Source organism: Lissotriton vulgaris, chromosome 3_1, assembly GCF_964263255.1.
Source record: "Lissotriton vulgaris chromosome 3_1, aLisVul1.2, whole genome shotgun sequence".
Taxonomy (NCBI): domain Eukaryota; kingdom Metazoa; phylum Chordata; class Amphibia; order Caudata; family Salamandridae; genus Lissotriton; species Lissotriton vulgaris.
This window is the reverse complement of record NC_141689.1, coordinates 981,298,184-981,370,272: the sequence shown is the minus strand read 5'-3', so window position 1 is coordinate 981,370,272 and position 72,089 is coordinate 981,298,184.

Here is a 72,089-nt window from a genome sequence, read left to right as displayed (position 1 = left end):
TGGGGTTAGGGTGGGAAAGGGGGACTGGGGTGGGAGGCTCCGGGGTGTTCGTTCCAGAGAGGCGGGACAAGCGGGGACACGAGAGGGTTCTATACAAAGGTTAGTGGAGATGGTCACAGGGGCTCGAGGGCACATCTGGTGCAGGCGATGTGGTAGCGGGGCAGGGCCTACTTCCCCGAATGGCGTCTGACACTTTGCAGGTCCTAACTCTCAACGTTAAGGGCCTCAATAACCCCATTAAGAGGCGGGCGATGCTCTCGTACTTAGAGAACTCAGGCGCGGCAATTTGCCTCCTACAGGAGACAAATTTGTTAGCAAAGGACTGGCATCGTATGCGGTCCAGGGCCTTCCCGACACAACATTACTCCTCCACTATGGAGAAAAAGGCGGGGTCGCCATTTTGTTTGCTAAGCACTTCAAGGGCCAAGTACGGGACAAGGTGGCAGAAATAAAGGGCAAACTGCTAGCGCACACTGTTAGCATTGGTAATGTGGAATTCACAGTGGGAACCATATACGCACCCAACACTAAACAGGAACCATTCCTCACGGGGGCATTGTCGGAGGTTCTGGGGGCTGCATCCAAGTATACAATGGACGGAGGGGACCTGAATCTGGTGATGGATAATGCGTTAGACAGGTCGGGACACAGGTTTGGTGACTACGGCGCCCTATCTACGGAAGGGAAGCACTGGCTCGCCAGCAGGGGCTTCAAGGATGTCTGGAGGGAGATACACCACACAGCACCGGGTACACCTTTTACTCACACGTTCATAGGACATATGCCAGGATAGATCACTTCCTTGAATCGGCGGATATAGCTCCTATGGTAAAGGACGGGGAGGTCGCCCCAGCGGCCCTGTCCGACCACGACGCAATCCTTCTACACTTGCGAGTCCCCCGCATTCACTCTGGTAAGGGTAGGTGGCGGCTCCGGGAGTCCCTGCTCACGCGCAAAGAGGTCAAGCAGCAATTAACCCAGACTTTATTTGACTACCTTGGCAGGAATGACACCGGTGAGGTAGCCATGCCCGCGGTATGGGAGGCGCTAAAGGCGGTGGTCAGGGGGGAGCTGATGGCGATTTCGGCCGCTGATAACAGGATAAGGAAAGAACGGCACCAGGAATTGACTGCACAGGTACTGGAACTCGAGCGGGTGCAATGTCGGACTGGGGCCCCCAGAATTTGGCGCCAACTGAAGGCTGCCAGAGCGCAACTTGCAAGCCTTGACTTGGACAGGGTAGAATATGCGGCACAACGCCTCAAGCATACTTATTATGTGGGGGGGAACAGGACTGGTTGTCTGCTGGCCAGCAAACTTAAAGCGCAAACGGTCAAGGCCAAGGTGCAAGTCATACGCGGGGACGACGGACAAGAGCACTACGATGACGAGCACATAGCCAAGGCTTTCAGGGCATTTTATGCCAAGCTGTACGAGGCCGAGCCGGCAGCGGAGGAAGGGGTCGGGTCGGAGTACTTGCATGAGGCCAACGTGACCGCACTGAATGGCGCGAACTCCGAGGCGCTGGACGCTCCCATTCGCCTGGAGGAGGTGGTGTCTGCCATCGCGCGCCTGAAACCACTCAAAGCGCCGGGCCCAGATGGTTTCTCCGCGGGCTTTTACAAAACCTTTTGCCACTTTCTGGCCCCAGTGTTGACGAAACTATTTAACTCGTTCCAAGGCTCGGGCTCGATCCCGCAAGAGATGCTCGAGGCAGACATAATCGTCCTACCAAAACCTGGAAAGGACGCTTCTAAATGCGTGGCCTATCGGCCAATATCGCTTCTGAATGTTGATCTGAAGCTCTTCACCGGAATCTTAGCCGCAAGACTAGGGCCTTGTATCCCAGGCATAATTGAACCAGACCAGGCGGGCTTCATACCTTCCCGTCAATGCGCGGACAACACCAAACGCCTGTTGCACGTCATTGATAAAGCCCACTATAATGAATCGGAGGCTGCCCTGCTGTCGGTGGACGCTGAAAAAGCGTTTGACAGAGTGGACTGGACCCACCTCGAAAGGACCCTGTCGAGATTCGGGCTTGGGGAGAGGTTCAGAGCCTGGGTGGCAAGCTGTTACGTGGCCCCTCGCGCAACTATTAGGGTAAATGGGACGGGCTCCAAGCCACTGGACATCCGGCGAGGCACGAGGCACGAGGCAAGGATGCCCTCTCTCGCCGATGTTGTTCGCCTTGTATATGGAGCTGTTTGCCCAACGAGTGCGAGATAACCGGAACATAAAGGGCATCACCTTCGGAGGCGAGGAGCAGACCATCAGCTTGTACGCAGATGACATTCTGGTCGCGGTTGAGAACCCGGGGGTATCGATCCCTGCATTTCTGCTGGAAATGGAGCGGTTTGGGAAGGTCTCAGGCTTTAAGATGAACATCCAGAAGTCTGTTATCCTACCACTGGGGTCCAATACGCGTCAGCCTAATAGAGGGTCGCTCAGGATCGGGGGGCTACAAGAACAGCTGGAATTACCATATTTAGGAATAGACCTGTCCCCCTCGACGGCCCAAATGGTGGAAAATAACTATACTAAACTCTTTCACCGTGTCCACGGAGATTTCTTCCGATGGCGACATCATCCACTGTCATGGTTAGGCCGGGTGGCAGCCGTCAAGATGTCTGTGCTGCCGAGGGTGCTATACCTGTTCCAGACCATCCCGGTTACTCCTCCACTGGGCATGCTTAAAAAGCTGCAAGACGCCATACAGCAGTACATCTGGGCCGGGAAGTGCCCTATAATGCGGCGCGACCTCATCTCACGGTCACAAGCCGAGGGGGGGCTGGGGGTCCCTGACCTGCATCGTTACTTCCAAGCTACCCAGCTGCGCTACCTCCTGGAGTGGTCCAGACCGACCTCAGAGAAAAGGTGGCTCTTTCAAGATAGGGCAATGGCGGGCATGCCGCTTTGGCAAGACGCGACAGGCCGGCGTATATCAAGAAATCTCCCATTACCAGGACTCTCTTACAGGTGTGGGACGTGGTAGCAACAACTAAAGACCTCACCTCCTTCCCGTCGCCGATGACACCCCTTTTTGACAACCCGGCGTTCACCCCCGGGACGGCCCCTGGCGCCTTTTCTCAGTGGCGATCCACAGAATGTAATTCGGCAGGACATCTGTTTGACAGGCAGGGCTTTATGACACTGGAGGCTCTCAAGGAGAGCTACGGGATAGACCAGCCGCATAACTTCCAATACTTTCAATTAAGGCACTGGCTCACTCACAAGGACATCGCCCCGCAGGTGGGTCGCTTCCTCACACCCTTTGAGAAGTGGCTTTTGGCCAAGTCGGACAATAAGAGGGCGATCACGGAACTCTACAAATGTCTGGCCCCGCCAGCGCAGGCAACTAAGTCTGCGGGGCAGAAAAGGTGGGAGAAAGAGATCGGGCGGGAGCTCTTGGACAGGGAATGGCATAATATATTTTTCAGGGCCCATCACACGGCTAGGAATATGGCGAGTAGGGAGGCCGCGGTCAAAGTGGCCTGTTACTGGCACCTGACTCCGGAACGCCTCCACCAGAGCAACCCCAGGCGCGATCCAAAGTGCTGGCGGGGCTGCGGTCAGACTGGGACCATGCTTCATTTGCTGTGGGAATGCCCGGAGGTGCAAGACTACTGGGAGGAGGTACTGAGGGATATAGATTTACACTTCGACACGGAGATCCCACGTTTCCCAGCATACACGATCTTAGGCCTACCTAACAAATTGACTTTCCCACTCAAATCAATCCGGGGGAAGCAAATGGGGCTAGCAATGGGAGCAGCGACACACCACATCCTCTCACTGTGGGGCAGCTCACGCAAACCCTCTCACACGGGATGGCTCCACAAAATCTGGTTCATAATGGGTATGGAGCGCATACAGGCCTCTCTCACGCAAACCACGGACTCGTTCCGAGAGATATGGGTGCCCCTGATTGCACTACTCACCACTGAATTTCACGAACTGACTTGCCCCAAATACCTTCGAGTTCTCAGACTAGTTGATGAATTTCACAAACCTACCACTGTTCCAGGGCGGACGAAGAAAAAGCGGAAAGCCCAGGTGATTCCCTAATTAGGCCTTGGCAGAACACACCCGGGGGGGGGCGGGATGGGCACCACGGTTGTTGAGCTGGGAGGGGATACGGGTGGGGGGGTGGGGAGTGGGGTCAGTTGGGGTATCCTGTTACTTGAAAATGGCTTTCACTGCACACATGGACACACGGCCCGAGGCCGGCCGATCTTGGGGCTCTTTCCCGGGAGCCCTGAGTGGAGCTCGCAAGAGATGGTGAATTGCTTATGTCCTATCACTGTAATGTACTATGCTGTTGCCAATAAAAACAAATTTGATCCAAAAAAAAAATGTTGGCTGGTCTATAGATAGGTTCCAAATTGTTGTCTTGGTGATGGTGTAACTGCAAATGCATGGATGTGTGGTCCCCTCGCTCTTGATATACAAGCAAGGGCTGTTACGTCAGGTGCAGTGTGTGGTCTAATTTTTTTCCTTTCTAAATATTTTATTTATTTTGAGGGAGAAAATAGGCATACGGTCAGATATTGTTGCGATACAAACAAAGGGTGATCAACTGTCTCAGTAAAACCAAGCATATGAAATACAGATGACACATGAAGTACTATTGGAATGCATGCACTAGTTGCTATAATATGAATAGCAATTAGATATACGAGAACTTTGAGTTGATGAAATGAGACACAACAGATAAGAGAAAAAACGCTGCGTGTCTAGAAGGCCCACGTTACAAAAATACCTTTCAAGAAGTTTTTTGTGAGCATATGGTAACAGAGATCTTTTAACTTGTTTGTCTGGTCTCTAACAAGTGCATCTTGTCCCTAGGTGTATATCATATTGATGTATCACCTTCATAGTCAAGATAAGCCAAACGTGAAAAAGAACTTGGGGGAGAAAGGAGGGGAAGAGGAGGGAGGGGGGGTGGGAGGATATCTGCTAACTAGATGTTTGTTTGTTTTTTAATTTAAAGTTTGTATTTTTCAAAAAAAATCCAATGAGTGTTACAGCACACTTAATCAATTATACCAATATTATGCCATGTCACAGTCATTACATAATAAACAGAAGACATAAACAGAAAGCAATTTCACGCACATAGTCATGTGTGTTTTTCAGATGGTTATCAGAGATACCTCCCCGTGCCCCTCACCCAAGCTGGCATTTTTCCAGTTAGTTATAGGTAGCCAGATCTTCCCCCCTAATGATCTAGCTGTTCGGCCCTTCCTATCATAGATTGCTTTCTCCAGATTATAAATAGAGAGTAGACTTGCAATCCAGGTTTCAAACGATGGCAGGGCCCTGTCCAGCCATGCCCTTGCTATGCAGATACGATAAACTGCAGCAGACATAAATACAAACTCCATCGGTAGGCCCTCTACGCCTTCCGCCACCCTCAAGATTATTACTTCTTCTGTGAGTTTGACCTTGATCTTTAAAGAGTCCTCCATAAACCTCTCAATAGCAACCTTTAAAGAGTACAATTGTGGACACTGTGCAAACATGTGGACAATATCTGCGTCGTTAGAGTCGCAGCGTGGACATGTTATTCCTGAGGTTCCGCCCCATTGAGCGATTCTAGCCGGAGTGTAATACAATGAGTAAATCGTCTTGTAGTGCTGCGATTGTAGTGTGGCTGAACACAGAACAGTACGTCCCAGATCCAGAGATGCCTGGAGGCCCTCTAATTGTGTGCCCACTTTCTCTATCCACTTAGCAGCATATTTTCCCCTATTGTCACTTTTAATTGCAGTAAATTCTGCATATAGCTGCCTGATTGTGCAGTGTGTAGATCGTTCTATATACTCCATTACTTGACTCTGACCAAATCCTAGTGGGCCACCCTGCTTATGTGCGAAAAAGCTTCTGAGCTGCAGGTACTTAAAGAAACTATTGCCTTCTAGTTTAAACTTTGTTTGCAGTTCACGAAACTGTAATATGCCCCCCTGGTTGTCCATAAGGTTCCCAATCTTCCTAACCCCCTTATTATCCCAGTCCCACATGATCGTGTCCCTAAAGATGTCTCCCGGTAGTGAGTGATTCGTGTACAGCCGTGTATAGTTATTGTACCTACCTAACACAAGTTTTTTTTAAATCGCCGCTGTTAATGTCTTGAACCGTGTGTGTTTAAAGTAGCTGAAATCAATTGTGTTTAAAAAGCCATCCTCAGCCTCCTCACCCAGGAGTGCAGTATATACATTAGTGAAGCCAAGTCTGCCGTCTATTTGCACCGCTCCTCCACCCCCTATCAGTCCCTGAAAGTACTGCAAGGCTGCTGCCCAGTAATAGAGCCTAAAGTCTGGGGCCACCCATCCCCCCTTCTCCCTGGGTAGCGTGAGATAACGGTAAGCTCTCCTCGTCTTCCCCTGTGCCCAAATGAACCTATTAAGTGTTGCTTCCAGTTTGTTAAACCATGAATGTTCAAAAAACAACGGGATAGCTCTGAAAAGGTAAAGGAATTTCGGGAATGTTACCATCTTAATCACATTTATGCGGCCCATCAGAGTCAGGTGTAGGTTATGAATCCTTTCCGTATTTTCTTTTACTTTCAGAAGCAAGGGCCCCGTATTTAACTCTACCAGTCTGTCTAAATCAGCTGTAACCTTTACCCCTAGATATACTGTTTCAGTCACCATTCTGGCATCCTGGTGTATTACAAAATAGTTTTGCACTATCTGTGTCTTCCCCTTGTTTATCAGATATCCTGACACTACACCAAAGTTTGTCACTTCCTGCTCAATTTCTATAGTTGCTATCCCTGGGTTTGGTGTAATGATAGCTACATCATCCGCGAATATTTTATGCTCCTTTCCATGCAGCTAAACCGGAAGGATGTTGGTGCTTTCCTCCAGCCTTCGTAGGATAGGGTCCAGATACAGCGCAAACAAAAGGGGCGAGGCCGGGCAGCCCTGCCTTGTTCCGCGCCTTATCCGTACTTCAGATGTGTAGCCTCTATTGATCCTTACTCTTGCATTCGAGTCTACATACAAGGCCAGGATAGCTTTAATATACCCCGAGCCAATGCCAAACCATTCCAGCACCTTCCATAGATAGCCCCAGGAGACCCTGTCGAAGGCCTTCTCCGCATTCAGGAATACGGCCGCGACAGGGTCTCCTGCAGCCCCGCAGCATCTAAGATAGTAATCATTTGTCTTGTGTGCTGCGTAGTCCCTTTCCCTGGAATAAATCCGTGCTGTGAAGTGCTAACTAAACTCTTGATAACCTTGCTTAGCCTCTGTGCCAGTGTTTTTGAGAAAATGTTAGCATCCGCATTCATGAGCGTGATTGGTCTGTAGGACCCAGGCTCCAGCTGTGGTTTATTCTTTTTAAGAATTACTTTGATGTCTGCCCCCTCCCAGGAGTGCAGAACGGAGTTCCTTATCTGTGCTTGTCTCAGAGTCTCAAGCATATCCCTTCCCAATATGCCCCAGAAGGTTTTGTAGAATTCAGCCGGGATTTGGTCGGGCCCTGTGGCTTTCCCTGAGGGGAGATTAAGTACTGCATCTTGTGTTTCCTGCAGAGTCAGCGGAAGCTCTAGTAACTCTTTCCCCTCTCCGTTTAGCTCTCCATGTGATATGCCTGCCAGATATTCCGCAATTTCAGGGTCTTTGTTAATAGGGTCGTGATCGTATAGGGCTGAGTAAAATTTCCTAAAAACTTCCTGCACCTCCTCTACCTTATTACAACCCCTCCCGTAGCATCATTATTTCCTTTATTTCCCCCGCTGCAAAATCTTGTCTAGTCCGGACTGCTAAAAGGTGACCTACTCTCTCATTATATTCATAACATTTTTCTTTTTTAGCCAAATAGTTGCCTGCCACTTTTCTTGCCATGCTTTCGCTAGCCTCTGCTTTGTTTAGTTCTATTTTTACTAGTATCTCCTCTATTGGGTCTTGGTTGGTGATGGCGAGGATTAAGTGATCTTCTAGATCTGCCAAGTCCCTAAATCTTTTATTCATAGCAGATTTCTCCTTTTTGGCCCTCTGAAGCGTGTTCTCCCCGAATTCCGGTCTTGAACGCGTCCCAGACCATCCCCGCAGAAGTCGTTCCCCTATTAATCTTCCAAAACTGCCCAATCCAGACCTGCATTTTGTTGGCATAGTCTTCTTCCCTTAATAACCCTACTCTCAAAAGTCCAAGTATAAACCTTTCCTTCCCCCTTGTAAGCCTGAGGGATAGTTAACACAAGCGGATTATGGTCCGATAGTATCCGTGGAAGCCTTTCAATCTTACTACCACCTACCAAGGAGCTTGAGATCAGGAAATAGTCTAGTCTGGCCACTATCATATGCGGCGCCGAGTAGAAGGTGCTGCCCGTTCCCAGCGGATTGTTATGTGTCCGCACATCAACTAACGCATTGTGTTGTGCTAAGTTACAGATGGCCTTACACGTTCTCCTCTTTCGGCCCCCATAGACCCCCCTCCCGTCATACCCAAACCTGCCAGTCCATTTATGTTGAAATCTCCACAGCAGATTACAGGCTCTGGCCACAAAGGTAATTCCATATCTAAAAAATCAAACACATCAGGTTCATCATCAGTTGAGCCATATAAGGAGGCAATTGTGCAACAGCCGGCCACTGTTTCTCCTTCGATCATTACCCATCTCCCCCACTGATCTTCTTTCCTCCTCTTACCCTTCATCACGCCCTTCTTGGCTATTATGGCGACCCCTCCTATCTTGGAACTTTGCTGTGTGTGTGCAAGGACCTCGAACCCCAATTGTTCCAGCAGGAATTTACTTTTTTCCCTCAATGTGTGTCTCCTGTATGCAAATCACGTCTAATTTCAATAGCCTTAACACAGCCGCTACATTCTGTCTTTTCCCTCCATCCTTTAGGCCGCAAATGTTAATAGAGGCGATCCTTAATGCCATCTATGCTTGCTAAAAATTCCCTTGCCATATGTCCAATTAGTCCTCCCCACTCCTGATGTGACTATTGCCAAAATGTGTCTATATGTCCTCCCCTTTTGTGCTGTAATTACCAACCATCCGTCACCAACCCCTCGTGCCACCCTCCCTCCCCCCCTCCCCTCTGCTAACTAGATGTTGGTGAGTAGTTTTAGTTTCAAGAACCTGGTATAGGTTATACTACGAGACCTTACAAACTTAGTACAATTTTTTTGTCTAGGGATTGCCATACTGCACTGGAGATTGGTGGGCAGACCAATGCCTGGGGTGGAGCAACAGGGAGACAATAAACTCATGCATTGGGATCACCGAACGAAAAGTGAAGTGAAGGTATAAAACTAGCTTGGTGGTGTCTCTGTGTAACAATTTATTCCTGGACCCACCGTCTAGGTCTAAAAACAGATGGTGGTGATAGGAGAAATTTAAGAGTCCCTTCTCTCCCCCTTACTGCCTTTGCTTTAAGAGCCCTATGCCCATCCGTGAACAGCATGAAAATCTTTGGCAGTAAAAATACATGCTGCAGACATCATTTTTATATATTATAAAAGCTCTTCAAAATTAAAAAAAATAAGAACTTGCGAAAGCGTTAATGAGATTAGAAACATTACTGCCCCCTACACCCCCCCATTCTGACAACATTGCCGTTAGTTAGTGAAGAGGCAAGTCAGTTATCATGTCCCTGTCTGTGACGTACGATTACTATTATACACAAAGCAATAGAATATTCTATTAAATCAAACACAGGAAGTCTTCTGCAGCGAACATCCTGACAGCCTGACAACCACGGGCAAAATGCGATGCAGCCCTCGCTACGAAATTCGTTTTATTAATTAAATTGTTTACTTACCTTCAATTATCCATATTATCCACCCTGCCCCTCCCCCGCCCCGCCTTTCTGCCCCACCGCAACTCCCTCCACGGGCCACTGCTGCATCCTGACCTCCTGTATTTCAATGTTCTCTAAAATGCGATAATGAAGAAAAGGAGGCTTAGGGAAGCAGAAGATTTTTCTAGGATCACACACGTTGGTCATGGGGGAAGCTGGTATTGGCTTTCACATTGCATAGTGCAGACATTGGGTCCTTTTGGCTGCCTGTCTTACTCGCTTCTCTTAGTCACAGTCACAATGCCTCACCACTTTGAAAAGTCTCCAGCTACCACTTAAAACCCTGAAGATAATGATAAATAGTAAGAGCTTTTGTCAAATCAATGCAAGGGGGTGTCGTACGGTCTGTTATATATACTGTGCTCCAATAAGACAATCTGGTCTACCGGCAGGGGCACAACTAGGTCTTAAGTTGGGGGGGGGGGGGGGCTAACATGACATGCAAAGGGGCGTGGTTAACGTGTTAATCAATGGGGGCGGGGCTAAAATGGCAGATAATCAGGATCGGGTAATGCTCAGGCCAAGCTAAGAAAAAGAAATGGCAAATTCTGCATTCGAAACTAGACAACAATCAGTTTTATGAGAATTCAATTGGAGAACAGAGGGTAATGTGAACCATTTATATAACAGACAAGGGATGTGTTCATCTTGCAATAAAGTGTCACTCAAATACATTAAATTGTCTCACAACGATATTATGTAGATGGTTAAAATTGCAACCTTTTTTCTAATGGAATGCCCATGAAACTGGGTCAAAAGAGCCCAGAACAACATGCTACTCTCTCACAGATATAATTCACACAAAAAGGGGACTCTGTCCACCCCGCAAAGACAGAGAAGGAATTTGAGATTTTGCAATGTGTCCATTTGAAGTGTTGTTACAAACTATAGCACCAACAAACATTAATTTATTGGCAGCACAGACATTAAAGCATGGTGCTTTAATGTATAGGCAGTGGAAGTAGTGGCGGGTGGGATGCTGTGCAGCAGCACCCCCATCATCACCATGCTGGAATTCAGAGGGTGCATGAGAAATAATAAAGCCTTTACATTTTGATAATATCATGTTACATTTGCTGTTCTTCAAAAGACAGGTCAATTGCCAGGCTGTTGATACTGCAAAAACACAGAACTTGGTAATTGTATCCCTGTCACAAAGTTCCAGTCCTCATCTCTTCGGCTGGTGCAGCTCCTATTATAATTGCATTTATATAGTGCTCACTAACCCTGATGAGGCGATTAAGAGCTTTTTCGGTGAGTAGCACGCTACTCTGGGACCCATAGAGGATCAGTGGTGAATTAGTATAATGAAATATGAAAGTAATTTGAGCACTGGACATGTTAGTCTGTTATTTGGATTGAGAAGCATAGCGCAGGGATAGAAGAGGGAAAAGGTTTGCATTTATATTGCACTTACTACCCCATATGAGGTGTTGAAGCGCTTTTTGGTGGGTAGCACGCTACTCTGGAAGTCAAACAGAATTAGTGGGGACTGATATAGGGAAATATGAAATTAATCTGAGTGGTGGAAATCTTAGTCTTTTATTTGTATTGAAAAGGAATAGTGGAGGGATAGAAAAAGTAAGGGGCTAGAATGTGTTTTTTTTTGGGGAGTTCATAGCAGTAGGAAGGGATTTGGGATGGAGGTGGAAGAGTCAGAGGGAAGGATTTAGAAAGGCTTGTTTGGGAGATCTGAATAGTAAAAGAGGTATGAGATGATGGAAGGAGGGGTAGAGGAGAGAAGAGTATTGGGTTTAGGATGAATGAAAGAGTGTAGGTAGAGAATATACTGATAGAGGTATAGGGTTAGAAATAGGGCAGTGCATTGGAGAGAGTAGTAGAAAGAGGTTTGAGATGAGTCAGAGTGGAGGTAGGGAATATATTGCGAGAGATATATGGTGAGATCTAGGGTAGTGCAAAGTAATCAATATAAAGATACGTAAGTACATGAAAGGTATCTAAATGCATAAGGAAGGGAATCTATGTAGAATAAAGTTGCATTTAATAAACTAAGACTTTCAAATGGTGTTGTACTTGTTTGTTTGTGTAAGGTGTTAGATTATTCCGTACCATTACAGACCACTATCCCGCCTGAAATAAAGGAAAAAGCAAAAAACCTGTATTTTCACTCTATAATTCCTTCCACCAAGCTGAATCTGTTATCAGTTTCATATCTATAGCACCAAGAGGCTCCAGTACATGTTTAACAAATGGCCAAATAATACTGAAGAATGAAGAAAATAACAAAATGAGACCACACACAAGCCAAATTGTCTAGTAAACAAAATATGAAATGAAACTAAGAAAAAGTAATTATCCTAGTCTAGACTTATGGCCTGGGAACAAGCCTGGTGTTATATATCAGCTTAACAAATTGGGCCTGGCTTCAGATGGAGGAAATTCTTACAAAGAACCAGTAGCGGTCAGTGGTGGGAGTGCTGCCGGGCGGTGACGTGAGGTGGAAAGGGGCAGGGTGGGGGGTAGTAAACTATGGAATACAGCCAAATACAGGTAAGTAAACATAAAAATAAATAAAACAAATTTTGTTGCGTGCACTGCATCGCCAAATGCAATGCCGTGCGCACAACAAAATTTGTTTTATTTATTTTTATGGTCTTAAATTGTGTATTATGATGATGTAACAATTGAATTACTGCACAGTGAATGTTTAAGATTTGCAGGTATTATCGGTCTTTATTGAGATAGAGGGTGAATCGAAGAAAAACGTGAAAATATACAAAAAATCCACAAATAAACTTATGAACCTGATTACAATACACATACCACCAATCCAAACCAAGGACATGGTAGATATATTTGGCCATCATCTGTTGTTACAGTACTGCGGACTACTTTAGAAAGGCCAACCTACCCCTTGACTTGATGTATTAGAAATGGGCCCCATATGCTTCAAACAACATCCCAGGGACCCCCCCCCCCGCCCACCTGTGGCACCACTGGTCGGGCCACTCAGCAGATAAGGGGGCTTGTTCTGCTTCACATCAGCATCTCATCTCTTGCAAGGACATGCCAGGGGCACCACCGCCTCAAGGCCACTTGCTGAAAATGAGGCTACGATCTGCTTTGCAACAGCATCCCTTGCAAGTACCACCCTTCCATAGTACCACTGTCCAGCCCACTCAGCAGACATGGGGCAGGTATCTGAGGCATCACTGCCCCAAGCCCACACAGCTGAACTGAGGCCTAGCACGCGCTCCTGACCACCACCTTCATTACACTTTTGGTGTAAGGTGAGGACACACCAGGTGTCGCACAACTTCACAGCCATCATTCTCAACGCAGGATCTCTGCTCTCACTTCACCATGTGACCCTACAGCCCACACAGGAGTGCAAAAACCGAATCCCAGCACCTACATCCATTGATGCCCAAACATTGTGGGGTACCAGGGCCCAACATGTTATTTCCAACCAAGTAACGCCCTCCAGTGGCAAGATTTGTTAAAAATAATAAAATCGGATTGATTATAGAACGGACCAGTCAAGCAATAAATTAGAGTTGTGTTGTACTCAAAAGGAAGCTGGGACTGTTGGTTCTTTAAGTTACTTTATTAAGATGTTAAGTTAAGATGATAACATTAACCCCATCAGGAGCAGCTGTCCTGCTGCTCAGCCCTCACTCAACTGACATTCATAACATACTAACATTCCACTCATCCAACATTCTACAACACATGCATTCTAGCTGAGCAGCAGGGAGACTCAAGATACAACAAGTTGCTTTCTGCTCAGCTGGTAGCGCCTTCCTATTAGAAGTTGGGCCACTGTTGCCAGCATCTGGCGACAGCGCAACCCCAGGTACCAACTGTAGGTGCTTCCATGCACCCTACCTCAATGTGCCGCTTTCATAGCCAGCACAAGCACTGTCACCAGTGCCAAAACCCACTAGGTGCTATATCCATGCTTACGCACATTCACAGCTCCTCTCCACCCCAACAATCACTTCCAACCAATGAAGGGGCCATAGGACGCAATGAACAGCACTATCGTGCGCCCCTATTCACTGTGTTCAGTCGGGAAACTGATGAGTGTAAACCTGGGATGTACTGCGCGTACAGCGCGGGGTCACATGAAGAATGCCTGTTCAGGACCCACAGGACGCAAGTGTGGTGCTCTTAACACAGCCCTCTAACATTTACCATTGCAATGTGTCTCCTCTCCTCGTGCAGATCTGCGGTTTGAGCAATGCTCCAAGTACAGACTGGTTACAAGTAAGGACAGCTCCTGAGAAAAAAATAAGTTGAGGTGTTCCTCGAAAAGCTGTGTCCAAAATGCGCAGGTCAGGTGGGGCCTCACTTTAGAGGTGGGTCATGAAACACAAGCTCACACAGCAGGACTCTTGGAGCAGAGAGTGCGAAGATGTGCACAGCAGGGGGAAAGGGATGGCCAGTGCAGGTGACGCTTTTCCTTTGTAAAGGAATTCCTGCTGGCGTCATATCTCCCTGCTGTGCACATCATTACACTCCATGCTGCAACGCACATCAAACGTGCTTAGGTGAAATCCCTGCTTCAGGCAAGGAAAACACCTCGGTGGCACCCCTCTTAAAGAAAACAAAAGTTAGAAGGCAGGGAGGGTCACTGAAACCTTCAGAGGCGGCTGGCTCGGGATGGTTCTGGGCCTCTTAGAAGGGGTCATTAAATCACAATCTCGGATACTAAAGCATCCGAGAATAAAAGTGGAGCCTTCAATACAAATAAAACTGGAGAAACGGTTTTCATACTTTCATTATTTTACATAATTGTAAATCAGGAATGTGTGTCGGGCTGTCATCTGAACCTTGGCAGCCCGGGCTGAAGATGACGACGGGGGAGGGGGGGGTGGCTGAAGCCCGTTCAGCCCAATGGGTGTTGCGCGCCTGGGTCTACGTAAGTTGGCCAAACGGAACAGAGTGATGACCACATTCCTGGAAAAACGGAAGATGAATCAATTGGAGTCAGTGTAATATAACGTAAAAATAAAAATATAAACTGTAAATCCGTATTTGTAAAGCACAAACTACTGGGCGCTGGGGGGCGTCGTGGAAATTAAGTCAGCTATTGCCCTGAGTCACATGGTGCTGAGCTGCCGCAAGAGCCAGGATCGAACCGTGAATGCAGTGCCCGGAAGTCAGCTGCCCTGGCCACTGCACCACACCTCTCCACTCCAACCGGAAGTGACTGGGGGTCCCTATCGCAAGATTTAAATAATTAGTTAATGGAAGGACCAATTAATGCAAGGACTGAAGGTGGAAAGTTGAGGTACAATGAAATTCATTATGAAATGCAGCTAAGCCCTAACTGGACCAGCTAAATGCTAGGCATTTTGCGCACACCCAGTGCTTTAAATGGGCCGGTACTCACCAGTACTAAGTACCGGCACTTCTGAATTTTCTGGCCGTCAGTATCGGCACTTTTCTTAGTTGAGGGAGAGTACCGGTACCCTCATTGAGGCACATCAGGCTCAGGTTCAGTGACTTATCCAGCTCAGGGCAGACGCTGCTTTGCTTACGAGGAGCTTGCAAGTCACAGAGCGCATCAAAGGCCTTTTGCAGAGTCGCTGCTGGAGATTCCAGCAGTGCTCACTTGAATGGCCCCAGACTGCAGGGGTCTGAGAGGGCTTGCCCTGCGTCATGCTGTGATCAACAGGACAGGGTCTAGACAGACCCTGCACTGTCGATCAGGTGCGCAACGGCTATATTAGCCGTAAAGTGTTAAGGCCCCCCACCCCCTTCCTCCATCAGGCATTTGAAATGGGCTGGGGCTGCCAGTCATTAATCCTGTCCGATTTAGGGAAGTGCACGAGCAGCAGCGCCACACAGTCCTCTACCTTCCCAAAGATGTTTTTTCCATCTTTTTGTTCAGCACAAAGGCTGCTTTCCTTTGTGAGCCCCACTGTTGAAGCAGGAAACGAAGATGTAAAGTAGATAAATTATGTTTATTCAAGTAGTAACATCATAAGGGCCCAAACGCAGGTGGAAACAGAAAGGTGTGAAGAGCTGTTCTTAAACGATCAAATCCGCAGAACATTCTATAAGGTTATTTATATAAGATAAATGAACGGCCCAACAGATGACATAATCAACACTAGTCTACCAATGAAATAAAGATATGTTTTTTTTAACATAAACGCATTCCTTATGCATTTTGATATGTGCTGTAACTGGCATAGAGGTCATTATGTATCATCATATCTTGCCCTTAGCCCCGCCCCTTTGCCCGTAGCCCCGCCCCTTTGCCACACCTCTAACTCATTTTAATGAGTACCTGCACTCATTTTTTCCCATTTAAAGCACTGCACACACCTACGGTCGAGGTGCAGAGTTTCTGGTTTATTTTTGAAAGCGAACAATTGCTCCACCTGTCTGATATTGTAAGATAAATGATTCTACATTTGGTAACTTGGCGAAAAAAAATTCCTGCTAGCCTGTGCTAGCCCTTTTTTCTGCTTCGTGATCAGCCACTGAAGCCCACAGCAGCTTCTACCCTCCGTGTCTCAGCTATAAAAATCCAGTAGTATTAAAACAAACTGCATTGCCGTCCGTCTACAGCACAAATGTATCGAAGGTGAGCTATGTGTATCTGTACACACACATACACAAACGCAGCTTGGGTTTCCAGTGTGAAATAGAAACATATGTTCCCGTGCTTCGGCAAAAGTGGGCAATTGTGTCAGAGGATTTGGGCATAATCACTTGGCAAGAGAAATGACTGAAAGCAGGAATGGCTGCCAACCTAACAGGATAAATTAAACAAATAGAAGGGCTAATGAAGGCACTTTGGAGACCAGTGGATTGGCAATTATTTTGCTACAATCGCATGAGGGTGGCGCAGCTTCTGTACACCGGTTATGGCATTGTATTGCCTTACACTGAGGGTGGACGGACGATTGAAGCTGTGCTTTATGTTCAGATAACAAATAAAGTCCGCTTTACCCCAAAAAATAGAATCTTTGAAATACAAATCTAGCAGCCAAACATAAACGCCTGGGCTTAACGTTTAGGGCGATCTATTTTAGTCACTATTATGTTAAAGTAAAGGACCCGGGTCTGACTGGGGCAGAAAATAGACCCGAGCATCGAATTAAAAGTGCCCCCTATTAGTAAATCAGATACTTAAAAAGTGGCACATGATTGCAAATTGGGGTCGTTTTTAAGTATAAGTGGTTTTGGAAGGTATGGAAGACATTATGGATTTGAACTTGCTGTAAGCAATTTGTTGTTTAATATTAGGGAACTCAACAATAACAACCGGTCAGCAGACCACAAACCAAGCCCTTAAACAGCCACAAAACCGGCCCAAACACTGACTTCCCAGACCAGCCCATCCAGCTCTGCCTGATCGCCCGATAGGCCGGTCCGGCCCTGTAAAGGACCCATGTGAGCTTAGAGGGTCATACAGAATTTCCCAGCTAATAGAAAATGAAAATCCGGATTTTACCGTAACTCTGGAGGTGAGTATTACACTTTAATCTGCTTGATTTAAAAATAGCAGCCAAGTTTACAAAACGGAGCTACTTTTTCCACAGAGTCTGGGAAAGATAACTTCAGTCAATTGCAATGGTCACAGACCCACCAATGCGGAAAAGTCCTCTTTTCTTGAACTGAATGGCTTATAAGTTGTCTTTTGTAAGAAACAGGACAAATTATCCCATGCTAAGTCTATTCCTTATCTTATGATGCTGGTAATTTCCCTTCTAGAAAATTGATTCAGAATCCTCCTCTTCAATTTATAAAATGTATTTTACCCACACAACTAGAATAGGAAATGGAACCAGTCTATGTGGCCTCTTGAAGGAAATCAGAAGTTGAGGAGATAGCAGGTCGCGGCCTCATATTCTTACAGATATCTACCAAGGCATAATATCAGATGGCTGTTGAAATATGGATATTCAATACTCTCTGGAATTTTTTTGTTCTTCTGAAGAAAGAGACATAAACTTCTCAAAGGGATTATTGAAGAGACGCCTAACCTTTGACATCAGATACTCGTTTTAAATAATATTAAATACAAAAGCATAATAACATTTGAAGACAAAGCTTTATGTGCAAGCAAATAGTTATCTTACCAAATTTAAAACAAATTGAGTGCCAAAGTGGGATTCAGTAACAAAGACTTTTTGGTGAAGGAGGTTTTTACTGGCAGACACATCTATAAGGATGACATAGTAAATGGAAACACACTGTTTCCCTATCCTTTAGATGTTTTTCTACTAAAATAAAAGAGCAATTTATATTCCCCATGCAATAAAACCTACATGAGAAGCCATGAATGAGGTAATTTAACACACAATCACCTGCTAGCGGATTAATGTACTTATCTATACACCAGAGACTTAAGGCTGACCATATCTGTTATTAGGCTCCAAAGGTGTTGCCGGCCCATTAATGTCAACTTAATCCAACAAATTCTTCAAAAAGGTCAAATGTAAAGTGCCTGCAAGGAACGCATTTTTACACTTTAATATGTAGATTCAAGAGCAGATGAAGAAAAGAGGGTCTCATCTCCAGTAGTGTTGGCAGCCACATTTTAGAATGTTATCATTTAAATATTAAAATTAAAGAGATTAATCCCAGTAGGCATTTCAGTTCTTTTTTTATGTAGACAACATTGGGGTTTGGTAACGGACCTCTCTGTGTCTACAAAGGCACTCAATAATTCAGTTTATCTGAAAGGTAGTTCACGTCTCCTGGCTGACCACAGAACTTTAAAATATTTCACTGAGAAAACATGATGTGCTGAACGCAAGAATTACTCTCAGCTACAAACTACTTATTCTGGGCCGCATTCCAGTCTAAATCTTTTTGCTCACTGTGCCAGTATAGAAAGGGGCCAACCTTATGCATATCAGGCTTAATCCTGCTCCTCAGTCCAGCTTGAACAGCTAGGCCACGCCCCCTTGAAATGGGAACAAAAGAAACTCTAGGCTGGTTTCAGCTTTATTGGACCTTATCGCTGAGACGCAGCTTGAGCTTTATGGCACACAGAGCTAAAAATGAGGGAATGGAATGAGGAACAGAGTAAATACCAGTGGATGAAATGAATTTAAGCATTCAGGTTATCAGTTTTAGAGCTACGTTAGTCTCCCAAAGAAGGAGAGGTTGTTGGTCTCAAGCTCACTGTCCCATAGAATTCAAGCTGTGTCTCATCAGTGAAGATCACTTAGGCTGAAACAGGTGTGAGCCTACTTGTGTTCCCGTTCAGAGAGGATCCGGCCTAGTAGGTGGCTCTAACCTGTCCCTTGTAATGCAAATCCAAGCCATATTTGAATACGGTTGGCCCCTCTCCGAAAAGACACTGATGAGCTATTTGGCCCACAGTAATTACCAATAGCTCTGCATGTCTTCTATCATTTTCTGAGCTTTCACTATGCAAATGTTTGTCATCATTTGGTTTTGGCTTTATAACTTGAAGGATCTTGACTCATAAATACAATGACATCTCAGAAGGACTACCATACACAACTTTTGAGGCTCGAACACTGAAACAGATAGTTGCAGAAGTTCATAAAAACGATTTATGCCCAGAAATATGAGAATGGAAGAGAACTAAACAAATGAGTTCCACTGTTCCAATTAAACCGACGAAATCTTCTGTGGTCCCGGTGCCCTGCAGTTTCTTAAGTCTTCTCTCGCCAGCCAATCAAATGGCTGTGAATAGTCCACAGGCAGGATGATCGTTTATATAATGCTGTGTACAGAAAAAATTAGGTTGAAATCACTGCGCTAGAGAACGTTAGCGCAGGTGTGGAATTCGCGCCGCGCAGGCGCGGCGAGAGGGCCGTGACGGAACCATTCCGTCACCAGCACAGCCCACCCGAGGCTCGTGACGGAACGGTTCTGTCACAAGCATGGGAGGGGTTAAAGGGCAGACATTGTGTGCCTACTTCTATTGGCCATGAGAAAACCCATGTAGTTAAAGACCTTTCAAGAAGGAGGAATATGGCAAGGGCATGGTCAGGGCCGGCTTTAGCGCTGGTGGCGCTCAGTGCGACTATGTTTGTTGGCGCCCCCCCCATGACCTCTTTCTTCATGAATTCCCTCACTACCACCCTTCAGCAGTGACCTCAAGTCTACATAACCTCTCTATCACATGCTTTTCTTTAGTTTTTTAGTGTTATTCTTACCAGTGTAAGGTGTCAGAGAACTTTACATCACATATAGGTTACAAAGAGACAGCGAATTACATGTGTGTAAATCAGTGTGGAGGAAATATTACATCTGAAAGAGGACCACAAGGTATAGGAGTCACATGTCATCCATACTGGTAGGCAACATACTTTAAGAGTGCTTGATCTGGAGAAGCAAAAAACTCAAAATTTAAAGCGTATCACCAGTTTTTGGGGGTTGTCTTTAATAATAAAAATTGATTTCTACCCAATTTAACCCTTTTTGTAACATTAGGTTACTGAAAGACTGGGGAAAAATCATCACACTCAAACCTATTCCTTGCAGCTTCCATGCAGCACTTTGATGACAGTTAATAGCTCACTGTTCTATATTAGGATTTAATTTAGAAATTGCAAGTAACAAACGGATCTCTCTGACAAAAGCAGTAACCACTGATCTGTTTACAATATGCGCACTTCTGTGATCGGCCTAAAGTAGGCATAGGGCATATTAGCCCTCTGCCTACTTTATGATGAGTCAAAACTTTCACTAGACAATACTCGGTCTCTCTCCAGCAGGTCCATTATTCACCATTGTTATCTTGACATTTTTATTGTTGACTGAAAACTGCTGGAGGTGAGGAACTCTTTAAATCCATAATATATTTCACAACACAGCGCCGCCTGAAGTCAGCGCCCGGTGTGGTGGCACCGGTCGCACCGCCTTAGAGCTTGGTCATGAAAGCAACAAGTGACACAGCTTTCCTCCAAGGTGTACTTTATGCTGCTGTTCGTCCTTCAAGGTGTATCGCCCAAAGTGGTACACTACCGGAAGATGACACACTTCCACGGAGTCTGAGACACTTGTGAATGGACAAAGTGTGGTTTCTGGGTGGACGACCTAGAGCAGAGCTTTCCAAACTGTGTGTCCCGACACAGTACTGTGTCCCCTGCAAATGGTGGGTGTGCCGCAGCAGCGCAGACTACGAGACACTCTGCTCTATGGTGGCCGGGCGAATCACAACAAAGCCCCATTAACAAGTAAATGGTGGAAGGTGAAAAGTTATTAGCATACATGTGTAATTGTAAGAAAGATACAAAGTCGCAGGATGTTTGTTGATGAAGGTGTTTATTGAAACACGTCTTGCATTAAGTCCAGTCGAACAAGTTATGCCCGCATCATTCTAAACTACTCCCAACTCTCACCTTCAAAAGATGCAGCAGCATGTGCACCGAATAGTAAACAACTGACACGAGATAGACACGAGTCATACCTCGTGCTATCTCGTGCTATACACGTGATATACAACACACCTCCCTTCCTATAACAAAAAAATAAATAAATAAATAAATAAATAAGATAAAATGATAAAATAAAAAAACACAAATAATATAATAATATAACACATTTTGAATGTTCATATCTTGAACATTCTAACATAGGACCATAAAGCATGTATAGTTCATAATAATGCTAATTCATGACAAAGTCCTTGTACCTTCCAGGAAGGCGATGAATCCTAGAACAATTTTTTGAAGGTACAATGAGAGGAGTAGGCGTAACATTCCTATGTGTGACATTCTCATGCAGAGAACTGCCAGTAGGAGATCCTTCATTGCCAGAACCCTTATTGCCAGATTCAAAATCAAAAAATACATTGCTGTCATCATCTAACTTAACAGCATCCTTGCCTTTAAATATAGAAACCCTGTTCAAATTCCAAACACTCCCATCATCAATTCTAACAGCATGCTTGAAAACTTCAATGACTTCCTTAGGATGTGACCAGATCAGACCCCCTTTCAACACACCTTCCTTTCTCTTAATACGCACTAGATCACCAACAGAAATCACATGTTTACTCACTGAACCTTGTTTTTCCTCCATCCTTTTCTTCATCTCATCCTTATATGCACTTACTCTATTGCGGACCAAATCATAGTCAACCTTTGAAAAACCACAATGGTCACTCAGATTTCTTTTTAACCACCAAGGAGTCAATCGAGTACTGGGTTTCCGACCCCTTAGAAGTTCAAATGGACTGACCAATGTAACAGAATTTGGTGACGTTCTGTAAGACAACAACATGGACTGAAGAGCATTACGCCAGTTCAGGCTACCTTTAACAGAAAGTTGGATAGCCTCCTTGACAACTCTGTTGAATCTTTCAACCTGGCCATTGGCCTCAGGATGGAACACAGCAATTTTATTATGTATTATCCCACATTTAGTAATAAAACATTCAAAATCCTTACTGGTAAATTGTGGTCCATTGTCAGTCACTAACTCTTCTGGGATTCCTTCCCTGCAAAAAGTCTCATCCAAAAACTCTATTACATTTTTAGTTGTTATATCTCTTACCATTTTGACTTCTGGCCAGTTTGAGAAGTAGTCTATTAAAACAATGCCAAATCTTCCTTGCTCAGGTAAGACAGAAAACGGACCAATAAAATCAAGACCTAACTTCCGCCAAGGACCAAAAGGATACTCCACAGGACAAGGTTCAGAACGCAAAGGAACAGCAGACTTGTCACTATTGGCACACTCTGAGCATTTTTGGACATAGTGTTCCACACAACCATCTACACCTGGCCACCAAAACAAATCTTTTATCCGTCTCCTAGTAAACGAAATTCCTAAATGTCCTTCATGAGCAATGCCAATAATAGTGTTCCTCAAGGAAAAAGGCGGAATAAATTTATCACCTCTCATGAGCAAACCATTTTCAATTGCTAATTCATCTTGAACCTTAGCATAACTCATCATTTCGCCTGAAAACTTCCTTTGTTCTGGCCACCCTTGCAAAATGTAATTCTTAACTTCAGTCAATTCAATACTTTTTTCCATTTCTCTTGCCCAAGATTCCTTACTTAAATAAAATTTCTCCCCATACACCAACATAACGTCTTGAGAAGTAAAAGCCACCTGACACTCATCATCATCACAAGGGACATCATAAGAAGTGTGCAATCTGGACATGCAATCCGCATGAATGTTAGTTTTCCCTTTTACATAAACCATTTCAAAATGGAATGATTGTAATCTAGAAGCTAATCTGGCAAGACGAGCTGACAAGGAGCGACCTCCACCCGGTGCCATCATGTAAATAAGAGGCTTATGGTCAGTTTTAATAGTGAATTTTGTTTCCCATATGAAAGTTTTAAAATGTTCAGCTGCCCAAACCGAAGCTAATAACTCTCTTTCAATAACTGAATAATGTTTCTCAGCATCCCTCAATGCCCTTGAAGCATATGCAATTATCCATTCCTTTCCACAATCATTTTGCATGAGAACAGCACCTAACCCCGTGCTACTTGCATCAACCATGATGGTACACTTTTTCCCCACAACAAAAGGTTTCAAACAAGGTGCATTCACAACAAAAGCTTTGAGATTTTGAAATGCTTCCGTCATTACATCAGACCATAAAAAACTTGCATTTTTCTTTAAAAGTGGTCTAAAGGGATCTACTTTCGATGAAAAATTTGGAATAAATTTAGCATAAAACTCCATCAGTCCTAAAAAAGCTACTAATTGTTCTTTTGAAACGGGCACAGGAGCCTTAATAATGCTTTCAAAGTGTTTCTGCTTTGGTCTAATCCCGGCACCACTAATGAAGTGCCCCAGGTATTCCACTTCTTTTTCTCTAATTTTATACTTATCAAGGCAAAGGGTAAGACCCTTAATAGACAATGCAGATATCACTTTTCTTAAATTATCATCATGCTCCTCAACATTTTTCCCAAATACAAGTATATCATCTTGAAAAGCGATTGCCCCTGTCAACCCTTCAAGTGTCTCTTTCATTAGTCTTTGAAAGACAGAGGCAGCACTAGCCAATCCAAAAGGCATACGTTTATACCTGAAAAGACCTTCAGGCGTAATAAAGGCTGTCAAATTTTTGGATTCATCATGTAAAACAACTTGATGATAAGCACTTGCCAAATCAATGCACAAGAAAACCTCAGCACCCCCTAATGTCGAGACCATCTCATGAAGATTTGGCAAGGGATGAGCATCAACCCAGATGGAATTATTTAGGCTGCGAAGATCTACTCATAGCCTCAATTCGCCGTTGGATTTAACCAAAATCACAATCGGAGAAACCCAAGGCGACGACTCAATGGGCTCAATAATATCTTTGTCATACAAATCCTTGAGCAAAATTTTAAGTTTATCTCTGTATGTAAGGGGAACATTTCTGACTCTGTGCCGAACAGGAACAACACCATCATTAAGTTTAATAGTATGTTTAAAACCCTGATACTGACCAAGTTTCCCACTAAAAACATTTGAGAATTCAGATTTCAATTTACTAAGCATGACATTCCCATCCGAATCATTGGTATTTGCAATGGAATACACTGGAGGATTGGCTCTAGGATCTATCTTAATGCCCAATTGATCTTGGAGTGGCCATCCTAACAACGATTGCCCAGATTTTGCCACATAGATCTTTCCATATGTAGATTCACTAGCAAATGTGATTTTCCCCCCCAAAAAACCTACCAATTCAATTTTATGTCCTGTGTAACCCCCTGGAGAAATGTCAGATTCAAGTAGATTTTTGTTTGGCCAATTCTTTTCTACGACATCTAAACCTAGTAAGGTATACCATGCACAAGTGTCAACAAATACATTTATCGTCTTTCCATCTATAATCACATCACAAGATGGAAATTTACTTTCACCCTCACTTCCACAAATATTGATGACAGTATTGATATCATTTTCATTTAGCGAATCATAATCATCAACATCCTGAACAATATTCACTTTCCTAGTGGTAGATTTGCAAAACTTAGTTAAATGCCCTTTCTTATTACATTTTAAACATATTTTATCAAGAGCAGAGCAAGATTTAGAATTTGCTAAGTGGTTTGAACTTCCACATCTGAAGCAAATCCATTGAGTGTTCTTCTTCTCATTTTTAGTATATTTAAATTTCGAATCACTCTTATTGTTAGAATAATCGTTTTTTAAAATAAAAGGTTTCTTAAATTTTTCTCCGTCTTTAGAAACACTAAAAACATCTCCTTTTTCACTTCCTCTTATTTCCTTCACAAACTTCTCAGAATGTTCAATTGACCTTGCAATATCGATAGCTGCATTTAAAGACATATCTGATGTTGTCCAAAGTCTTTCCTGGACTTTTTTATTATTTGTTCTCATCAATATTTGATCTCTCAATACTTGTTCATAAGTTATGTGTTCAAAGTCACAAGTGACGGCAAGTGATCTGAGAGAAGATACAAAGTCATCAATTGGTTCGTCTGCAGATTGTTTACAGGAATAGAAAATAAATCTCTCCATAACAATGTTCTTTTTTTTTCCAAATCTTATTTTTAACTGCTCAGCTGCACGTTCATAAACATCCTTCTCACCAGGATTGGTTAAGGCAGGAAGAGTGAGGAGTTCTTTTAATCCAATTCCCCCAAGACAATGTTTTAGAAGTGAACATTTCCTCTCAGGTTCACATTCTGTACCTTCCATAACTTTTATATAGGCCAAGAAAACTGGTTCCCATATTTCCCAGTCCATAGGTGGATCACCTTTGTTTGCCAAGAATGAAGGAGGAGGAACAATGCCACTCATTGTAAAATATAATAGTGTTAACTTAATAACTTGTTCAACCAATTAATGAAATTTTTTTTTTTTTTTATTATATATTTTCTTTAACTAAAATAAAACAAAAATCCAGAATAGTACCTTAAGTCACTGCTCAATCGTATAACGAATCGTAATTCGAAGATTCCATAACCATAAGGTTGAAAAAATAAAAGAAACTGTGAAAATCACTGAAACACGGAGTTCACCTATTCAAAATGGCCGCCGTGGAAATCACGTTCTTTCGAAAGGCAGTAGAGCTTGTTTCAGAAACGTTTGACGTCACACGCAGGCTGTGAGGAAACCTCGCGCTGCAGACTCGCACTCGCGCTGGTGAAGACTCGCGCTGATGACATTTTCGAGGTAACACAATAATTTAAAAGAAATACCTCAAAAGATGAAAGCGATTCTTCTTTAAAGTCGAATCCGCAGGTTTCCACAAGCTTTAAGAGTGTACTTCGAACTCCGGAATTTTTTTTTTAATTCTGATAAATTTAAAATTGATGAAAATCCTTCTTCATGAGTAGAATAAGAAATAAGGAAGTTCTTTTCCCCTCGTCGCCAGTGTAAGAAAGATACAAAGTCGCAGGATGTTTGTTGATGAAGGTGTTTATTGAAACACGTCTTGCATTAAGTCCAGTCGAACAAGTTATGCCCGCATCATTCTAAACTACTCCCAACTCCCACCTTCAAAAGATGCAGCAGCATGTGCACCGAATAGTAAACAACTGACACGAGATAGACACGAGTCATACCTCGTGCTATCTCGTGTTATACACATGATATACAACAGTAATAGCATGTACTGCAGTGCTTGCACCTTCTTGATTTTATGCTGTATTTCCAACTTTTATTTTATGTCCCATTGTAAGAGACAAGTCTTTTCGAAAATATAGCATGTGACTTTTGTCTTTGAATAAATCATGTTGGACTGGGGATTAATCATGAGATAAAAATAAAAAGTATGCGCTATTCTTGCCAGCATATTATCAGATGTTAAGGGCAATTTGCACAATGTGGCACCTTTCCGACTAGACCGCCTTTGCCAATACTTACTTTAGAGTTAAAGGGAATGTTAGTTTGAATGAAACCTCATTTGATTCTTAACAATGTTTCAGACTTAAGCTTTCTCCGTTAAGGAGAAACAGTAGACATCTGTGTTCTTCGAATTACATCTGCACCAAAAGCTAGGGTGAGGTGACAGAGGGTGATAGGCAGAGGGTGACAGGCAGAGGGAGACAGAGGGAGGGAGACAGAGGGAGGAAGACAGAGAGAGGGGGAGACAGGGAGACAGAAAGAGGGAGACTGAGGGAAGGATACAGAGGGAGACAGAGAGGGAGACAGGCAGAGGGAGGGAGGTGGACAGAGAGAGAGGGAAACCGTGGGAGACAGAGAGAGAGGGAGACAGAGGGAGACAGAGGGAGGGAGAGGGAGACAGATAGAGGGAGACAGATAAAGGAGACAGAGGGAGACAGACAGAGGGAGGGAGACAGAGAGAGGGAGACAGGGAGAGAGGGAGACAGGGAGACAGAGGGAGAAAGAGACAGGGGGAGACAGAGGGAGGGAGACAGAGGGACGGAGACAGAGGGACAGAGACAGAGGGACGAAGACAGAAAGAGGGAGACAGAGGGCGACAGGCAGAGGGAAACAGACAGAGGGAGGGAGGAAGACAGAGGGAGGGAGACAGAGGGAGGGAGACAGATTGAGGGAGACAGATAGAGAGGGACAGATGGAGGGGGACAGATGAGGGAGACAGAGGAAGGGACATAGAGGGAGGGAGAGAGACAAGAGGGAGACAGACAAGAGGGGACAAGAGGGAGACAGACAAGAGAGACACAGACGAGAGGGAGACAGAGAGAGAGGGAGGGAGACATAGGGAGGGAGACAGAGGGACGGAGACAGAGGGACAGAGACAGAGGGACGAAGACAGAAAGAGGGAGACAGAGGGCGACAGGCAGAGGGAAACAGACAGAGGGAGGGAGGAAGACAGAGGGAGGGAGACAGAGGGAGGGAGACAGATTGAGGGAGACAGATAGAGAGGGACAGATGGAGGGGGACAGATGAGGGAGACAGAGGAAGGGAGATAGAGGGAGGGAGAGAGACAAGAGGGAGACAGACAAGAGGGTACAAGAGGGAGACAGACAAGAGAGACACAGACGAGAGGGAGACAGAGAGAGAGGGAGGGAGACATAGGGAGAGAGAGAGAGAGGGAGGGAGACAGAGAGAGGTAGAGAGAGAGAGGGAGACAGACAGAGGGAGACTGACAGAGGGAGGGAGAGAGAGAGAGGGATAGAGACCGATAGAGGGAGACAGTTAGAGAGAGAGAGGGAGACAGACAGAGTGAGTGAGAACCCCTAAAGCCCCCTTAGGTGGTTTGGGCTCGCTATGCTACGCTTGCTCGCTACACTGCCTTACTGTGTCCCAAAATGATGCATCTCCAAAAAGTGTGTCCCCAACATGAAAAGTTTGAAAAGCTTGAAAAGTAGAAATATATGATTTTTACTGGTGACACTGGAATTCACTACAGACAAACACATCACAGAAACAAACGCTAGTTCTAGTTTGAATCGTCTATATATCAGCTTTAATTCTGCTCTGTGGCCTGCCCTTCACGCTGTCTGCTGGCAAATGTCACACAGCCGTTTCGTAAAAATGTATTACAATTATGCAGCTGCTTCATTTTCTTATTACACGTGACTAGGGATTCTACAGCTAGACTAATAAGAAGAAAATAAACTGGTTTTTGTACAAGAATGGCAAGCGTACATGTATAATAGGGGTAATAAAAACCACAATCTGGAATTGAGGGTCTTGGGCCTTCCAATAGCAAATGATTTTAAATGTTGTTATCTATACATCCACAAACATGGTTTCTGAGATAATCTGCAAACTGGTGCACAGAAGCCTGTGCTCTCAATTTTGGGACTTTCAGCAGAGGAGGGTTGAACATACGGACCCCCAATGCATCTATCATCTCTGAAAAGGTGGCCATTTTAGGGGAAGAAACGAGAAACTCTTTAACTCAGTTCTAGCATTTGATTGATCGAGACAATTAAGGTTCGTGTCCTCCCTGTGTCTTGTTACCGTCAGAATCCATATCGGTGTCCATAATTACATTACTTGGGCGTTCAGAATCCTTTTTCCCTACTCTTTGTTTTTCTACCCTTTGTTGTGGCTGAAAGCCACCCTTGTTGTGCAATAAATCACTGTGACTAGATTTGCCTAACAGTTAATATTCTACTTTGTACAAAACCTTTGCATGTTTTCTTATGAACGCTTTAGCAGAATGCAGGGGTGTAGCTTGGTCAGTAAGATTGGGGGTTGTGAGCATCAGATTTTCCTACCATCACGTTGGCAAATAATGTTAAAATACATGATATGACAAGCAGGGCACATGAGAGGGACGTAAGAGGCAGTGGAAAGGGACAGGAATACTGATTAATAGAAGTACTAAATGAAAGACACACAATATTTTGTTAGAGAAACTTTTTTAGGGCCTTCAAAACACTGATGAGAAAGAATGTGTGCGTGTTTTTGTCTGTGTGTTTATGCAAAAATCCCAGGTGAAATCCAACAGACACCTCACCTTATTCGATTGAAACCACATGTACCCAACTATTAATATGAAAATGCATTTATTGGGAGGTTTAACACCCCAAACACTCCCCCTGAAGCTATGCCTCTGGTAGAATGTCACAATGAGATTTAATTCATTCCGATAATGCTGCAACAGGCACTGCGACCTGCTTCATGAGGAGTTTACTGAAGCCTGTCGCTACCTACAGGGGATAGCCAAAGACTGGTGAAGAAACTTCTCAATAAATGTTGGTGCCTGTTGTAATTATTAAAAAAAGTAATTTTACACCGAGATTGTGACATAAGTATCAATAAATAAATGAATGAAAGTTAGCTGTAAAGAGCTTTTTCCTAATCACCTGCCCCCACCTTTTTTCTCATGTGCACGTTCACCTGGTACAAACAACATCATTTAAATAGAATATTTTTGTGCCTTACCCAATGGTTGTGCAATTTTAAATCAGTGATATACCCTTAGCCCCGTGGTTAGAGACAATTTAACATTGGAATTGCTTTCTATCCAGTAGTTAATTTGAGCTGGTGGTTGCCGGTGGAGGCCACCGGCACTTATTTTTCCATATTCGATATTTACCCAGTGCAAGGGGGAAAAACACACAGATCGGAAAGAGGGAGAAAGAGAAAGACAGCAAAGCCCTCACAAAAGGCGAAACTATGAACCTGCAAGAGTGAGAGAAAGGGGCAGGGAGTGCCTGGTAGTGGATTAAGAAGGCATGAGGTGGTTTAACACTACCAGCCGTAGTATAGGGTGTGGCAACATTTAATTTCACTGGCCACAGGCTTCTTAGCAGAGCTTCGAGCACCACCTCTGTTTCTTTTACACACAGTGGTGGCTCCTTCGCTATGGTGGAGGAGTGTCGTTCCCCACCCCGACCCCTGCCAGCAGCCTCCAAAACTTGAAAAATAAAACAATAATAAAAACAAGTGTAGTATTGTTTTATTTCAAGTTCTGGGCCAGGCTTAGTCTTGGGGGCGAGGCCATTGCGGGGGCAGTCACCAGGAGGAGTGGTGGGCACTGCTATAAGTGCGCATGTCGGTTTGGCCCGCAGTGTCAGGGTGGCCAAACCGACATGTGCACTGAATTGTCTCCAACCCAGCTGCATTGCTGGCTTGTAGACAACAAAACACAGTCTCCCAGTCTCCCTTGGAGGGCAAGGGGGCTCAGGCCAATCCTAACACTGCTCTCATGCATGAGAGTGGCGCCAGGATTGGCTGCAGCGGAGACTGTGAGCCTGTGCTGCAGCGAGGAGCAGAAGAGCAGCGATGCGGCGGGCAGCAGAGTAGGTAGGTTCTGCTTTTTGTTTTTGTATTGTCGTCATCTGTCTCCCAACCCCCCTCCAACCACCCACCACTCTGCCCTAATACCGCCGCTAATGTTAACACTTAAGCGCTGTGTGACAGAACCTTCATTTTTGATAGCCATCTACATGGCTTACTTGAAATGTCCTGGGTATGTCTGAGTGGTTCCGTCTCTTGTGTTTTGGTATATGCTTGCAAGCAGCATATCTTTTTGGAAAGACTATTGGGAGAGACACGATAGCCTACTACAAGGCTTATCTGTAGTTTTTTGACTAGGTGGTGCGCGTTCTGTCTATAGTGTACTGTTATATACTTATATATGGCATGTCTTTTTGGCAATTACTTCGAGTTGCCCCATAACTGTTGACCATACAGCACGCCAGAGCTCTGTGATGTTGGATGATGAATTATGAGGTGGCAATAAAGCAACCAATAAGAAAAAAATTACACTTTCTCCGGTCTATGCATTGAGTGCATTTTATTATTTTTCCATAATACCACATGGCAGAGCGCATTAGATGCTGCAATGCACACTCTTAGTTATTCAATTAGACCACACTGATCAGATAACATAAAGGATTCTCAGTGCATCAAGTCTCAAGTCAAGCAGCCCATCCTCAGCCCTTTACATGCTACATATAATGGTGTCTACTGAGACACTGGGGAAAATACCTGAACACAAGCTCAAGGTTTTACTTTCAGGAGTGTACTCTTATAATATTGCACAGGGTTGTGATGGTTGTGCATAAGCAGTGACTGAGAGCTGAAACTAAAATCCACCAAGCATAGCAGTCTCACTTATTTATCAAAGTCACAATTAGGTGCCTATTCTCAAAGCCTTTTTGGAGTACTTCCTGTACTGTTTTTGGAGTACCTGTAGTACTGTTTTACATACTCTTAAAAGCCATTTTGGATTGGTTCCAAAACATTATAAATGTGAATATTCTGCAATGTTCCCATACAGCTAGTACAATCAGAAAGGACTGTATCCTCTTTGAACTTTTACTAACAGGGAGTTGGATGTTTCAGTGCTGACATCTCAAAGGCTTGTAAGAGTACGCAAAAAAAACTCCTGCAGTCCTACTTTCCAAACTCATAAAGGCTTTTCTTTAAATCGGTGCCACTGTGCGCTTCCAAAGTATGAAGACGAATGTAAGATGCAGACGATGAATAAAGGGAATTGTTCCTGCCACTTATTAGCAATGCAATGCCAAATGTCAGCAAATTGTTGGCTGAGAGCCAGGATCGCAAGTAGCCGATTTCAGTTAATAACGTCCATTCAAAAGAACATGTTTACGGGAATTTCTGGTTTTTGTTGTTGTTTTTATCACAAGCTGTTTGGTGGTGCTTATACTTAAATATAATTTCCCTTTAACGTTGTTTTAGTGAATTGTTTTGGATTTGTATGACTTAAGAGCCACCCTCTTTGCCTAGTACGACTGTCTTCGGGGCTCACTGCTCCCACCCTTCAGCTGTGCACGAGAGACAGGTAAGGACTGGCACTGAGCTCCTGGACTGCATGGACTTTCAACGTTTGTGGGAGGAGGGCCCTGCTTTTTTTCTAGCTCCGCACCATTGTCCCATTATACAAATTGCTAGCGTGGGCTCAATGTCAAACTGGTCATTTAATGCAGGTCGCCTGGTCGTGTGCCCCTCGCAAGAGCTAGAAATGACTCTGACTCATGGAAGATTCCCTGCATAAGGACCCAAATGGGGGTGGTATGGTGTGTGTGCCAAACCTTTCTAAGGGAGCGATTTCAGCAGTGCTTAATTTGAGCCAGTGGTTTCCGGTACTTGGTAACCGGCACTTAATTGTAATTTAGAGGTGGCAACAAGAAAAGATAATAATTATTTCAATATACAATAACAATGACTATTGCCTACCGACCAAACCATTCTTATTACTTTGGGGGCCTGAAATAGTCCGAATTGTCACACTTGTAGGAGTGCGATGGTTAGTAGTTCTGTTGTTACTATCACTGGACCATGGCAGGGGAAATGTGTGGTGCAAGCTGCAGTGGCCTCCTAACGAGAACCCAGGCACTTTTTTTTTTTTTTACAAATTAAGCACTGGTCAGTGGTAGGTTCTAATCATGTTAGCAATTCGGTTGATACTGTGGGTATGCAATAGACTGTGAAGACCTGCTGTAATATGATGAACACAGATTTTGAAAGCGGAGAATGGCTAGTCACTGGGTATTACACAAAGCTGAACACACTTTTGTTATGTTTACATTTTATTTTGCTATGAACCTAGACATGATAAAACAAATCTCGTTTTCAGTCTAGTGCAGCATTTCATTTTGCAATATATTATTTAACACTGCTGTCAACAGAGCCTGGATGTTGACACAATCCCATAGAGAGTCGTGTGTCGCTTACCTACCACTCACAACACTGCTTCCGAGCACGGAAAGGAAGCTGGACAGATGAAAAATGGAGTCTTATCACCTTCATGAATTGAGGGCTCGTGACATAACCTGGTTTCACTCTTTTCCAAGTTCAGGTTTCTCTCCTCCCAGAGCTGGGCCTTCGGAGTAATTCGATTTAGCGAGAGCAGCCCATATATTCAATTTCTGACCACGGTAAATTGCCCGCCTCGCGCCATCAAAGGCGCGGGGTCGCCCAGCAGAGCACTAGGCCGTACATTATATTTGACAGCAGCCGCAGGTGTTAGAACAGTACCCATGATCTATTGTTGGATGTTTACCTTTGAAGGAAGCCTTAAACCCTTTAGAGCGGCTGTAAAGTGCGGCGCAATAAAGAGAAGGAGGCGTTTGACCTATACACAGTGTGAAGTGTCACTTGCCTCGTTTCACACGTCTCTGGGCAGCAGCTGAAAGCTCTGTAGACCTGCACGTGGCTGTAGCTGCTATCCGTTCATTTATCTAATCATTCATGTTCATTTACGGTTTAGTAGAGCGCCTCGCGACCACTTGAGAACAGGAAACTGCACAAGATATGCCGCCTTTTGGAGTCAGTACTTGACAAAGAATCCATCTTCATTCTGTGGGCTATAGTCAGGGCCACCAGAAATATGGGCTTCTGTGGTCACAGTGTTTTTCTCATAATTGTGTAATGACTTCACTTACGCATAATCCACCACCTGCTGCGTAAATTCAGTGGCGGCTCCACCGCTAAGGCGGAGGAGCATTGCCGCACAGTTTTTTTAAAGTGATACAAAAGGAAAATACAATGATAATAACTCATGTTATTTTGTCATTTTATTTTCTCCTACTTCCGCAGCTTGTGTGAGGGGCAGGGGGAGGGGAGGAGTGGAAGCACCCTCCTTACTGCGCAATAAGTGCTTGGACAAACAGTATTGCACACTTTGCATGTTCTCCATGCAGGCTGCAGTACGGTCAGCGTAACACGCTTTTTCCTAGGATGGATTGTAACATTATAGCACGGTGTTCTCTCTGTGATCTAATAATGTAATTATCAAGGAACTCAAGATTGAATCATGGCAAATTATGTAAAAAGGGGAGAAGAATTTGCATATAACTTGTTCAAATGTGCTACAATTGTAACTCAAACTGGGAAACATCTGCAAAAGGGTTGTCCTGTGCTATAGTTCCAGCTGGAAACATTGAAGAGTCTACTCTAGGTTCGTTTTAAAATTGAAGAAATGTAAAAAGAATGTTTTTGAGCATCGCAATGTAGTCCTAGTAACACAGCACCCTTTTGCCTTCCAGATATGCATTTTGTCTGCTAGCATCGATATGTTAATCTCCATAATTTCTGACTACTTGCCCTTCTATTTTTGTGGTAAAGGTATTTAACCTCAATTGTTGGTTTACATTATTAAAGTGGATTATCTGTCTAACATAAACTGTTGGGTGGATTAGAAGCTCTATCTAATAAATAAATTTAAGAGAACTAACAACTGGTCAGACATCACCATCACCAACCTTGAAATGTACAAAATAACACACAAGAACAGGATCAAAAAACACGGAGATGGAATTGGCTTCATCTACAAGGACACCTCCCGGTCCAGGACCGCCCCAGACGACCCAACCCCGATTATGGAACAACTCAACTTTCAGCTACTCACAGAGAGAAAAAGCACCATCAGAGGAGCCCTTGTCTACAGACCACCTGGACCACGCCCCAGCTTCTGCCATGCCATCCCAGACCTCATTGCCCCAACTACCATTGATTCCAAACACTACATCTTCCTAGGGGTCGCAACTTCTACCTCGACCCCAGCGACGCCAACACTACCGGACTCCTGGAGAGCATGATAGACATCAGGCTCAATTAAGCAACTGGTCACCACTCCACCCACATCACAGGACACATACTCAACCCCATCTTCACATCCAGTGACAGAGTCAAATACAGCCAACCCATACAGCTTACCTGGACAGACCATCAGAGCATCCACTTCACCATCTCAAGACCCACTAGCACAGGCACCATGCACCACATTTCTACACGCAGAGACGGGAAAAGGATATCAGAAGACCAGTGGAACAATGCCCTTGGCTCCCCGCTTCCTAAGCCCAACACCTGACCTAGATCAAGCAGCAAAGAACTTCTCCTGATGGATCACCGATTGTGTCAACACAATCACCCCCACTAAGGCAGCCAACACCAAGGGACCAAACAAAAGTGCTAGCTGGTTTACTGAGGAACTGAAAGCCACCAAGTGCATCAGCCGGCAACTAGAAAGGAAGTGGTGCATCAGCAGGAAACCAGAAGTCTGCTCTACCTTCAAGACAGCCCTTAATCAGTACCACAGTCTCCTGAACGACACAAAAAGAAAACCCTAGCAGACCACATAGAGGCCCGCTCCAACTGCAGCAAGCAACTCCTTGCCATTGTGAAGGAATTCTCCAATCCCACTGCCACCAAGAATGACATCACCCCCCCCCCAAGAACTGTGCAACACGTAGGCATACCTCTCCCACAACATAATCTCAATTATCTACAAGAACTTTGAGCCCCAACTTTCGACCGCGACAGTATCAAGCAGCTCACACCCACAAACCCAGAACACCTACGCACCCAACGAAACATCCTCACCATGCAAGACACCATCTCCATTGTGAACTCTAGGCACTCGGGAGCACCCACAAACCCCTGCCCCCGCGACGTCTTCAACCATGGGAAAAAAAATTACGGCGAACTCAGAAAGGTTCTGAACACCTCCATCACATCAGCCTTATTCCCTGAAGACTAGAAACACGCAGAAGTGAGACCACTACTGAATAAATCCCTCCACCGATCCAATCGAGCCTAAGAACTGCCAGTCCATCTCTCAGCTCCCATTTCCAGGTAAGATCCTCGAGAAAGTAATCAACAAGCTATTCATCTACTACTTGGAGCACCTCAACCTAGTAGACTCCTCTCAATCCAGATTTCAAGCCAATCGCAGCACGAGACAGCCCTGATAACAGCCACTGATGACATCAGGGCCCTTCTAGAACCATAGCGAAATGGCAGCCCTCTTCCTCTTGGACCTATCAGCCACTTTCAACACTGCCTCCCATCACACACTGATCAACAGACTCCACCACATCGGTTTCCAGGGACATGCCCTCAAATGGATCGCATCATTCCTCTCCAGAAGAACCCATTGCATCCGTCTCCCCCGTTCACATCAGAGCCCAAGAAGATCATCTGTGGAGTTACCCAAGGTTCATCACTCAACCCCACCCTCTTCAACATCTACATGACTACCCTGGTACACACCGTCAGATCACACGGACTCAACATCATCTAATATGCCGACAACACCCAGCTTATCAGCTTGCTGACCGAAGACCACTGCCAGAGCCAATTTCCATACCTGCATGCTGGACATCACTGAATGGATGAGAGACAACTATTTTAAACTCAACACAGACAAAACAGAAGTCCTCATCTTTGGGAAAAACACCTTGTTCTGGAGAGATGCATGGTGGCCGGCAAGTCTCCGTCCACCACCGGCCCCAACAGACCATGTCCACAACTTTAGTATCATCCTGGACAGCAAGCTCTTGATGGAAAAACAAGTCACTGCAGTCTCATCAGTTTGTTTTCACACCATGCACATGCTTTGCAAGATCTTCAGGAGGCTCCCACTCAACACCAGAAGAACCATCATGCAGGCCCTCGTCACCAGTAGGCTGGACTACGGAAACGCACTTTCAGTAGGAATCACTGCATGCCTCCTGAAGAGACTTCAGACAATACAGAATGCATCTGCAAGAATCATCCTCAACCTGCCCAGAAGGACCCACATCACACCCCACCTTAGAAAACTACACAGGCTCCTGATACAGAAGAGATCCCTGTTCAATATTTTGACCCAGGCCTACAAAGCCGTACACAACAAAGAACCGTCATACTTCAACAAACAACTGACCTTCCACCAATCAATGAGACACCTCAGTTCGGTCTCCTGTTTCCTTGCAGACAGCCCCTGTTTGCCGAACCAACAGCGGAGGACCCTCCTCCTTGCACCTGGCAGCCAAGACATGTACTCCCTTTCCCTGCACCTAAGGACCACCCGTAGCTCCAGCAATTCAGGAGAGAGCTCAAAACCTGGATGTTTGAATGAGATACCACCATGCAGCAGCTACAAGCGCCTCGAGACCCTAACGGGTGACTTACAGCGCTCTATAAATGTTTGATTGGTTGAGTGAGAACTATAAAGGTTAATGTGATTGGGGAGTATATATTGTGTTGGTAGATAAACTGTGGGTGGTTTAATATCTAATTTACATTTCACTTATCCTAGTTGCTTGTTTCACAAGTTGGAGACCTAAGGAAGCCGCAGATGCTGATTTTGTGACCAGCTCCTTTTGTGACCTTATGCGGACTCTGATCAAAAAAAATCTGGAATGGGAATGGTGCAAATACAAATGAACTAAAATAACTGTACAGCAAACTGGAGTTACATACTATGGTCTCAAGGATTAGATGGGTTCCTAATGCATGTTGGAAAGAAATAATGTATTGTGAAATTGTCATTTTTTGTCAAATGTTTTTAATATGTGTGTACATTATTATACTTAGAATTGAAGAATTTAACTAAAAATGTAAGTTATGTTTCAATTATTAGTTAGTGTTAGCTCTCCCAGTGGTAGAAATAGAATTACGAGCTAGTTGTGTTTCTTGTTCTGACGGTTTGAGCTTAGCACAGCGCTAAAGTACCGTCAGTACCCACTTTTTCAACATAGCAGTATTTTGACATGTTTCTTGCATGGCACTGGGTGAGTTCTATTAAGTGGGACTTTTACTTTTTGACAGATTTGCCCCAGTGTGAGCTTGTGTTGAATTTTTGCCTTGAGAAATACCTGGGGTCGTTTAATTTTAGATCTCAGGAAGGAATGAGACGGAAGTCAAATCTGGAGACAATCACAGAATTTTCCCCAGGGAGACCTTCTGCGTGATGCACAAAGAGTTAAACTTGAACCTGTACTAAAAGACGTCGTGTCTTCACTGCTGGAGAGGTTTTTGAAACTCTTTCAGGCTCAAGATGGCATTAATCATTTTGGGTTAATAGCAACTTTTGTTGCTGTTCCTCATTTATTCTAGCAATCGTGATCTTGCAGTAGGCAAATTCAATTCGACCATATGGCTATACCTCATAGCGGAGAAAATCCAAAATGAAAGACACCAGCATGACTGCAACAGACATTGTATCTAAACGCATCTGTGTCATTACAATAGTTATGTTATGTTATGTTATTTTATTTTTATATAGGGCAAATCACCACTGGTCTCTATAGTGAAGCATCAACTGTAAATCAAGAACTGCCCATCCCCGAAAGTTCTTGTTGAATGACATTTTTGAATGAACTATTTTATTAATTCAGAACAAGGACTTGCTCTTGCTCTGCAGTGGTTTAACATTTAATTACTGTCTCGAAACTTTTATAACATAGAAAAGCTCACATTAACCCTTACATCTTCAAGGAAAACATTTTCCCTTGCCCCTTATGAACGACAATCTGCCAAACTCCAATGCCCCATGTTCCTTTCATCCTCTCGTCGCATTCAATCAAAGATCATGGGTCCTCAATGATTCAACTGTTCAGTCCATTGCTGCATCCACAGTCTAGCCTATTAGCTCCTGCTCTTTGATCTCCTATTTGTCCTTTCATCCTTCTGGGTAAGTTATCCTTGGTCAACCTACAGTATTTCTTTGGTGGTTCCGGGTCATTGATGTCTTTGATTTGAACAGATTCTCCAGGAGTCTTTCCCACAGTCCACTGAATGTACTTTTTGATTATTAAATACATATTTCTGAAAAGATGCCACCTGCCCGAGAGTCTCCAAAAACTCTTCTGCTTCCAGTGCCTCAAGAAACCTCTCAGACCTGCATCTTGTGCAAGTGGCCACCACACTGCCCGCACTGAATAACCATCAACTTGACTTGGGCTGTTGCTAGTTCAAGACAAACTTCTGGAAGCAAAAGTCATTTAGCTCTGCCCTCTTTCAACAAAGATCAAGACTAGCTTTAAAGTGTATTCTTTTTAACCAAAATCCCCATCCTAGGCCTTTGTTGGCATCAGTTGTGAGACAATACCACATGGTGACGAGACTTGAACTGAGCTGTAGGAACCGGTCTGATCCATGCACAACAGCTAGTGTTTTCCATGGTGCCATTGGTGAGGTAATACGCGTATTGGCACACATAATTTGTCACATATTTAATTAAGTGAAAAGTTATAGACCTTAACAGAAGAACATAATATATTTAGGGTTCTTGATCATGCATTAAACATTTTAAAGCTGCAGGCCTTTTCAAATAAAAATCAATGGAGATGTGGTGATGGGGAGGGGGGGCTAAAACTGATGTCACTGTGTGTAAGAACGTAGCTTGTTAGCTTCAACCAGCAGCAACCAATATGTATCCAACACGTGTCAGGTTTGAGCCAAAGTTGCTGACAGTCTAATCAAGTAAAGTAAAAGTAAAGTGCACATATAAAAAATAGAAGTTAAAACAGTTAAAAAGGGAACAGTCACATTACATCAATAAAAAAGTTATTCTAGTCCAATCAATTCTGGAGGTGCTAGACCCCATGTAAAAATAGCAATAAAACACTTATATAGCGCAAACAGAGAAAGAAAGGGAAGCATTTTCATTTTTTGTTTCATGCTCTATCTCTGCCACACAAAAAGGACACTGGAACACAACAATAACTGTTACCCACACAGAGCTCCTGCTCACATCAGGTCAATTTCGTAGTGACTCTAGAACAAGTGAAAGAGAGAAACAGCAGAACTCTCTTTGAAGAGTAGGCAGTGCCTCTGTCAGGGGGGAACATATTTCTATTCTAACTCCCTGGGGACATAATTTTGGACAGGTGCTAGACAGTGGTTGGGGTTATAATTTACTATTTCCACTGCACTAGGTGCGTCCCTCATGGCAGATGTTAGACAGTGGCCGGGGTTGATATGTACTATTACTCTGTACTGAAACATATTACTCAGTAAACTCCTTGTTAAATTTTACTTTTATTTGAAGGCTCACAAACAATTTGAGAAAGATCAAATGAAGGTCCAGTCCCTTATTGTATAGTAAACATACTTCCAAGTTCATTAAACATCCAAACATCTACTTTGTCCCTTCAAAGACAATTCTAAGATAAACAGAAACGTGTTGGATAGTAATCGGGGGCTTGAATTTCTATCTTTACTCAGCAAGGGTCATAACTCAGGGCAGGAGCTGGGCAGTGACTGGGAGCATGATTTTTTATTCTAACTACGCAGGGGGCGTAACTCAGAGCTGTTGCAGGACAGTAACTGGGGCCATGAATTTCTATTCTAACTCCACTTTGGGCAACCTTCTGAGCAGATGCTAGACAGTGGTCAGAGTATTCATTTACAAATTCAACTCAACTAGATGTGTTCCTCAGGGCAGGTGTTAGACAGTGGCTTGCGTTGAAATGTGCTTTTCCCACTCTGATGGCTATGTTCCTTAAGGCACGTTTGGGACAGTGGCAGAATATCCAATTTTTGATTCCTAATCCACAGGGGGTATCCCTTAAGGCAGGTGCAGGACATTGCCCTGGGTTCAAATTTAGTTCCCTCATGCGGTGTGGTACAAATATTCTGTTAGATTTTGGATGTAGACTGTGATATATTACTCTGTACTTTAATTAATCATTTAGTACATTTCTATTTTAGTTTTTTTTGTAGGTTCATAATCTCTTTAAAAATAATTAAATGAAGGAACAGTTCCTTATTGCGAGAAGACACGCTTCCAAGATCAATATTCAACCAAATATTTACTTCATCCAAGAGAATACAACTCCAAGGTAAACAGAAGACAAACAGCATTTTCCTCCCTCAAGGTCTCTTTTAGATTTAGTACTTTTTAAAACTTTGTCTTTCAACTGTAAATTTAATTTATCTGTTTTTACCCTTTTGCTAGAAGTCATATCATGGTCAGCTTTTTACTAAAAAAATTGTTTTTTTGTTTATACTGGCCTGTTTAAAATGGCATCATCCCGGCAAGATTTATGTGTTGTATCTGCATGAGGAAACCAACAAAGTACAATGGCTATGTTTACTGTAAGGAGAAGATAACTGAACCCAGGAATTATTGGAGGTGTGCGCATTATCGGTCATCCCATTACAGAGGTAGAGCAGTTACTCTGGAGCAGAATGTCCTTAGTACAACATAACATAATTACTCTGCCTCTGCAATGGAGATTGAAGTTAGAGATCATGTGCAGCACATATCAATGCTTGCATCACTCTCCTACGATCCCTGTGGCTTAGTTTTATGGAAGGTATCACAAAATATTCCAATGCATGTTGCTAACAGTATGCCCTCCATTCCTCACCTCCATATAATGGTACAAAGACGAAAAAGGCAAGTAATCCCTAATGTATTGTCACTCATACATACACTGATATTGTTATTCCCCTATAACCTACATTAACGTTTAGTGGTGAACCTTTCCTTCTTCATGATAACCAAAATCCTAAAAAAGAATACTAATTTTTATAACCACACAAAACCTGGTAACTCTTGAGAATTCAGAAATTTGAATGATGGATGGGACCTTTACATCCACGCCACATCCATTCACCAAAATCTATACAATTCACACTAATATTAATAATACAACTGTGCCATTGGTATATAGTTTACTACCTGTTTGGCAATTCTCTACCCATATGGAACTTTTATCTGTTGTAAAAGCTAAAACAATGAGCAAAAATCTGAGAAAAGCAGTAACTGACTTTGAATTATCATTGATAACTACAGTAACCAAATTGTACACTGAATGTCTAATTCATGGATGTTTTTTCCAGTTTTCTCAGGCTTCTTGGTGTAGAATGCAAAAAAACATCCTTATTTGAGAATTATTTTAGAAATAGCAAACTGCAGTTTGATTTATGTAACTGTTTGCCTCCTGACAGTGTAGAAGAATTTTACACTGCAATTTCTGAATCTTATTGCTTTCACCAAAATGATGAAACATTGGCTCCCTTACTAAATTACTTGAGGACACCTGGATTGGCCGTTTAAGCAGGTCGGGTCACTGGAGGAAGCCAAAGATTGCAATTGAATGGTGGAACTGCTACTCAACCTGTTCAGAGGGAGGCGTAAAAACTAATAATGCCTTAGAGGGATGGCACAATTTCTTCAGTGAAGCAACTGGCAAACATCATTCTAACGTATACAATTTCTTGTAGATTTTGAATAAAGAGCAAAGTTTTTAAGAAATGAGGATTGCGCTATCACTGTCAAGTAATCTTATTTATTTGGTGTTTTATATAGCGCAAACAAGAACCTGAGTAGGGTATCAGAGCGCTTTACATTTTCATATCAAGAACAGTTATGTTACCAAGGCATCAGTAGTTGTACATTGATTTTGAGAAAAACATTAAATCATAATATGCATATATACAAGACCACAAAGAGATTAATGTTCGATGAGAGGTAGCATGTGAATGATCATGGAGGTCAATGATAATGGAGAGTCTTCTGAATTACGAGAGATATTTACTCATATAATAAGATTTGACTTCCTTTTTGAATGCAGAGATGGACGAGATTCTTCTAATGTTAGGGGGGGGCGTTACAAATTCTAGGAGCTGCACCAGAGAAAACTCGGCCATAAGTTCTTTTCTTACGGAACCGGGCCAGTTTCAGTAATAGATCTCCGTGACTCAGCAACAGCATCTTCCTGATAGCATGATTTTCTGGGTTAGGTACACTGGTGTTTTATGGTGTATCACTTTGTGAGTGATACACGCCATCTTTAGTTGTACTCTTGCTTCTTAAGGCAGTGAGTTAAGCACTTTCATATGAGGGGTGATGTGGTAAAAAATTTTGGAGCCAGTTATAAGACTTGTGGCCGCATTGAGGCAGGCTTTCAGTGGGGCTATTGAGATCCTGGGAAGACCAGCTAGAGTTGTGCAACCATACTTGATCCTTGATATGACTAGTGCCTGGACTGCTGTTTTAAGGTTTCAGTTTTCTGAGGTAGCTTAAATGAAACCGGGCATTTTTTGTCATTGTGTTGCTATGTGATAGCATGTTCAGGTTTTTGTCTAGTGTAATTCCCAGGGATTTGGTATAATCAACAATCCTAGGAGTACATTTTAGTGCCGTTATCAGATTGGTCCACTCTAGTTTGTAGCACTTTTCTGGGGGAAATTAGCAGGAATTCGGTTTTATGTTGGTTAAGCTTCAGGTGATTATTGGTTAGCCAATGGATGGTTCTCGTTAGTGCCTCGTTCATGATATCTATCTCTTCTGTCAATGTGACCTTCATGTAAGGCTGTGTGTGATCTGCGTACATGTAGAAAGAGATGTTAGCTCGTTGTAAGGTTTCTGTGAGTAGCTCTACGTACAGATTGAATAACGCCGGGGATAGTGTTGAGCCTTGAGGAACTACGATCGTGTTTCTGGATGAAGCTGATAATGTTTGGTTGACTATGAATTTAAGCGAGCTGCTCTATAGGAACAAGCTAAACCATTTTAGGACTGTACCCTCTAAACCCATCTTATTTTTCATGTGATCTAGTATTGTAGCATGGTTTGCCATGTCGAAAGCTGAAAAGAGGTCAAGCAGATAAGGAGACATGTTTCGTTGTGGTCGAGGTCAAGTAGAGCGTCATCCACGTTGTGCAGAATTGCTGTTTCAGTACTATGGTTTGGTCTAAATCCTGATTGGAAGTCATTCAACAGATTGAATTCAGACATATTTTGGCTCAATTGTTGTTGCACGTATTTTTCTAGGACTTTGGCTAGCATGGGAATGTTTGTTACTGGTCTGAAATTTTTGGGTCAGAGGGGTTCTCTGTAGATTTTTTAAATATTGGAATGACTTGCCCTGTTTTTAGGCAGTCCGGTATTGTGCCTTGTGCCAACAAAGTGTTAATGATCTTTGTCCATGAGGGGATGAGCAGATGGTTTATTGTGGATCAACACTTTTCAGGTAGTGGATCATTGTAATGATTGTTAGGTTTAATGGTCGATATAATCTTTGCAATGTCTAGGTCACTGACAGACTTGAATTCTGACCATCCAGCATTATTTTTAGGAGTTTCAACATCTGGTTGATATTGATGCTCATCTGGGATGCTCTTAGTGATCCAAGGGCATTCAGATGCTTTTTTGAGCTCCACCTCCATTGAATTGGCTTCGGCTGTGAAGAATTTGAATTTGAATTTGAATTTAAAAATATTTCTATAGCGCGCTTCTACCGTGCGGTTTCTTGGCGCTGTAGGATTGTGAGGAGGCAGGCAAGAGCGAAGGGGGATTTAAGCATTGTAGGCTCGGGAAAAGAGAAAAGTTTTAAGACCCTTCCGGAACTCGATGTAGGAAGATGACAGGAGGAGAAGGAGGAGAAATCTTCACTGCTTATATTCGATTTTGTAGTAGTTGGTGCAGATTTGGCCATTTTATTAGATTGATCTTTTAGCAGCTCGAATAGTTTCCTCAGTGTATTTTTTGCATTATCTAATTCTTTCCTGAAGAATACTTTTTTTGAGTTTAGAATGCTTTTATTGAAGGCTTTTCTGGTCTGCCTTAGTTGGATTAAATGGGGCGAGTAAGGGGGCTGTCGCCCTTTCCGCTCTTTAAGTTGAGTGAGCGTCTTTCTTCATTGAGACACATAGATCTACACATGCGCCTACATCACCAGAACATATAGTAGATGAGAGAAAATTAAAGGATTCCTTCATAGAGGCTTCACGGGGAAGTTTCACATCAAATGTTTATTCCAGACTAGTTCATGAATTTGCAGACGCTTAAGATGCTTAGGATTGCAATGTTTGTGCACACTTAACTGCTTCAGCTACTGAGGATGTGACCTAACATCATGTTCCACTTTCATATGCAGTTACATGTAGCATATTGCTTTGCTTATTTTATAAATGCAAAAAGAACAATTGTTGGACAGTATGCAGAACAATGCCATACATTCACATCAGTTCACAGATCTGGGCCTAAATCCATTGTTTTTTTGCTCCCCATGCCATTCCAGCCTGAACCTAGCCATATGCAAATCAGTCTTGACGCTGTGCCCAATGGGAACAGTCCAGCCCGAACGTCCGGGGCAGTTGCTCCCTGGACTGAAAACAAGCATCCTAGGAGCGTTTTTGGGGTTTCACCCTACATCAGCCAGGATAGCTTGACTCCAGTGAGGATCTGGCTTGGCAGTTCGGGCTAGACTGCTCCCATGAGGCACAGGGCCAAGACTGATCTGCATACAGCTGGGTCCAAACTGGGGTGGCATGGTGAGAAAAAGAAAATGGATTCAACCCAGATCTCCTGACTGGGGTGAATGTTTGATTTGCTCTTCATTCCGTCCATCATCTGTGTATCTTTTGTTGCTTATTTTATAGACAGAATTATTTTGAATATTATTTTTCTAATTAGGACTTTACTTTTTTGTTATATTTCATATCAGTACCCTGATATAGGTGAAGGGAACATTGTACACTTTCCCTATATCATCTCCCCGTCATTACATATGAACGAGCCTTATAAGGACATACTGCCTTGTACGGACATAACGCCTTAGAAGGACAGTAGCCTTTTATGGACTAAACCTTTCACCTAGTTCCATGCTGAGGGTGGGTTTTTCCCAATCGATATTGCTAAGACGTCATCCTCAGCATATATGAATAATTTATGAGTACACTCTCCGGGAGGTACACTTCACCTCTCCCATCGACGCACATCTGCACCCACGTGTTTAAAAAAAATGAAGAAATGTCTGAAAACCTTTTGGGCAAATTGCAACAGTTTTCATTGATGGTGGCTTCAGATAACCTGGACAGTTTTGCATACATCCTACAGGATTAGCACTACTTACCTACCCTGTTCAGTACCTCCCTGTTTTCATTTTTCTTATCCATTCACTTGGCTTTTTTTTGGTTTAAATTATGTTCCTAGTTTGCAACATGCAATCTCTAACTTTCATAATTAGATTTTTTAATAGATTTTTCTTTGATCTTCGAATGGAGGGTAAACTGCCGCAACAAGCAATGGAAATATTTTTTCATTAAACTTTGTACCTCCCCACTTCTACCTTACAGTAAAGATAACCACAAATGTTCTAACTTTATGTCCCCGGAAACATTATATAACTACTTTGATTTATTCCCTGGATGTATATTTTGTGTACTTTTTGGTAGTTGCTCTGCTTATGTTGTGTTTGGTTATTATATTTTGAAAAGGACTTATTACACCTCATGTCCCTATATATTTCTTTGTGTAAATATTTGTAAGGAATGTTTTCAACAAGTGTTCTGATTTGTTGTAATATTTTCACAAAAGTTTGTAAAAGTTGTAATATTAAATCTTACATTGTTTAGGCTCTAGTTCAATTTCAAATAAATATATTTTTCTAATGAGTCAATTCTGGCTGCCTGTAGTCTTGAAATGTTTTTTTTTCTGTAAAAAAATGGATGAAATCATTGTGTTTATCTAATAGTTTCCTTTTCACGGGGAACTTTTAATGTATGTTTGTTGTTTGTAATATAAATGTCCACCTCTTATCCTAACAGTTTATATTAATGCTCGAACATTGAAATTAATACCTCAGTACTAATACACTTCCCCACCCAAAAACCCCTATTCACTGTCAGGGGCACCATACTTATGGACACAAGTGAGGTACCATTTTTATCGGGAGACTTGCCGCAATGCTAGGTGGAAGGAAGTTTGTGGTTACCCCCAGATTCCAGAACTTTCCATCACAAAAATATGAAGAAATGTGTTTTTTTAATCAAAGTTTGAGGTTCTCAAGGGATTCTGAGTAATAATAATTGTCGAAAACAACACATTACCCCACATTGGATTTCCCTAGGTATCTAGTTTTCAAAAATGTTCATTTTTGCTAGGTTTCCATAGTACAAGCACCCACAAATTCAAAGATGTACAAATAACCACTGCTTCTATACTCCATATCTTGTGTCTAATTCAGAAATACATAGATTTCCTTGATACTCATTTTTCACTCTATATATTTCACCATATCAATTTGTCTATACTCAGTACACAATGAATAACCATTGTACAGTGCAGCTAAGTTGTTGGCAATGGGTGCCTCGGGTTTTTGAAGAACGTAAATACCCTATATACCCCCGCAACTAGAAAGGTCTAGCGGACTTAATGGTATATTGCTTTTATAAATCAGTCATTGTGACAAAACGTTAGAGATGAAAACATTGTCACAAATGATGTTCTTTTCCTACTCATTTTAAATATTTCTTTATTTCAGCAATTAGTTTCTTTGGGATAACCTTGAGGGATCTACACAAATGCTGAATTTGGAATTTTGTCTACTGTTCAGAGAATCTATAGCTCATCCATTGGTTTCACACTGGTTGTCATCACGTACTAGAAGTAGGTTAAAAGCACAATAAATAGGAAAAATAGGCTACCCCTTTGAACAATGCCAAAACTGTGTTAAAACACAGCTTTTTGATTCTGTTCTGCATGTTCCTAAAATCTGGTTAGATGGTGACTTTGCCACAGAAAACTGATTGTTGATGCCTGTAGTGTCATGTCAGTTAACACCTTGGCTGCTTGAGATCATCTTCTGTTGTGCTGGGCCATAATGTTAACAGGTGTGGTCATGACGAGCTCAGCTCGTCATGAGCACACGAGCACCGTGCCTCATGACGAGCTCAGCTCGTCATGAGCACGGAAGGGGTTAAAGATAGTGGGACCCTTTTGCTCCCGGATGGACTTTGTAGAATACTGACGTAAGTGATTGGGTGTGGTTAAGAAAATTCATGACGTAGTACGTTCAGGTAACAGTTACAATCTAAGGAATAAAGACGTGTAATACCGAGCTCCATGTGTGAGTTGATCATTTACATGCACCCAGGCTGGGGAGGACGCTACAACTGGTGAAGAAGATGGAATTACATAAACCCCACAACCCGAAAAATCAAGAGTGCTCTACCGGAGAGTTTACTGTGCACAGCCTAATTAAATTTATTGATCTGACGATTTTACTCTTCGTCAACTTATTTTATTTTCAATTCTTTAAATTAATATTGTCACAGGCTTTAACGTTGCATTATTTAACTCATAACATTATTCATGCTTCTAGCACATCAAAACAATACAGTATTCAATATTTCACTGAAAACAAAAATACAAATATATCAGTATGGTATTGGTTAGATTGGCGTTCGCCCAATGCATTTCGGGACGTTGAGAGAGTCCCTTCGTCAGGGGCACCACTGTAACAAAAACATAAATATACAGGCACATCAGTTGATCTGTTCACGAAAAAAGCTGACATGTTTAAAACATACTGCACTACCTTCACCAAAATCACCCAGTGCAACCTTATGTGTACAAAAACTAATAACTTACACCAAATGACCAGGTTGTTGGAGTCAAACAAATAACCAATTGGTATCTGCGGGCAAAATTTAAACCAAGAAATCAAAGATAAGAAACACAGTGCTTATCTAGCAATCATCTGATATCTAACGGTATAAAGACCACCAATATGCATACCTAACGACTCGGTTCCTCGGGTGGAAAAATGTATCAAAAATAATCAGTTCACCCTTCTGTAATCCTCGGACCAATGTCGACCTACAACAAGTTGACATAAACCATTACTAGCTTGTACTAAGATTGTGACCTACACGTAATAACTACGTGGTCGTAAACATACCTCGTGGAAGCTTCAACAAAGGCTGTAGTTCTAGTAATCACGTTACATCCTTAAGACATCATGTATATCGACGAACCTGTGAAGTAATCACAAGAGCGCCATCACACTACTGACCACAATCAAACTTAGCCAAGTTATCACGGGGCACTACAAGTCCTTACCTTTACAGAAGCTCACACAATCGAAAAAACGCCACTATCACCGTTCTCAGCTCCTCGTTACGAACAAGCCTGCAGCTTCCGATGTTTAGATTCCGCGCTTACTACTTAACCCATCAACAGCATTCCTCATGGCTGCTGCATAAAGACGTCTACCAATCCTGTTTGGTAACATATCACTCCTCGTCTATTCAACCAACTCGTTCGGACAAACACTTTCATAGGTTCAACCTCCGTGATGTTGACCTATCGTCAGAAGCTTACGCATTCCGTTATTTTGATAAGCCACAACATTCAGTGCTTTATTGATACCGACAACTCGACACCGTTACACAAAAACAACTTATCCTTTGTGCACGAGTGTTCAAAATTACGTGGAAAAAATAAATAAAGTGAATAAAATAAAATGAAGAGTGCAAGAGTGAAATAATAAATAAATAAATAGACCTGTTAGCTTATTTCATGTGATTAGAACATACACAGTTATACAGTCTCTATTTCATTGATCAATGCTATTTACAGGTAACTACTTAATTCAATGCGGTCATTCAGACCTCCTGGGGTCAGAGTTCCAAGTTTTTTTATCCAAAAAGTTTCCCTCTGCAACAGTTTTTTATTCAGATCTATGCCTTCCCTACTCTGTACATATTCAATGATTTGGAATCTTAACTGGGCTATAGAATGTTGTTTCTCTAGCCAATGGTTAGATAAGGGAGATGTTAGTGATTTGTTACGTATCCTGCTTTTGTGCTCTGAGATGCGAATTTTCAATTTGCGTTCAGTCTTTCCTATATACAACAATCCACAAGGACACTTGATAGAATAGATAACCTGATTTGTGTTGCAGTCGCCATCATACGTTAACTTTATTGATTTACCAGAGTGTGGGTGTCTGAGTTCGTTACCTGGGATCACATTATTACAGTGTACACAGTTAGTACATCTGCGCATCCCTCTGTAATTTTTTTGCTTTTTTTCTTTGTTGCTCAACAACTCTTTTACATTTTTTGAACGAGTATAAGCAAAGAGTGGTTTATCCTTGAAAATTTGATTGAAGTCTGGCTCCTGCTCCAGAAGTTCCCATCTTTTTTTGATAATGTTCTTAATCTTTTGTGAATTGGTAGAAAATTTTGACACAAATACATTACGCTTCTTATCACTTTTAGGTTTCTTCATTAATAATGTGTCTCGATTCTCCTTCAATGCTTTGATCTGTGCTTTTTCCAGCAACGTCGGTGGATATCCTCTTTTTTTGTAGTTTTCCTTGTATTCATTTATATGTTCAATGCTTTTCTCAGGGTTGGTGACAATTCTCCTCAGTCTAAGAAATTGTGAATAAGGTAGATTCCTCATTAGATTAGGAGGGTGAAAGCTAAGAAAGTGCAGCATACTGTTCTTGTCAGTCGGTTTCCGATGTAGAGTAGTGACAATTTGGTTTCCTTCAAGCATTACCTTCACATCTAGATATGCGATCTCCGACTTACTAGTACTGTGTGTCACTTGAATCCTTGGGTTCCTAGTATTCAATTTCAAAATGTTATCCTTCAGTTTGGTTTCAGATCCTGACCAAATCAAAAAAATATCATCGATGAAGCGACAAAAAAATTCAAGATTGTCAGTCCATTCATTGTGTGAAAAAATATGGTCTTGTTCGAATTTTGCCATATAAGTATTAGCATATACTGGGGCCCCAGTAAAGCCCATTGAGGTACCATTTAATTGCATGTAGAACTTGTCTGCCCATTTAAAGTAACTGTTTTGCAGACAGAATTGGGTCAACTCTAATATGAATATTGGGTTTAACTCGATTTCAGGATGTTGTAATAACATCCATTCTTCTGCTTCCAAACCATCTGTATGACCAATTGAAGTATACAACGATACTATGTCTATGGTACATAGGATGTACTCTTTCCCAGTATGAAGTTTGATTTTTGCCAACTTCAGTAAAAAATCTGTTGTGTCCTGAATGTAGGTGTGCCAATTTTGAATGAATGGTTGTAAAAAGTAATCGATTATTTTTCCCGCTGGCTCAAACACAGAGTTACATCCAGATACAATGGGCCTAAATGGCGGATCTTCCAATGATTTATGCACCTTCGGTAACATATAGAGGTTGGGTCTTTTTGGGTTCCTAACCATCAAGTATTTCGCCATCTTTTCTGTGATCCAGTGTGCTTCCTCAGCTTTTTCTATCAGTGTGTGGAGTATCTTCTGGATTTCACCAGTTGGGTCTTGCTCCAGTGGTAAATAAGTATTGGTATCATTTACATGCTCCTGTACTTTGTTGTTGTAAAACTCAGAGTCCATCAAAACTAGAGCTCCACCTTTATCTGCTTTCTGAAAGGTTAGCTCCGTATTTCTACCCAATTGAACAAGTATACTTATTTCTCTCCTGTTCAAATTTTTCTTTTGTGGGTTATTCTTGTTGTAATTCAGTTTTTTCAGGTCTTTGCTTACAAGTAACTCAAATAAATCCAGAGTCTTGTGAGATGTAGGTGCTTCAAAAGTGCTTTTTGGTCGAAATATTTCCTCTTTCTTTTCTACAGTTTCCTCCTTTTGGACAATATTGTCAAAAAAATGCCTTAATTTCAGATTCCTCATGAATTTGTAAAAAGATATTTCATCCTCAAACAAGGAACCAGTATATGTGGGGACAAAAGTAATGCCTTTATTCAAAATTGACTCCTCTTGTGTTGTCAAGGAATACTTCGAAATGTTGATTATGAGGGTTTCCCCTGGCTCCTTAGTCCCTTCTTCACTCTTTCCTTCTCTTTTTCTTTTTCCTCTCCTTGTTTTTTTGTGGTGTCCAGGTCTGGAGGACGGTCTGTTTCCAAAGTTTCCAATAAAAAAGACACCTGTGCACCTGAAGTAGTTGCTTTATCCTGGCTCGGCATATTACTAACAGTTGATGCGATCTTAACCAGTGCTCTTGATGGGTCTACATCCTTATCTGTTGCCAAACTTTCTTCAGATTAAGTTGTTGGACGTCGTGTGAAGCGTCTTTTTGCATATACTTCTGCCCATGTATATGCTTCATTAAGTTTATAGTCTATGGTGTCTCTTTTAAATTTCCTGAGCTTTGTTTCTTGTAACTCCTTTCCATACTCATCCAGTTTGATATTGAGATCACTCAAGAATCTACCAAGGTCTTCTTCTGTCATTCTCTTGGAGAGGTCTGTTTTTATAATTGAAATCTCAGTTTTTAACTCATCAATTGTTTTTGCTAGTTCCTCTATATTAAGGAGGATTAAATCCAGTTAGCATTTGTTCAGAATTTGGTACCACTTCTCCATGAACTGAGCATTGTTCTGTAGATGATATAACATGGGTTTAATGTATAATCTGAGTCCCCTTGGGATCCGTTTGACCTTATGGTACTGAATCAAAGTTGACGCGTGTAATCGTTGATTTAACTCACGTTTAGCAATGAATTCAAGTTGTTTGAGCTGATGACTAATTGATCCGCTGTGTGCCTCTAGATCACTTACTTCCTTTATTAGACCATAAACATCGGCTGCTTGTTCTGTAGTGTAGGCTCTTGTTGTTGCTCTGTTATCAGTCAATGAAGCTATAGATTCAATAGACATTCTCAACGTTTATCTATGGGTGCTCTAGAAAAAGGTGGGTAATTTATGAAACAAAAGAATGTGTTCTGAGCACACCTGTACTTCTCAAGGTTATAGAAGTTAATTTGATAAGTTATTTTGATCTGCGTGCTACAATTAATAGAGTATACCCAATACTCTTAAATTACAAAAAACAAGTGGCTGGTCAACAAACGTTGACTCAGACTTAACTGTGCACAGCCTAATTAAATTTATTGATCTGACAATTTTACTCTTCGTCAACTTATTTTATTTTCAATTCTTTAAATGAATATTGTCACAGGCTTTAACGTTGCATTATTTAACTCATAACATTATTCATGCTTCTAGCACATCAAAACAATACAGTATTCAATATTTCACTGAAAACAAAAATACAAATATATCAGTATGGTATTGGTTAGATTGGCGTTCGCCCAATGCATTTTGGGACGTTGAGAGAGTCCCTTCGTCAGGGGCACCACTGTAAAAAAACATAAATATACAGGCACATCAGTTGATCTGTTCACGAAAAAAGCTGACATGTTTAAAACATACTGCACTACCTTCACCAAAATCACCCAGTGCAACCTTATGTGTGCAAAAACTAATAACTTACACCAAATGACCAGGTTGTTGGAGTCAAACAAATAACCAATTGGTATCTGCGGGCAAAATTTAAACCAAGAAATCAAAGATAAGAAACACAGTGCTTATCTAGCAATCATCTGATATCTAACGGTATAAAGACCACCAATATGCATACCTAACGACTCGGTTCCTTGGGTGCAAAAAATGTATCAAAAATAATCAGTTCACCCTTCTGTAATCCTCGGACCAATGTCGACCTACAACAAGTTAACATAAACCATTACTAGCTTGTACTAAGATTGTGACCTACACGTAATAACTACGTGGTCGTAAACATACCTCGTGGAAGCTTCAACAAAGGCTGTAGTTCTAGTAATCACGTTACGTCCTTAAGACATCATGTATATCGACGAACCTGTGAAGTAATCACAAGAGCGCCATCACACTACTGACCACAATCAAACTTAGCCATGTTATCACGGGGCACTACAAGTCCTTACCTTTACAGAAGCTCACACAATCGAAAAAACACCACTATCACCGTTCTCAGCTCCTCGTTAAGAACAAGCCTGCAGCTTCCGATGTTTAGATTCCGCGCTTACTACTTAACCCATCAACAGCATTCCTCATGGCTGCTGCATAAAGACGTCTACCAATCCTGTTTGGTAACATATCACTCCTCGTCTATTCAACCAACTCGTTCGGACAAACACTTTCATAGGTTCAACCTCCGTGATGTTGACCTATCGTCAGAAGCTTACGCATTCCGTTATTTTGATAAGCCACAACATTCAGTGCTTTATTGATACCGACAACTCGACACCGTTACACAAAAACAACTTATCCTTTGTGCACGAGTGTTCAAAATTACGTGGAAAAAATAAATAAAGTGAATAAAATAAAATGAAGAGTGCAAGAGTGAAATAATAAATAAATAAATAGACCTGTTAGCTTATTTCATGTGATTAGAACATACACAGTTATACAGTCTCTATTTCATTGATCAATGCTATTTACAGGTAACTACTTAATTCAATGCGGTCATTCAGACCTCCTGGGGTCAGAGTTCCAAGTTTTTTTATCCAAAAAGTTTCCCTCTGCAACAGTTTTTTATTCAGATCTATGCCTTCCCTACTCTGTACATATTCAATGATTTGGAATCTTAACTGGGCTATAGAATGTTGTTTCTCTAGCCAATGGTTAGATAAGGGAGATGTTAGTGATTTGTTACGTATCCTGCTTTTGTGCTCTGAGATGCGAATTTTCAATTTGCGTTCAGTCTTTCCTATATACAACAATCCACAAGGACACTTGATAGAATAGATAACCTGATTTGTGTTGCAGTCGCCATCATACGTTAACTTTATTGATTTACCAGAGTGTGGGTGTCTGAGTTCGTTACCTGGGATCACATTATTACAGTGTACACAGTTAGTACATCTGCGCATCCCTCTGTAATTTTTTTGCTTTTTTTCTTTGTTGCTCAACAACTCTTTTACATTTTTTGAACGAGTATAAGCAAAGAGTGGTTTATCCTTGAAAATTTGATTGAAGTCTGGCTCCTGCTCCAGAAGTTCCCATCTTTTTTTGATAATGTTCTTAATCTTTTGTGAATTGGTAGAAAATTTTGACACAAATACATTACGCTTCTTATCACTTTTAGGTTTCTTCATTAATAATGTGTCTCGATTCTCCTTCAATGCTTTGATCTGTGCTTTTTCCAGCAACGTCGGTGGATATCCTCTTTTTTTGTAGTTTTCCTTGTATTCATTTATATGTTCAATGCTTTTCTCAGGGTTGGTGACAATTCTCCTCAGTCTAAGAAATTGTGAATAAGGTAGATTCCTCATTAGATTAGGAGGGTGAAAGCTAAGAAAGTGCAGCATACTGTTCTTGTCAGTCGGTTTCCGATGTAGAGTAGTGACAATTTGGTTTCCTTCAAGCATTACCTTCACATCTAGATATGCGATCTCCGACTTACTAGTACTGTGTGTCACTTGAATCCTTGGGTTCCTAGTATTCAATTTCAAAATGTTATCCTTCAGTTTGGTTTCAGATCCTGACCAAATCAAAAAAATATCATCGATGAAGCGACAAAAAAATTCAAGATTGTCAGTCCATTCATTGTGTGAAAAAATATGGTCTTGTTCGAATTTTGCCATATAAGTATTAGCATATACTGGGGCCCCAGTAAAGCCCATTGAGGTACCATTTAATTGCATGTAGAACTTGTCTGCCCATTTAAAGTAACTGTTTTGCAGACAGAATTGGGTCAACTCTAATATGAATATTGGGTTTAACTCGATTTCAGGATGTTGTAATAACATCCATTCTTCTGCTTCCAAACCATCTGTATGACCAATTGAAGTATACAACGATACTATGTCTATGGTACATAGGATGTACTCTTTCCCAGTATGAAGTTTGATTTTTGCCAACTTCAGTAAAAAATCTGTTGTGTCCTGAATGTAGGTGTGCCAATTTTGAATGAATGGTTGTAAAAAGTAATCGATTATTTTTCCCGCTGGCTCAAACACAGAGTTACATCCAGATACAATGGGCCTAAATGGCGGATCTTCCAATGATTTATGCACCTTCGGTAACATATAGAGGTTGGGTCTTTTTGGGTTCCTAACCATCAAGTATTTCGCCATCTTTTCTGTGATCCAGTGTGCTTCCTCAGCTTTTTCTATCAGTGTGTGGAGTATCTTCTGGATTTCACCAGTTGGGTCTTGCTCCAGTGGTAAATAAGTATTGGTATCATTTACATGCTCCTGTACTTTGTTGTTGTAAAACTCAGAGTCCATCAAAACTAGAGCTCCACCTTTATCTGCTTTCTGAAAGGTTAGCTCCGTATTTCTACCCAATTGAACAAGTATACTTATTTCTCTCCTGTTCAAATTTTTCTTTTGTGGGTTATTCTTGTTGTAATTCAGTTTTTTCAGGTCTTTGCTTACAAGTAACTCAAATAAATCCAGAGTCTTGTGAGATGTAGGTGCTTCAAAAGTGCTTTTTGGTCGAAATATTTCCTCTTTCTTTTCTACAGTTTCCTCCTTTTGGACAATATTGTCAAAAAAATGCCTTAATTTCAGATTCCTCATGAATTTGTAAAAAGATATTTCATCCTCAAACAAGGAACCAGTATATGTGGGGACAAAAGTAATGCCTTTATTCAAAATTGACTCCTCTTGTGTTGTCAAGGAATACTTCGAAATGTTGATTATGAGGGTTTCCCCTGGCTCCTTAGTCCCTTCTTCACTCTTTCCTTCTCTTTTTCTTTTTCCTCTCCTTGTTTTTTTGTGGTGTCCAGGTCTGGAGGACGGTCTGTTTCCAAAGTTTCCAATAAAAAAGACACCTGTGCACCTGAAGTAGTTGCTTTATCCTGGCTCGGCATATTACTAACAGTTGATGCGATCTTAACCAGTGCTCTTGATGGGTCTACATCCTTATCTGTTGCCAAACTTTCTTCAGATTAAGTTGTTGGACGTCGTGTGAAGCGTCTTTTTGCATATACTTCTGCCCATGTATATGCTTCATTAAGTTTATAGTCTATGGTGTCTCTTTTAAATTTCCTGAGCTTTGTTTCTTGTAACTCCTTTCCATACTCATCCAGTTTGATATTGAGATCACTCAAGAATCTACCAAGGTCTTCTTCTGTCATTCTCTTGGAGAGGTCTGTTTTTATAATTGAAATCTCAGTTTTTAACTCATCAATTGTTTTTGCTAGTTCCTCTATATTAAGGAGGATTAAATCCAGTTAGCATTTGTTCAGAATTTGGTACCACTTCTCCATGAACTGAGCATTGTTCTGTAGATGATATAACATGGGTTTAATGTATAATCTGAGTCCCCTTGGGATCCGTTTGACCTTATGGTACTGAATCAAAGTTGACGCGTGTAATCGTTGATTTAACTCACGTTTAGCAATGAATTCAAGTTGTTTGAGCTGATGACTAATTGATCCGCTGTGTGCCTCTAGATCACTTACTTCCTTTATTAGACCATAAACATCGGCTGCTTGTTCTGTAGTGTAGGCTCTTGTTGTTGCTCTGTTATCAGTCAATGAAGCTATAGATTCAATAGACATTCTCAACGTTTATCTATGGGTGCTCTAGAAAAAGGTGGGTAATTTATGAAACAAAAGAATGTGTTCTGAGCACACCTGTACTTCTCAAGGTTATAGAAGTTAATTTGATAAGTTATTTTGATCTGCGTGCTACAATTAATAGAGTATACCCAATACTCTTAAATTACAAAAAACAAGTGGCTGGTCAACAAACGTTGACTCAGACTTAACTGTGCACAGCCTAATTAAATTTATTGATCTGACAATTTTACTCTTCGTCAACTTATTTTATTTTCAATTCTTTAAATGAATATTGTCACAGGCTTTAACGTTGCATTATTTAACTCATAACATTATTCATGCTTCTAGCACATCAAAACAATACAGTATTCAATATTTCACTGAAAACAAAAATACAAATATATCAGTATGGTATTGGTTAGATTGGCGTTCGCCCAATGCATTTTGGGACGTTGAGAGAGTCCCTTCGTCAGGGGCACCACTGTAAAAAAACATAAATATACAGGCACATCAGTTGATCTGTTCACGAAAAAAGCTGACATGTTTAAAACATACTGCACTACCTTCACCAAAATCACCCAGTGCAACCTTATGTGTGCAAAAACTAATAACTTACACCAAATGACCAGGTTGTTGGAGTCAAACAAATAACCAATTGGTATCTGCGGGCAAAATTTAAACCAAGAAATCAAAGATAAGAAACACAGTGCTTATCTAGCAATCATCTGATATCTAACGGTATAAAGACCACCAATATGCATACCTAACGACTCGGTTCCTTGGGTGCAAAAAATGTATCAAAAATAATCAGTTCACCCTTCTGTAATCCTCGGACCAATGTCGACCTACAACAAGTTAACATAAACCATTACTAGCTTGTACTAAGATTGTGACCTACACGTAATAACTACGTGGTCGTAAACATACCTCGTGGAAGCTTCAACAAAGGCTGTAGTTCTAGTAATCACGTTACGTCCTTAAGACATCATGTATATCGACGAACCTGTGAAGTAATCACAAGAGCGCCATCACACTACTGACCACAATCAAACTTAGCCATGTTATCACGGGGCACTACAAGTCCTTACCTTTACAGAAGCTCACACAATCGAAAAAACACCACTATCACCGTTCTCAGCTCCTCGTTAAGAACAAGCCTGCAGCTTCCGATGTTTAGATTCCGCGCTTACTACTTAACCCATCAACAGCGTTCCTCATTGGCTGCTGCATAAAGACGTCTACCAATCCTGTTTGGTAACATATCACTCCTCGCCTATTCAACCAACTCGTTCGGACAAACACTCTCATAGGTTCAACCTCTGTGATGTTGACCTATCGTCAGAAGCTTACGCATTCCGTTATTTTGATAAGCCACAACATTCAGTGCTTTATTGATACCAACAACTCGACACCGTTACACAAAAACAACTTATCCTTTGTGCACGAGTGTTCAAAATTACGTGGAAAAAATAAATAAAGTGAATAAAATAAAATGAAGAGTGCAAGAGTGAAATAATAAATAAATAAATAGACCTGTTAGCTTATTTCATGTGATTAGAACATACACAGTTATACAGTCTCTATTTCATTGATCAATGCTATTTACAGGTAACTACTTAATTCAATGCGGTCATTCAGACCTCCTGGGGTCAAAGTTCCAAGTTTTTTTATCCAAAAAGTTTCCCTCTGCAACAGTTTTTTATTCAGATCTATGCCTTCCCTACTCTGTACATATTCAATGATTTGGAATCTTAACTGGGCTATAGAATGTTGTTTCTCTAGCCAATGGTTAGATAAGGGAGATGTTAGTGATTTGTTACGTATCCTGCTTTTGTGCTCTGAGATGCGAATTTTCAATTTGCGTTCAGTCTTTCCTATATACAACAATCCACAAGGACACTTGATAGAATAGATAACCTGATTCGTGTTGCAGTCGCCATCATACGTTAACTTTATTGATTTACCAGAGTGTGGGTGTCTGAGTTCGTTACCTGGGATCACATTATTACAGTGTACACAGTTAGTACATCTGCGCATCCCTCTGTAATTTTTTTGCATTTTTTCTTTGTTGCTCAACAACTCTTTTACATTTTTTGAACGAGTATAAGCAAAGAGTGGTTTATCCTTGAAAATTTGATTGAAGTCTGGCTCCTGCTCCAGAAGTTCCCATCTTTTTTTATTACGTGTAGGTCACAATCTTAGTACAAGCTAGTAATGGTTTATGTCAACTTGTTGTAGGTCGACATAGGTCCGAGGATTACAGAAGGGTGAACTGATTATTTTTTATACACTTTTTTCCACCCGAGGAACCGAGTCGTTAGGTATGCATATTGGTGGTCTTTATACCGTTAGATATCAGATGATTGCTAGATAAGCACTGTGTTTCTTATCTTTGATTTCTTGGTTTAAATTTTGCCCGCAGATATCAATTGGTTATTTGTTTGACTCCAACATTTCCCTTCTTCCTTGGCCAGCCAAACTAGCAGAAGCGCATGCTAATCGTATTCTATCATCTCACCTGCAAGAAGCGAACATACTGGATAATTCCCAGAACGGATTCCGCGCGGGTCATAGCACCGAAACTGCTCTTTTGGCTGTGGTGGAGCACATCAGGAAGCTGTTGGATCAGGGTCAGACGGCGGCACTGATCCTTTTGGATCTCAGTGCCGCCTTCGATACGATGTCCCATCAGATTCTTTTACATCGTCTGATGGAGGCAGGAGTTGGAGAGGTGGCACTTGAGTGGTTTCGTTCCTTTCTTAAGGATCGAGGCTTCAAAGTGTCTACACCTCCTTTTGTCTCTGCTTCTCGCCCTATACTTCAGGGTGTTCCCCAAGGCTCGGCTCTTAGCCCTACCCTATTTAATTTATATGTTCAGCCTTTGGCGGAGGTAGCCCATAGTTTCAGTCTCTCCTTAGTGTCATACGCCGATGACACGCAGCTGGCGGTGGCACTTAATGGTGACTCCAACATGGACGCCCCCACCTTCCAGTCAGCGTTAAAAGCTGTTGCTGGCTGGATGGCGAACAATCGACTTCAACTTAATGCCTCTAAGACCGAGGTCATTATTTTTGGTAGGGAAAGTGGGCTATGGGGAGATCAATGGTGGCCTTCTGATCTAGGCCCTGTTCCCACCCCTGTGAGTGAAGTCAGAAACCTCGGGGTGTGGTTTGATGATAAGCTCTCTTTCACCTCCCATACTAAGCGTGTGGCTGGCGCATGTCTAGGTACTCTGCAGTGTCTGCGACCTATTTTTAAGTTTTTTGATGCGGAGACCAGACAGATTATAGTCCAAGCTCTGGTTCTTACCAGATTGGACTACGCCAACTCTCTGTTTTTGGGTCTAAATCAGGCCGAACTATCCCGCCTTCAAAGGGTCCAAAATGCGGCGGCCAGGATGCTTGTCGGCCTCCCGAAGTTTGTCTCAGCTCGTCGAACCATCCAGGATCTCCATTGGCTACCGATGGAGCAAAGAATTAAGTTTAAGGCTCTCTGCTTAACTTTTAAAATTCTTAAATTAGCCTCCCCTCCTATTCTTTCACAGACTATCCTGCACTATGTCCCTGCTAGAACCCTCCGCTCTGCTGGATTGAATCTCGCCATTGTGCCGCGTTTCAAAAGAGCTAGAATGGGTGGACGCTCGTTCTCAGTGCTGGCGGCTGCCCTCTGGAACTCTCTGCCGGCTCCTCTCTGTTCAATCCCTGACCTGCTTCCTTTTAGGAAGGCATTGAAGACCTTCCTCTTTTCTACAGTGTAGATTTTGTCTCTCCTGCCTTCTCTGATGTGTTGTGTTATCCAATTCTCCAAAGCGCCGGGACGCCTCTTGGCTGCGGCATCCGCGCGCTATACAAATAAATAACATAACATAACATAACATAACAACCTGGTCATTTGGTGTAAGTTATTAGTTTTTGCAAACATAAGGTTGCACTGGGTGATTTTGGTGAAGGTAGTGCAGTATGTTTTAAACATGTCAGCTTTTTTCGTGAACAGATCAACTGATGTGCCTGTATATTTATGTTTTTTTACAGTGGTGCCCCTGACAAAGGGACTCTCTCAACGTCCCGAAATGCATTGGGCGAACGCCAATCTAACCAATACCATACTGATATATTTGTATTTTTGTTTTCAGTGAAATATTGAATACTGTATTGTTTTGATGTGCTAGAAGCATGAATAATGTTATGAGTTAAATAATGCAACGTTAAAGCCTGTGACAATATTAATTTAAAGAATTGAAAATAAAATAAGTTGACGAAGAGTAAAATTGTCAGATCAATAAATTTAATTAGGCTGTGCACAGTTAAGTCTGAGTCAACGTTTGTTGACCAGCCACTTGTTTTTTGTAATTTAAGAGTATTGGGTATACTCTATTAATTGTAGCACGCAGATCAAAATAACTTATCAAATTAACTTCTATAACCTTCAGAAGTACAGGTGTGCTCAGAACACATTCTTTTGTTTCATAAATTACCCACCTTTTTCTAGAGCACCCATAGATAAACGTTGAGAATGTCTTTTGAATCTATAGCTTCATTGACTGATAACAGAGCAACAACAAGAGCCTACACTACAGAACAAGCAGCCGATGTTTATGGTCTAATAAAGGAAGTAAGTGATCTACAGGCACACAGTGGATCAATTAGTCATCAGCTCAAACAACTTGAATTCATTGCTAAACGTGAGTTAAATCAACGATTACACGCGTCAAATTTGATTCAGTACCATAAGGTCAAACGGATCCCAAGGGGACTCAGATTATCCATTAAACCCATGTTATATCGTCTACAGAACAATGCTCAGTTCATGGAGAAGTGGTACCAAATTCTGAACAAATGCTCACTGGATTTAATCCTCCTTATTATAGAGGAACTAGCAAAAACAATTGATGAGTTAAAAACTGAGATTTCAATTATAAAAACAGACCTCTCCAAGAGAATGACAGAAGAAGACCTTGGTAGATTCTTGAGTGATCTCAATATCAAACTGGATGAGTATGGAAAGGAGTTACAAGAAACAAAGCTCAGGAAATTTAAAAGAGACACCATAGACTATAAACTTAATGAAGCATATACATGGGCAGAAGTATATGCAAAAAGACGCTTCACACGACGTCCAACAACTTAATCTGAAGAAAGTTTGGCAACAGATAAGGATGTAGACCCATCAAGAGCACCGGTTAAGATCGCATCAACTGTTAGTAATATACCGAGCTAGGATAAAGCAACTACTTCAGGTGCACAGGTGTCTTTTTTATTGGAAACTTTGGAAACAGACCGTCCTCCAGACCTGGACACCACAAAAAAACAAGGAGAGGAAAAAGAAAAAGAGAAGGAAAGAGTGAAGAAGGGACTAAGGAGCCAGGGGAAACCCTCATAATCAACATTTCGAAGTATTCCTTGACAACACAAGAGGAGTCAATTTTGAATAAAGGCATTACTTTTGTCCCCACATATACTGGTTCCTTGTTTGAGGATGAAATATCTTTTTACAAATTCATGAGGAATCTGAAATTAAGGCATTTTTTTGACAATATTGTCCAAAAGGAGGAAACTGTAGAAAAGAAAGAGGAAATATTTCGACCAAAAAGCACTTTTGAAGCACCTACATCTCACAAGACTCTGGATTTATTTGAGTTACTTGTAAGCAAAGACCTGAAAAAACTGAATTACAACAAGAATAACCCACAAAAGAAAAATTTGAAATGGAGAGAAATAAGTATACTTGTTCAATTGGGTAGAAATACGGAGCTAACCTTTCAGAAAGCAGATAAAGGTGGAGCGCTAGTTTTGATGGACTCTGAGTTTTACAACAACAAAGTACAGGAGCATGTAAATGATACCAATACTTATTTACCACTGGAGCAAGACCCAACTGGTGAAATCCAGAAGATACTCCACACACTGATAGAAAAAGCTGAGGAAGCACACTGGATCACAGAAAAGATGGCGAAATACTTGATGGTTAGGAACCCAAAAAGACCCAACCTCTATATGTTACCGAAGGTGCATAAATCATTGGAAGATCCGCCATTTAGGCCCATTGTATCTGGATGTAACTCTGTGTTTGAGCCAGCGGGAAAAATAATCGATTACTTTTTACAACCATTCATTCAAAATTGGCACACCTACATTCAGGACACGACAGATTTTTTACTGAAGTTGGCAAAAATCAAACTTCATACTGGGAAAGAGTACATCCTATGTACCATAGACATAGTATCGTTGTATACTTCAATTGGTCATACAGATGGTTTGGAAGCAGAAGAATGGATGTTATTACAACATCCTGAAATTGAGTTAAACCCAATATTCATATTAGAGTTGACCCAATTCTGTCTGCAAATCAGTTATTTTAAATGGGCGGACAAGTTCTACATGCAATTAAATGGTACCTCAATGGGCTTTACTGGGGCGCCAGTATATGCCAATACTTATATGGCAAAATTCGAACAAGACCATATTTTTTCACACAATGAATGGACTGACAATCTTGAATTTTTTTGTCGCTTCATCAATGATATTTTTTTGATTTGGTCAGGATCTGAAACCAAACTGAAGGATAACATTTTGAAATTGAATACTAGGAACCCAAGGATTCAAGTGACACACAGTACTAGTAAGTCTGAGATCGCATATCTAGATGTGAAGGTAATGCTTGAAGGAAACCAAATTGTCACTACTCTACATCGGAAACCGACTGACAAGAACAGTATGCTGCACTTTCTTAGCTTTCACCCTCCTAATCTAATGAGGAATCTACCTTATTCACAATTTCTTAGACTGAGGAGAATTGTCACCAACCCTGAGAAAAGCATTGAACATATAAATGAATACAAGGAAAACTACAAAAAAAGAGGATATCCACCGACGTTGCTGGAAAAAGCACAGATCAAAGCATTGAAGGAGAATCGAGACACATTACTAATGAAGAAACCTAAAAGTGATAAGAAGCGTAATGTATTTGTGTCAAAATTTTCTACCAATTCGCAAAAGATTAAGAACATTATCAAAAAAAGATGGGAACTTCTGGAGCAGGAGCCAGACTTCAATCAAATTTTCAAGGATAAACCACTCTTTGCTTATACTCGTTCAAAAAATGTAAAAGAGTTGTTGAGCAACAAAGAAAAAAAGCAAAAAAATTACAGAGGGATGCGCAGATGTACTAACTGTGTACACTGTAATAATGTGATCCCAGGTAACGAACTCAGACACCTACACTCTGGTAAATCAATAAAGTTAACGTATGATGGCGACTGCAACACGAATCAGGTTATCTATTCTATCAAGTGTCCTTGTGGATTGTTGTATATAGGAAAGACTGAACGCAAATTGAAAATTCGCATCTCAGAGCACAAAAGCAGGATACGTAACAAATCACTAACATCTCCCTTATCTAACCATTGGCTAGAGAAACAACATTCTATAGCCCAGTTAAGATTCCAAATCATTGAATATGTACAGAGTAGGGAAGGCATAGATCTGAATAAAAAACTGTTGCAGAGGGAAACTTTTTGGATAAAAAAACTTGGAACTCTGACCCCAGGAGGTCTGAATGACCGCATTGAATTAAGTAGTTACCTGTAAATAGCATTGATCAATGAAATAGAGACTGTATAACTGTGTATGTTCTAATCACATGAAATAAGCTAACAGGTCTATTTATTTATTATTTCACTCTTGCACTCTTCATTTTATTTTATTCACTTTATTTATTTTTTCCACGTAATTTTGAACACTCGTGCACAAAGGATAAGTTGTTTTTGTGTAACGGTGTCGAGTTGTCGGTATCAATAAAGCACTGAATGTTGTGGCTTATCAAAATAACGGAATGCGTAAGCTTCTGACGATAGGTCAACATCACGGAGGTTGAACCTATGAGAGTGTTTGTCCGAACGAGTTGGTTGAATAGGCGAGGAGTGATATGTTACCAAACAGGATTGGTAGACGTCTTTATGCAGCAGCCAATGAGGAACGCTGTTGATGGGTTAAGTAGTAAGCGCGGAATCTAAACATCGGAAGCTGCAGGCTTGTTTGTAACGAGGAGCTGAGAACGGTGATAGTGGCGTTTTTTCGATTGTGTGAGCTTCTGTAAAGGTAAGGACTTGTAGTGCCCCGTGATAACTTGGCTAAGTTTGATTGTGGTCAGTAGTGTGATGGCGCTCTTGTGATTACTTCACAGGTTCGTCGATATACATGATGTCTTAAGGACGTAACGTGATTACTAGAACTACAGCCTTTGTTGAAGCTTCCACGAGGTATGTTTACAACCACATAGTTATTACGTGTAGGTCACAATCTTAGTACAAGCTAGTAATGGTTTATGTCAACTTGTTGTAGGTCGACATTGGTCCGAGGATTACAGAAGGGTGAACTGATTATTTTTGATACATTTTTTCCACCCGAGGAACCGAGTCGTTAGGTATGCATATTGGTGGTCTTTATACCGTTAGATATCAGATGATTGCTAGAAAAGCACTGTGTTTCTTATCTTTGATTTCTTGGTTTAAATTTTGCCCGCAGATACCAATTGGTTATTTGTTTGACTCCAACAACCTGGTCATTTGGTGTAAGTTATTAGTTTTTGCACACATAAGGTTGCGCTGGGTGATTTTGGTGAAGGTAGTGCAGTATGTTTTAAACATGTCAGCTTTTTTCGTGAACAGATCAACTGATGTGCCTGTATATTTATGTTTTTTTACAATGGTGCCCCTGACGAAGGGACTCTCTCAACGTCCCGAAATGCATTGGGCGAACACCAATCTAACCAATACCATACTGATATATTTGTATTTTTGTTTTCAGTGAAATATTGAATACTGTATTGTTTTGATGTGCTAGAAGCATGAATAATGTTATGAGTTAAATAATGCAACGTTAAAGCCTGTGACAATATTAATTTAAAGAATTGAAAATAAAATAAGTTGACGAAGAGTAAAATTGTCAGATCAATAAATTTAATTAGGCTGTGCACAGTTAAGTCTGAGTCAACGTTTGTTGACCAGCCACTTGTTTTTTGTAATTTAAGAGTATTGGGTATACTCTATTAATTGTAGCACGCAGATCAAAATAACTTATCAAATTAACTTCTATAACCTTGAGAAGTACAGGTGTGCTCAGAACACATTCTTTTGTTTCATAAATTACCCACCTTTTTCTAGAGCACCCATAGATAAACGTTGAGAATGTCTTTTGAATCTATAGCTTCATTGACTGATAACAGAGCAACAACAAGAGCCTACACTACAGAACAAGCAGCCGATGTTTATGGTCTAATAAAGGAAGTAAGTGATCTACAGGCACACAGTGGATCAATTAGTCATCAGCTCAAACAACTTGAATTCATTGCTAAACGTGAGTTAAATCAACGATTACACGCGTCAAATTTGATTCAGTACCATAAGGTCAAACGGATCCCAAGGGGACTCAGATTATCCATTAAACCCATGTTATATCGTCTACAGAACAATGCTCAGTTCATGGAGAAGTGGTACCAAATTCTGAACAAATGCTCATTGGATTTAATCCTCCTTATTATAGAGGAACTAGCAAAAACAATTGATGAGTTAAAAACTGAGATTTCAATTATAAAAACAGACCTCTCCAAGAGAATGACAGAAGAAGACCTTGGTAGATTCTTGAGTGATCTCAATATCAAACTGGATGAGTATGGAAAGGAGTTACAAGAAACAAAGCTCAGGAAATTTAAAAGAGACACCATAGACTATAAACTTAATGAAGCATATACATGGGCAGAAGTATATGCAAAAAGACGCTTCACACGACGTCCAACAACTTCATCTGAAGAAAGTTTGGCAACAGATAAGGATGTAGACCCATCAAGAGCACCGGTTAAGATCGCATCAACTGTTAGTAATATACCGAGCTAGGATAAAGCAACTACTTCAGGTGCACAGGTGTCTTTTTTATTGGAAACTTTGGAAACAGACCGTCCTCCAGACCTGGACACCACAAAAAAACAAGGAGAGGAAAAAGAAAAAGAGAAGGAAAGAGTGAAGAAGGGACTAAGGAGCCAGGGGAAACCCTCATAATCAACATTTCGAAGTATTCCTTGACAACACAAGAGGAGTCAATTTTGAATAAAGGCATTACTTTTGTCCCCACATATACTGGTTCCTTGTTTGAGGATGAAATATCTTTTTACAAATTCATGAGGAATCTGAAATTAAGGCATTTTTTTGACAATATTGTCCAAAAGGAGGAAACTGTAGAAAAGAAAGAGGAAATATTTCGACCAAAAAGCACTTTTGAAGCACCTACATCTCACAAGACTCTGGATTTATTTGAGTTACTTGTAAGCAAAGACCTGAAAAAACTGAATTACAACAAGAATAACCCACAAAAGAAAAATTTGAACAGGAGAGAAATAAGTATACTTGTTCAATTGGGTAGAAATACGGAGCTAACCTTTCAGAAAGCAGATAAAGGTGGAGCGCTAGTTTTGATGGACTCTGAGTTTTACAACAACAAAGTACAGGAGCATGTAAATGATACCAATACTTATTTACCACTGGAGCAAGACCCAACTGGTGAAATCCAGAAGATACTCCACACACTGATAGAAAAAGCTGAGGAAGCACACTGGATCACAGAAAAGATGGCGAAATACTTGATGGTTAGGAACCCAAAAAGACCCAACCTCTATATGTTACCGAAGGTGCATAAATCATTGGAAGATCCGCCATTTAGGCCCATTGTATCTGGATGTAACTCTGTGTTTGAGCCAGCGGGAAAAATAATCGATTACTTTTTACAACCATTCATTCAAAATTGGCACACCTACATTCAGGACACGACAGATTTTTTACTGAAGTTGGCAAAAATCAAACTTCATACTGGGAAAGAGTACATCCTATGTACCATAGACATAGTATCGTTGTATACTTCAATTGGTCATACAGATGGTTTGGAAGCAGAAGAATGGATGTTATTACAACATCCTGAAATCGAGTTAAACCCAATATTCATATTAGAGTTGACCCAATTCTGTCTGCAAAACAGTTACTTTAAATGGGCAGACAAGTTCTACATGCAATTAAATGGTACCTCAATGGGCTTTACTGGGGCCCCAGTATATGCCAATACTTATATGGCAAAATTCGAACAAGACCATATTTTTTCACACAATGAATGGACTGACAATCTTGAATTTTTTTGTCGCTTCATCGATGATATTTTTTTGATTTGGTCAGGATCTGAAACCAAACTGAAGGATAACATTTTGAAATTGAATACTAGCAACCCAAGGATTCAAGTGACACACAGTACTAGTAAGTCTGAGATCGCATATCTAGATGTGAAGGTAATGCTTGAAGGAAACCAAATTGTCACTACTCTACATCGGAAACCGACTGACAAGAACAGTATGCTGCACTTTCTTAGCTTTCACCCTCCTAATCTAATGAGGAATCTACCTTATTCACAATTTCTTAGACTGAGGAGAATTGTCACCAACCCTGAGAAAAGCATTGAACATATAAATGAATACAAGGAAAACTACAAAAAAAGAGGATATCCACCGACGTTGCTGGAAAAAGCACAGATCAAAGCATTGAAGGAGAATCGAGACACATTACTAATGAAGAAACCTAAAAGTGATAAGAAGCGTAATATATTTGTGTCAAAATTTTCTACCAATTCGCAAAAGATTAAGAACATTATCAAAAAAAGATGGGAACTTCTGGAGCAGGAGCCAGACTTCAATCAAATTTTCAAGGATAAACCACTCTTTGCTTATACTCGTTCAAAAAATGTAAAAGAGTTGTTGAGCAACAAAGAAAAAAAGCAAAAAAATTACAGAGGGATGCGCAGATGTACTAACTGTGTACACTATAATAATGTGATCCCAGGTAACGAACTCAGACACCTACACTCTGGTAAATCAATAAAGTTAACGTATGATGGCGACTGCAACACGAATCAGGTTATCTATTCTATCAAGTGTCCTTGTGGATTGTTGTATATAGGAAAGACTGAACGCAAATTGAAAATTCGCATCTCAGAGCACAAAAGCAGGATACGTAACAAATCACTAACATCTCCCTTATCTAACCATTGGCTAGAGAAACAACATTCTATAGCCCAGTTAAGATTCCAAATCATTGAATTTGTACAGAGTAGGGAAGGCATAGATCTGAATAAAAAACTGTTGCAGAGGGAAACTTTTTGGATAAAAAAACTTGGAACTTTGACCCCAGGAGGTCTGAATGACCGCATTGAATTAAGTAGTTACCTGTAAATAGCATTGATCAATGAAATAGAGACTGTATAACTGTGTATGTTCTAATCACATGAAATAAGCTAACAGGTCTATTTATTTATTATTTCACTCTTGCACTCTTCATTTTATTTTATTCACTTTATTTATTTTTTCCACGTAATTTTGAACACTCGTGCACAAAGGATAAGTTGTTTTTGTGTAACGGTGTCGAGTTGTCGGTATCAATAAAGCACTGAATGTTGTGGCTTATCAAAATAACGGAATGCGTAAGCTTCTGACGATAGGTCAACATCACGGAGGTTGAACCTATGAGAGTGTTTGTCCGAACGAGTTGGTTGAATAGGCGAGGAGTGATATGTTACCAAACAGGATTGGTAGACGTCTTTATGCAGCAGCCAATGAGGAACGCTGTTGATGGGTTAAGTAGTAAGCGCGGAATCTAAATATCGGAAGCTGCAGGCTTGTTCGTAACGAGGAGCTGAGAACGGTGATAGTGGCGTTTTTTCGATTGTGTGAGCTTCTGTAAAGGTAAGGACTTGTAGTGCCCCGTGATAACTTGGCTAAGTTTGAATGTGGTCAGTAGTGTGATGGCGCTCTTGTGATTACTTCACAGGTTCGTCGATATACATGATGTCTTAAGGACGTAACGTGATTAATAGAACTACAGCCTTTGTTGAAGCTTCCACGAGGTATGTTTACAACCACGTAGTTATTACGTGTTGGTCACAATCTTAGTACAAGCTAGTAATGGTTTATGTCAACTTGTTGTAGGTCGACATTGGTCCGAGGATTACAGAAGGGTGAACTGATTATTTTTGATACATTTTTTCCACCCGAGGAACCGAGTCGTTAGGTATGCATATTGGTGGTCTTTATACCGTTAGATATCAGATGATTGCTAGATAAGCACTGTGTTTCTTATCTTTGATTTCTTGGTTTAAATTTTGCCCGCAGATACCAATTGGTTATTTGTTTGACTCCAACAACCTGGTCATTTGGTGTAAGTTATTAGTTTTTGCACACATAAGGTTGCGCTGGGTGATTTTGGTGAAGGTAGTGCAGTATGTTTTAAACATGTCAGCTTTTTTCGTGAACAGATCAACTGATGTGCCTGTATATTTATGTTTTTTTACAATGGTGCCCCTGACAAAGGGACTCTCTCAACGTCCCGAAATGCATTGGGCGAACGCCAATCTAACCAATACCATACTGATATATTTGTATTTTTGTTTTCAGTGAAATATTGAACACTGTATTGTTTTGATGTGCTAGAAGCATGAATAATGTTATGAGTTAAATAATGCAACGTTAAAGCCTGTGACAATATTAATTTAAAGAATTGAAAATAAAATAAGTTGACGAAGAGTAAAATTGTCAGATCAATAAATTTAATTAGGCTGTGCACAGTTAAGTCTGAGTCAACGTTTGTTGACCAGCCACTTGTTTTTTGTAATTTAAGAGTATTGGGTATACTCTATTAATTGTAGCACGCAGATCAAAATAACTTATCAAATTAACTTCTATAACCTTGAGAAGTACAGGTGTGCTCAGAACACATTCTTTTGCTACCGGAGAGTTTGCCATGGTCCAGCAAAATGTTCATGCGTGCCAAATGTGCCTCAGTCGAAAAATTGATATTGGCAAATGTGCAGTCAAAGATCCACTCCAGCCATTGCAAGGCCCGTAAAGAAAGTGAGGGCCTTACAGAAAGTTTGTTCGCTGTCAGCTAGAAATTTGCTGGTAAAGTCGAGACAAGAGATACTGCAACACGGCCTAGCACAGGCAACAAAAACCAGGTACAATGCAAAGAGGTGAGATTGGGGAAACCCCAATGCAAGAAAGAAAGCTGTTACTCACTGCCAAAGAGGAAGACAGCTCCACACAACCAGATAGCTGGTGCGATGACCAAAATGTTAGCACTTGCACAGGGCTAGTGCTTAGCAAAGGTGCTAGTTCAAGTGGGCAGCAGATACTGCCAGAATGGGCTCCACTCACAATAGAAGAAAGTTTCACAGGTTATGATGCTGCCGCATTCCTAAAACAAAAATAACAATTGATGGACAGAATGCAGAACAATGTCATACATTCACCCCAGTACAGAGATCTGGGCCTAAATCCATCATTTGTTTGCCCACCATGCCATTCCAGTTAAGACCTAGCCATATGCAATGCATTCTTGACCCTACGCCCAATGGGAACAGTCCAGCCCGAACTGCCAGGCCAGGTCATCCCTGGACTTGAAACAAGCATCCTAGGACCTGTTTCAGGGTTTTACCCCTCTTCAACCCGGATAGCTTGACTCCAGTGACCTGGAGAGCACGGGGCCCAAGTCTGGGCATACCTGTACCACATGGGGTGACAAATGCAAAAAGAACAATTGATGTACAGAATGCAGAACAGGTTTCCGGTTCAGGGAAGAGCTGGTTTGGCAGTTCGGGCTGGACTGTTCTCATGAGGCACAGGGGCACAGGTTCAAGACTGATTTGCATATAGCTGAGTCTGAACTGATGTGGCGAAGTGAGCTAAAGAATGATGATGGATTCAACCCAGATCTGTGACTGGGGCTGAGTGTCTGAAAAGTGTCAGCGTTCTGTCCATCATCTCCTTGTGTTTGCTTTGTTCGCCCTAAGTTGGCTGGGTTTGCCCATACATGGGTCCCTTGCTCACTTCGCCACTGGATTCAAGTTAGCCTGGCTGATGAAGGGTGTTACCCAGAAACCGGTCCCAGTAAGACCTGGTTTGGCAGTTCAGGCTGGACTGTTCCCATGAGGCACAGGGTCAAGAACGATTTGCATATAGCTGGGTCTGAACTGAGGTGGCAAAGTGAGCTAAAGAATTATGATGAATTCAACCCAGATCTATGACTGGGGGTGAGTCTCTGAAAAGTTTTA